Source organism: Parasteatoda tepidariorum, chromosome 11 (genome assembly GCF_982258835.1).
Source record: "Parasteatoda tepidariorum strain Cologne lab strain chromosome 11, Ptep-v5.0, whole genome shotgun sequence".
Classification (NCBI taxonomy): Eukaryota; Metazoa; Arthropoda; class Arachnida; order Araneae; family Theridiidae; genus Parasteatoda; species Parasteatoda tepidariorum.
The window spans coordinates 101,685,494-101,742,747 of NC_141765.1; the positions used below are offsets into that span (position 1 = coordinate 101,685,494).

General features: G+C 29.6%; 1 protein-coding gene and 1 long non-coding RNA gene across 24 annotated transcripts; both read right to left on the bottom strand.

Annotated features, from left to right (window-relative positions):
• Positions 1-8,441: 8,441 nt before the first annotated feature.
• On the bottom strand, positions 8,442-43,869 carry LOC147802056 (putative ATP-dependent RNA helicase spindle-E). Of its 23 annotated transcripts, none has more exons than XM_087155284.1 (9): positions 43,375-43,551; positions 40,796-40,848; positions 39,439-39,586; positions 35,663-35,730; positions 25,934-26,155; positions 20,573-20,695; positions 17,791-17,870; positions 12,469-12,671; positions 8,442-8,680 (listed from the first exon to the last, which is right to left on the bottom strand). In XM_087155284.1, exons 2-4 carry the CDS (start codon positions 40,827-40,829, stop codon positions 35,712-35,714), a joined length of 201 nt encoding a protein of 66 aa, XP_087011410.1. In that variant the 5' UTR covers positions 40,830-40,848; positions 43,375-43,551; the 3' UTR covers positions 8,442-8,680; positions 12,469-12,671; positions 17,791-17,870; positions 20,573-20,695; positions 25,934-26,155; positions 35,663-35,711. The 23 variants fall into 23 exon arrangements, 22 of the variants coding, with proteins under 22 accessions (XP_087011410.1, XP_087011413.1, XP_087011401.1 ...); XM_087155287.1 differs by lacking the exon at positions 35,663-35,730 and adding an exon at positions 39,186-39,234; XM_087155275.1 differs by lacking the exon at positions 40,796-40,848 and adding an exon at positions 21,799-21,888 and having other exon boundaries at positions 43,375-43,534.
• LOC147802057 (uncharacterized) lies at positions 13,473-17,784 on the bottom strand. The gene is made up of 2 exons (XR_015430523.1): positions 15,098-17,784; positions 13,473-15,057 (listed from the first exon to the last, which is right to left on the bottom strand). It is a non-coding gene; the product is annotated as an uncharacterized LOC147802057 (long non-coding RNA).
• Positions 43,870-57,254: the final 13,385 nt, after the last annotated feature.

Below are 57,254 nucleotides of genomic sequence, written 5' to 3' on the forward strand. Positions count from 1 at the left end.
AATAGGTAGTTGAGAAGCGTTTAAACGGTTGATGTATCGAAATCTACTTTTCTATATCTAAATCGTAATAGCTCGACACTTATTTTTAGCATAGGTAAGGATTGTCTTCAGAACATTACCAAGCATGATATCCGGACCGTGGTTACAGTTAATATAGTGTGACGTTAACAATCAAATTGTTTTTAATATCAAATCAAATTAATAAAATATATTTTTAGAATTGAAAGCAATAAAAATATATTACAATGAAAATTTAGACACTATTTCAAGGAGAGGAAAGCTAAATTTATTGCTGTAAAAATTTTCAACATTTTTACATAAATTTTAACAAAAACATAGACATCAGTCGAATTCTCACAGAAATGAAAATAATCATAGACCTAATTATTATATCTGCTTAAGTAGAAAAAAAATTCTAGGTTTTTTATGATGGAAAAGTAATTTCTTAATGTTCACTTTAATTGCAATTTTAAACTTTTTGTTCAGCATCTTTAACATTAGGACAGGAATATGCGTATTCGAACAATCGAATTGAGTCTTAGTTTCGTTACTGCTATTAGAGATTTCGAAGAACAATAGGAACACAAGCTTGATGTTTAGGTATTTACCGAGGCGGTTGTAGATTCCCACAATATTTAAAGTGCTACTCACCTTACCAAAATTGTTTTGAAGCACGGGCGTAACGTTGCAAGCCTGTTAGTGTTTGGTCTTCACAAAATATGTTTTTTCTATGAATAGTGAATTTAATAATAGTATTAATTATTCAATTCTGATCTAATACTATCAAATTATACTATTTTTGCATTATACTATTATTATAATTAAATAATATAATAAGAATAAGAATATAATTTAATAAGAATAATAATAGTAGTAAGTAAATGATGAATTAATTCATTTTTTATTTGCAGGATTTAAATTAGACACATTTTGCTTAAAAGAAAACTAACAAAAAGTCAAGCTTGGAATTTAAATGTAAGAATAAATAACTCCTACTCTACAAAAAAGAAAAAAAAAAATTTGCAATTAAAATTTGACCAATTTTTTACTAGTATAATTGCTGAAATTTTTAACTGATTTTCTACACAGGATGGAAACACAATTTTCAAACACTTACTGACCACTATTAGCACGACTTATCGCCAATCAAAATTTTGATTATTTTCTGCCTGAACAAGCCGGGAGACTCAAAACTAAAATGTAGAAAAAATGAAAATAAAAAATGCATATGTATTTAAAATATCAAGTTTGTTCAATAGACTACAAATGAGAAAAACAATTTATAAAAATTTTCACGCATAGCAAAAACCACAAGGGCAAAATTTCACAAAATATTCTATCAACATTCAAAATTCCACTTTTTTCGTTTTGGTAACGAAAATTCACATTTCTTTATCAGGACACATATCAAACATGATATTTAAAAATTTACACTTTTACACTTTTTAAAGGACTTATTGCTCGCCTTTAAAATATATACTCTGCCTGCAAATTTTATTAATTTAAATAAGTTTTTATTCTCTTGCAAATCGAAAAGAAAAACATTTTAATATTTGAGTAAAAAAACAAGTTTGCTAAACTTATTTTAATAAAACATTAATGGGAATAAAATCAGATGCATATAGATAACTCTCCTCAATTATAAACTCAAAAGTCAATTTATTTGTTATATCGTAGTAAATTGCGTTTTTTCCCCAAATGTTTTAGATCATAAAAACCAATTAGACAGGTTTCCTCCCCTCCTCTGATTTAGAACCATTTTTTATATCATTTCGATTGCATCGCATATCGAGGATGTGGAGTCATTGTGAGTTTTTTTTTTTTTTACTTTAACGAAGTTTATTTTATAAGGTAAAAGAACTTATAAATGTTTAGGGAACATATAGGATAAAATACATATTAAACGCCACAACGTTATAAATAATTAATTAAATAAGAAATAAAATAAACTGGAAATGCGAGAACAAGATTTTTGTTTAAAATAATATTTCTTTAAATTTCACAAGAATTGTCAGAAACTTCCCTCTTCAGCAGAATAGCTTACAAAGACATGAGGAAGAGGATTAGAACAAAAAATTTATCAACATTATTTCCCAATATGTTTTCCAAGTTGGATTTTAATTTTATTTTTCCCCTCATGCATTTTTTCCCAAGATTTTTATAATACTATAAAGTTCAGCCCGTTGCTCACTTCGCTCGCCAACCTTCGTAATAGCCACTCATACAACTTTGTTTTTTTCCTATATCGATCTTTCTTTTAAAGAGAAAATATATAAATATTGAAATTTCATGTTAGAAAATTTTATTAATATGTCAATAGTAACAAAATTAACGATTACTTGCATATAAAAAAAAATCAACTGAGCTTGAAAAAAATAAATATCTAAACACAGGGAATATATAAATTTTTGATGAAACAAGAAATAATCTTACTAGCTAACTATCTAAAAGGTTTGTGTTTTTCGGATTAAATTCTTTGTAAACATCACCATTGTTATCAGTGCGAAAGTTAGTTCCTTTTCCTTCTCTTTTTTTTTTTGGACAAGATTTTAAACTGTATTAATGCGTTTTACTCATTGCGGGGGAACGTTATATAAGTATAATTTTCTTTTTTATCGACAGAAAAATTTGGCAGCTGAAATGGCCTGTTAACGAAAAAACCTTGTCATTGAAATTATCTATCGACCACATGGTTTCATTATCTCACAGATTCATTTTATACCGTCTTTTTTTCCTTCCTAATTTCACCCGTCATTCACTCCCTACATCAAGAATCATTCACAATAGTTGTTGCAATTGCTTTTGCGATGATAATCTACAATAATGTACATTAAAAGTTAATCTTAGAAACAAATGTGTTAAATATGATTAGAAAAAAATTGTGTAATATACAACTTAAATGTGTAAAATACAATTAATGTTTCGTTTTTGCAACGTGATATGAATAGAGGAGTAGGCAACTTTCAAATGAAATGCTTTTTTCCGGCAACTTCAACATACTATTAAGATTTTGCATCAGGCTAGGCTTAAAAAATTTCATCAGAAATATACTAAATTACAAAAAAGTGCAAGGGGCATAACGTCTATTGTAAAAGAATCATAAGACTAGTTTCAAAATTACGCTTGACTTTGCCTACAAAATAATCTTCTCTTAATATTGTCGACGAAATGACCCCTGTCGACAAAATGACCCTGTCGACAAAACTACCCTGTCGACGAAATTACCCTGTCGACGAAATGACCCTGTCGACAAAATAACCCTGTCAACGACCCTGTCGAGGAAGCGATCATGTCGACGAAATGACTTGTCGACGAAATGACTTGTCGACGAAATGACCTGTTGACGAAACGGCCTGTCGACGAAATGATTTGTCGATGAAATGACCCTGTCGATGAAACGATCATGTTGATGAAATAACCCTGTCGACAAAATGACACAGTCGACGAAATGACCCTGCTGACAAAACTACCCTGTCGATGTAATAACCTAGGTGAATATACGACCCTGTCGATGAAATGACTTGACGACGAAATGACCCTGTCGACGAAATGACCCTGTTGACGAAATGACCCTGTCGATGAAATGACCCTGTCGACGAAATGACCCTGTCGACGAAATGACCCTGTCGATGAAACGATCATATCGATGAAATGACACTGTCGACAAAATGACCCTGTCGACGAAACGACTTGTCGATGAAATGATCCTGTCGACTAAATGACTTATCGACGAAATGACCCTGTCGACGAAATGACCTTGTCGACGAAACGACCCTGTCGACGAAACGACCCTGTCGACGAAATGACCCTGTCGACGAAATGACTTGTCGATGAAATGACTTGTCGACGAAATGACCCTGTCGACGAAACGACCCTGTCGACGAAACGACCCTGTCGACGAAATGACCCTGTCGACGAAATGACTTGTCGACGAAATGACCCTGTCGACGAAATGGCCTGTCGACGAAACAACCCTGTCGAGGAAACGGCCTGTCGACGAAATGACCCTGTCGACGAAATGACCCTGTCGACAAAATGACTTGTCGACGAAATGACCCTGTCGACGAAATGGCCTGTCGACGAAACAACCCTGTCGAGGAAACGGCCTGTCGACGAAATGACCTAGTCGATGAAACGGCCTGTCGATGAAGTAGTGTCGATGAAATGGTGTGTCGATGAAGTGATTGTCGATGAAATGAATGCGACCCCAGAATCACAATTGTTAAATTCTAACACGCAGAATGCACGGGACTTTCCCCTTTACCGCGCCTTACGTAATGAAAGTTGCATCTGCATTCTATGTAAATCATGTGGATGAATTATTTTTCATTAGATAGTCATAGCTGTTTGTAATCACTATATTCATTTTGAATGGTGTTATTAATATATACATACGTATATATTGTATATAATACATTTGTGTATATGTATTATCCATTGTAGCGATTCCCTTCTGGAAAATCTATTTTTAGATCAAGCCCCCAAATTGTGCCTCTTCAGCCTACCCTGAGAGGCCGGGATTAAGGTTTTTACATCATTCCAGTGAGTATCCCTTCAGCGAGCAGTCGCACTAACTTGTTACGCTTCAATAAATATATGTTAAGTTTTAAAAATCGTCATCCTTGCTCTCACCACACATTGGAGTCCTCATTAATTAGTGATTAGAGGAAATTAATTTACACCTTGAAACCTCTAAACCATCTATATATGTATATATCAGGGATGAGAGTAGTTGGAAAGTAAAAAAAGAGGAAATTCAAGAATAAATGAATCTATACACTGAGTGGCCAAATTATTATGACCACCCCTTCAGTCGTCTGCTTCCATACCCTATACGGCGCAATGTGCGTCGAACAGTACGTTCAGAGACATTCACAGTTGCTCCTTGATTAAGATCACTCGCAATTTGTCGCACTGTTGCTCTCCTGTTGCGCTGCACAACCCTGGCCAGCCTTCTCTCTGATCAAGCATTCAGTACCCTGTGACGACCACAAGTCTGACGTTGAGATCCGGTTTTTTGCTCGATTGTCCATTCTTTGTACACATCAACAACTGCTGCTCTAGAACACTTCACAAGTGCAGCCCTTTTGTGATGCTCGTTCCGACGCATCTCGCACCCACAATCATTCCACGTTGAAATTCAGTTAAATCACTTTTCTTTCCCATATCTGAGCAAGCAACGCAGTATAACTGATGACTCACTTGTTCAGCATTCCCGTGTTATGGTTATCATGCCCTCTAGCGGCAACGCTGTGACGCAATAACTCATTTGCATAAAACTCTGAGGTGGTCATAATAATTTGGCCACTCAGTGTATATACAGAAATTTGACAAAAAAGTGCAATTTTTAAACTTGTAAACCATGTGATTATAAATCCCCATGATTAATTTTAAAATTGCATGAATATATAAATACGAATCACATGCATGATTTTAAATTAAGAGAATATGAATCCCGAAATGAGGCTTTTAAATCACGTGAATATGAAACTCTATATCGAATTTAAAAAATGCGAAAATACAAATCATGATGTGTAATTTTTAGATCACGTAAATACGAATCACGATAAGTAATTTTTAAATAGCGCGAATACGAATCCCACTGTCTAATTTTTAAAGCATGCATAAATAGGAAAATCGATGTTCGATATTACAACCGCAAAAACGAATCACGACATTGGATTTTAAGTTCGCGTGAATACGAATCGCTACATAGGGTTTTAAAAGCGCGTAATTACAAATCGCGATATTGGATTTTTAAATATCGTAAATAAAAATCGCAATGTACAACATTTAAATCGCCTGATTAAGAATCGCAACGATCAACTTTTAAATCAGGTAAATACGATAATCAATGTTTGAGGGAGGACAACAACTACGTTTACAAAGTCATGAAATTCGATGTCATCAAGCTTCATGAGACCGGTCAATCTGTTAAAATCATTTTCGGTGTCAGCAGAATTAACGATATTGATTGTTTGACTACTTTCGTGATCTTTAATGACTTCTTGAAGTCATTCATTTATCGTAGAGGAAGACACATCATTCCATGCCTTGTAAGCCATTCTTAATTTTTTTAAATTTTTTTTTTGGAATATTTTTTTTAATTTTAGAAAAAAAATCTACACTATTTATGGAAAAAAATTCAAGTTATTGAGGGATTAGAAAAAAAAAATGGTGAAATCAAGTTTTTTTTTAACATTAAGTGTATAGGAAATTTGAAGGGAATTTTTTTCTTCGTCGAGATATCGAAAAATTCGTGAAATCGAGGTTCGACTGAACATACATATATATTGTATATACAGAGTTGCACATGCGAGTTCAATTATCTCCCCGAACCCAGCTCAGTAGACGTTCGTACGGACTCACAAGTATTTCTTCAAACATGTAAAATGATTGGCGATTTCATACACAATGGACCGACGGTTGGATTGTGGTTGATTGTCGAAATGAGTTGTGGTCGAATGAATTGTAAAAACGTTGAATAGAACAATGTGAAAAGCACGTTTTGCATAATACATACAAGGTATCTGGTACATTTTAGATTTTCAAATTCATGACTAATTAAAAGAACTTTTTATGACTTAACAAAGTTACTAGTTTCTCCCGACAAAAACAGAACAATACATTTAAAAAGCATTATAATACATTCATTGAAATGATAGGTTAACCAAAACAGTTATACTCTGCATCTTCATATTTAGAGATTTTAAATTTAAAAAACAGAGAAAAAAAAAAGAGTTGAAACAATAAAATAGTAAAAAAAAAATAGACAAGCAAATAATTTTTCTTCTTTTTTTGCAGAATTATATTCTAAAGATACTTTTCTTGTTCATCGGAAAGGAAAGAAATACTCCTGATTTTCCTGTTCTCATTTCGGAATTTAAAAAAAAAAAATTTCGCCACTGACTGGGTTGCTTCAGCTAGAATTTTAAATTGATAAAATAAAAAAATAATAAAAATTCCGAAATCACAGAAGTTGAAAAAATAATTCACTCTAGAAATGATGTTTTTCCTTTCATTTTATGAAAGAACACCATAATTTTTAAAGAACATGATAAAAACATTTTATATTTTAATCAAATATGACTGTGAGTGGGGATTTTGTTACAAATTCAGATATTCGGAAAACCATGAAATTAGGAGGGGTAAAATTCATTGTGAAAATTCGGTGACATACATGAAAATACATGACTTTCCATTATTTTTTTTAAAAAAAATAGTTAAAATCATGACATTTCATGACAAATTTTGTTCGATACCGAATTTCATGACTTTTCAGGTGCGTGGATACTCTATACATAGCACAAGACGACATGGTAAAGAAAACAATCTCATTTTCGAAACGGTAAAATTAAGCAGTTTTTAAAAACACCCAATGAAAAAAAGTCCCATTAAGTGTTTCGAAATAACGAAAATAAGCCTCTTTAAGCACCTTTTTAAAAACGTTACTCACCATGTACAGTGAATTCGCGATAACTCCAATCTGATAGGACTGACGAAAAACTTCGACATATCGGAAGTTCGACTTACCGTTAGTTTCGGTTTTAGACTTTCAAAATATTGTCGGATTATTTGATTAATGCTTATTTATTAATTACAAATCTTCTAAATGCTTACAATATTTAAGATCATTTTTCTGACAAGCCATTTACGATAAGACTGTTTGAAGCACTTTATGATACCCTGGTCCATCGGCTGCAACTTTGCTGTTGTGTTTGGCGGGAGAAACTGCAAGTTTACTGCTTTAAAATTAGGTAGATCACTATGCGCTGTGCATTTATCCATAAAGAGTATCACTTTTCTTTTTTTAGCGAAGAATTTCCGATCCAATTTTCTTACATAGTCTTCAAATAAAACTGATGTCATCCAAAACTTTTTGTTAGACTTGTAATCCAAAGGATACGTTTTTACATTCTTGAAACATCGGAGATTTCGGTATTTTCCGATAACAACTAAGGGCAATTTCTCTGTCCCAGACGCATTTCCTCCAACTAGGACAGTCAAACGTTCCTTGCTCATTTTACCCCCTGAGCAGTTTTCATCCTTAAACATCCTAGTCTTATTTGGAAGACTTAAAAAATAAACCCATTTCATCAATATTGAAAACATTATTTTTAATTGTATCCTTTAAGTAAATTTGGTAACGTTTCATTTAACCATTGTTCACATACTTCAAGAGGGACAGCTTTAGCTTCTCCATGAAGAGTGCGAAAGACATTGTGTGTGTGTTGCAAAGGAAGGGGCAAGTTATCAGCTCCTAGGTTGCTGTTTTTTTCTTGCTTTAAGAGATCCAAAAAAAATCGAGTTAAAGGGAGTAAAATTCGAGTAATCGAGAATAATTAACATGAAATTGAAGATAAAAGGTTTGGGACCTCATAAAAAAATCGAGTTATAGTAATATTCGAGTTATCGTACTTCGAGTTGTAGCGAATTGACTGTATAATATAAAAATATTGAGAATGACTCTTTATTTTTGGACAATAATTGTTTATGTACACAAATGAAAGAAAAACAATGCTGATGATATGATTATTTACAGAAAAAAACATTCCGCAGTTATTTTAGTTTCCTTTCCCTCCTTTGATGAGATGCGCTGTCTGGGTGGACCAGTAAATCTCGCTTGGAAACAACATCGACTGAGCAGAGCTCGCAGCGGATGAGTTCGAAATCTCTGCTCCTGCAAACAAATCAAAACTCCTTAAGTAACAGTTACTCAAAATGACTCTTTTATCGAGTTTGAACTCGAAAGGGAAAAAGTTTCAACAATCGTGTCAAACTGAATGACTTATTTAATGAAGAAATAACTTACCTTCAAACTTAATTTAATAACTTAAAAGCAGATTATAATAATTTAATAATTTATAATTATTATATTTATTTTAATTATTGATAATTATATTTAATAATAATTTAACAAACTTAATTTTGTCACAGAGTGAAAAACCCTGATGTTCAAAAAATCGATATTAATTTATGTATCATACATATTTCATGTTTAACATAACTTTTTGAACTAACATTTATATTGACAAATGAAGAATATGACACCTTTTCAGTAACTACTGAAGAATATAACACCTTTTCAGTAACTAATGAAGAATATGACAACTTTTCAGTAACTAATGAAGAATATGACACCTTTTCAGTAACTACTAAAAAATATGACACCTTTCCAGTAACTACCAAAAATTATGACATCTTTCACAGTAACTAATGAAGAATATGACTCCTTTTAATTCACAAAAAAAAAAAAATTTACTTTCTACAAGAATCACGATATATTAAGCGTCGATACAAATCGTGATATAGGATTTTGAAATCCCGTGAATCGTAATTGCGATGTACGATTTTCAAATCGCGTGAATACGAATCACAATGCGTAGCTTTAAATCAAGTAAATACCAAAATCAATATTTGATATTAAAATCACGTGACTAAGATTCACAATATTAGCAGATTGCAAAGCACAAATACAAACTGTGATATTAGATTTTTAAATCCCGTGAATCGTAATTGCGATGTACGATTTTCAAGTTGCGTGAATATGAATCAGAACATGTAGCTTTAAATAAGGTGAATTCCAAAATCAATGTTTGATATTAAAATTGCGTGAATAAGAATCGCAATATTAGAAGATTCCGGCGCAGTTCCAATCAAATAAAATGGCGAAAGAATCGCGTAAGACTTGATTCTTCACGTAATTGACGGAAGAATGTACGTAAATGTTGCGTTAACGGGATTTAGAGAAGGCTTCAAAACTTTTTCGGATTCGTCTGAGAACCAATGATATTGAGATAAGCGGAATTCTGCGATACTCACGCAAAAATCGCGTGCCCTGCTTCTAGTTTTTATTCCGGCTGTTTAATGATGATTTACAAGATCTGTAATATTATAAAAAAAATCAGAAGATCATAAAGACACAGTTTGTATCTATATATACGTTTAGAGTGAAAAGAAAAGGCATATTTTTGAAGTAATGTATTGAAATACCACAATTCTATAAATGCCAACCTGGAAGTCCTAAAGTGAAGGTGAGACAATTTTATTTACACTGTTACATAATACAGGGTGTGTAGCCAAATCTTTCAACAAAAAATAAGCACCTTTTATGTACTTTTTAAGCACTATATACATAAAGAAAATAATTTTCAAAGACTTTACATGATCATGATAAGATAACTAGTTTCTGAAAAAGAACTCTTTTCTTGATTATATTAGCCACCATAAAAAGATCGAGAGATTTTCCGGTTAAATTTCAGAAGGTGGAAAATTAAACCTGAAATTGAGAATATTGCGCAAAATGCAGCAGAGTTGCACACGAGAGAGCAATAATCTCACTGAACTCAGCTCAGTGGATGCCCAAGCGGACTCACAAGTACTTCATCTAACATTTAAAATGATCGACGCTTTCATACGCTATGAACCGAGAGTACAGCGAAACAGATTGCGGTTGAATGAATTGTAAAACGTTGCATAGAACATTGAGAAAATCACGCTTTTGCATAATATATGGCGAAAATCGACAGGGCAATCTCATTTTGTAAAAGGGAAAATTGAGCACTTTTTAAAAACACCCAATGAAAAAAAGCACCTTTATGGGCTTTTTAAATAACGAAAATAAGCACCTTTAAGCATTTTTTAAAAAAAAGCAATGCACCCTATTATAAAAGTCAAAATTTCAGTATAACCAACAAGATTTCCCCTACCAAATCATTTTTTAAAAGGTTTCTAAGATCTTTAAATTGGATGATAAGAAGAACAATGGCATTGTTTAAATTTGAAAGAAAAAATTTCATACATTTTCCCTCTTATTAATGCTTTTTAAAAATAATATTTCTATTAAGTAACTTTCAGAAACATTATTAAAATTTATCAAATTGTGTTCTCCATTGATCTTTCTTTTTAGTGCAAAGAGAAGTAACAGTTTTACCAGTTTGGTTCGAAATTGGCTGAATATGAGTCTATAACAGGGCGCATAGCCAGTTTTTCAAGGGAAAAAAAATCACATTTTAAGTACTTTTCAAGCACTCAAAAAATATTTTTAATCACATTCGAAAAAAAAAAAATCATAATTAGGATTTGTGCAGTAATAAAAATTATTCTTTCTATCGTTTAAAGTTCTTAATTTGCAAACATAAAATCAATAACATTTTCAAAAATTTGACATAATCATGATGATATAACTATTTTCTGATAAATATTGCAGAGAAAATTGTGAAAATAATGCATTTTTTTTGTAATTTAGAACAAAAATCGATACGGCAAAGAAAAAATCTCTCTTTAAAAAATAGAAAATGAGGCACTTTTTAAAAACACCGATGAAAAAATGCACCTTTACGGGCTTTTAAAAAACATAAATCAAAAATAAGCACCTTTAAGCACTTTTTAAAAACGCCACGCACCCGTATAAGAACGGATATTGGGATGTCTAGATTTTGTAATATTGGTTTTAGAATGGCCTATGTAGGGCCTACAAAGGCTAAATAATGGATATAAAATATCAGGTGAATCTGAAAATTCTACATCGGGCCGATATTGGAAAAATAAAGGCCTTTCGAACCGTTACTGAGCTGAGATTCATGACTATTGGCCCAATAAAAGCCCAAGATATTTTGCTGCCAGGGTTTATTCATTTTTCAACATGAGCATACACCCAAGACAAATTAATATGCAGTCAAACTTATATATAACAAACTTCCATTTTTCAAATTTTTTCAAGGAACCAAAAACATTTCGGAAATTTTTCGTAAAATAACTTCCAATAGAGAAGTGAGTTTTCTATTTAACGAACTTTTCTTTGAGATCCACTTTCCCTATTTCCCAAAATATTTCAGAACATTTTAAACTTGTTAACTCATTTTATGGGGGAAATGACCACGAATTAATTTTTGAAGCCACTGCTTTATGAAGTGTATTACTGTTTTCTCTAAAAATTATCTTAGAGAAAGCAGTAAATTCCCTTTTTGTTTGCATTTCAAACGAAAATCTCAGTTTAAATGAACAGATTTAATCCGTAGAAACTTAACTTAAGAACGCATGTGGTAATGTATGTTTAAAATTACTTTTATAATAAATGCACCGATAATTTTATACATAAATTTACCCTTTTCTTAGTTGAAAATGTATATAGCATGATTGTGTAACACTGGATAATGTTTTGCTCTATTCTTGCTTTCCATGCAGATTTATTTTATGGTTAAGATTTATAAAATAAATAGTAGATACTAGTTTACAAGATAAAAGTGCTTCATTTGCTAATTTTATTATGTCTGGTGTTTATGAATTTAAAACCTGTTTTGTGTCGTTTAAGTGCTTTAAAAGGGGATTTTCTATTTAAAGTATTTTCCATACAACAAACTTATAATTGGGATTTAGCGACTTCATTAAATAGAGGTCCGACTGTAAAACGACTTGCTAAATGAGATGATCATAACCAAAGGAATAGAAACAACACAAAGGACTCACATTAAGTTTTCGACGACCGAATACAGATGATCCAACATTCTTTGCGTCCCCTTGGAGACAACAAGACTGGGAGGTTTCAATAATGGCAGGACGTCCGGATGATCGGCACTCTCGCTGTCTCCAGTAGCAAATGAGATTCCACCTGGTCCCACCGATGAGGATTTCTACGATATTCAGGTTCTTTGATCTTCCTCTCAAGTAGCCTTGGAAAAAAAAATCAAATAATTTAATACCTTACAATGAGCAATAATTGAAGTCCTGGGAGTCACAGTAACTTTGCAACAATTTTTTTTTAAATAAAGGCATAATCATTCATTTTGTGGATGCTTTAGATACTCATTTAACTTATAATCAATACTTTATCTTAAAAAAATAATACATTTTTAAAAAAATTCTAAGTTTTTAAATCCCTAAGGCTTTTTTATTTTAACATATTTCAAAATAAAAAATTTTTTCGTTAGTGCTTACGATATTCATCTTAACAATTTTGTGCATTCATTTGCTGATATATCAATTAGAATATTTTTTATTGATTATTTTGTAAAAAAGTAGAAAAAAATGGTTAAAAATTCTTGTTAGGTATATATAACATGCTGTAAAAATTGTAGTACCTCATGAAATGCTTATTCCACGCACAGTTTAACTAAGTGCCTTATACTTAAGGTAAAAGAGTTTACTTCAAAGCGTTATCTTAAATAAAAAAAATTCCTTAGGGATTTAGTCTGCTGAGCAAGTTTTTGTTTTAGGGCAATCTAAAATCATTTGCAACTTTTTTAAAAATGTAGATAGAGAGATGATTTTTTTCCCAGGGCATTTGAAATAGTTTGAAGTTTTATAATAACCAAAAAAATTTTTCTCTTGATATTCTGGTCATTTTTTGGGTACTGTGACCCCTTAAAGTTCAAATAAATACAGTTGAACCTCATTAACGCGAAATATCGCTTTACATGATACACATGTTTTGTCCTGTGTGATCTTTAATTTTTTACTACAGAAATGACACCTCATCATCATATCTGGCTAGACAGCCCAGGGTGGGCCAGTGCCTTCCTTTGAATTCGAATCCACTTCTCTCTACTTTTGACACTTGTTTGCCAGTTTTTCTCCTTTAGAGTAAGGAAATCAGTCTCAACTAAATCCAGCCAGGGTCTACCTCTTTTCCTGTTCGTTAGGGGTTTGTGTAATAGGTTTTTCTTTAAATTTGAATTATCATTCCTTCTGAAAATGTGAGCTGCCTAGATCATTCGATTTATTTTTATGAATTTCACAATATCTGACTCTCTGTAGATTTTATACAGTTCAGTATTATATCGTTTTCCCCAGGAATTATTTATTTTTATCCCACCAAGGAAGGCACCTAGTTTACTTAATATTAAGTTTAAAATTTTGGTCATCTGATTGCCCAACTTGAAACCTGTCCCTGTACATTGCAGAACAAAAAAACAAAGTTTTGTTTTCCTTCTTTCGAATAAACAAATATAAGTAATTTTTTTCCATTCTAAGTTTATATATCATTTAGCATGTTTTCCATAAATTCCATGGTTTTTGTCAGCTTTTTAGGGAAAAAGGAGAAGCAATTTCGGAAATTTCAAAATAAAACTACTTTCCTATAAATTTATGTCTAAATAAAAGTTGATATAACGGATGGTAAAATAATTTAAATTAAGAGAAAAATTCCAGCTTTTCTTTGAAATTCCATAATTTTTCCATGTTTTTATCCAAATTTCACTGACTTTTCCAGTATAAAAAAATTTCCTGATAATTCCAGGTAGGTGGCCATCCTGATAATGCTTTTTAGACTGATAATGCTTTTTATGTGCATAATAATGCTGTGCATAATAATGCTTGGACTGATAATGCTTTTTATGTGCCATCCTGATAATGTTTTTTATGTGCATAAATATTGGCATTATTTTGATTAAGAAATTAATAAAGTGCCTAAAAAAGTCTTGACTTTTATAGACTTGTGTGTTAAACGTCTTCCATTCACTTCTTTTCACAACAATATATTCAATTTACTAATTCTGAGTGCCTAGCCTAATTTTTCAACAAAAAATAAGCATCTTTTAAGTATTTTTAAAGCACTCAAAAAATATTTTTAAGCACTATATACATTGACAAAATGCTAAATAATTTTCAAAGCCTTTACACGATCATGATAAAATAACCATTTTCTGACAAAGAACTCATTTCCTAATTATATTAGCTATTATAAAATGGTAGAGGGATTTTTCGGTTCGATTTCAGAAGTTGGAAAATGAAACCTGAAATGGAGAATATCTTGCAAAATGCATCAGAGTTGCACATGGGAATGCAACTCTAATCCTAACCCAGTTATGTAGATGGACATGAGAACTCATAAGTACTTCATCAAACACATAAAATGATTGGCACTTTCATAAGCTATGGACCGACGGTAAGTCGAAATGGATTGTGGTGAGATGAATTGTGAAAATGTTGGATAGAACAATGTGAGAAGCACGCTTTTGCATAATACTTGGCGAAAATCGATAAAGAAAAGGAAAAAAATCTCATTTTCGAAAAAGTAAAAAATAAGCATTTTTAAAAAGACCCCAATGAAAAAAGCATCTTTAAGGGCTTTTAAAAAACAAAAGTCGAAAATAAGCACCTTTAAGGGCTTTTAAAAAACAAAAGTCGAAAATAAGCACCTTTAAGCACTTTTTAAAAATGCTACGCACCATGTAATTAGAAAAATATTATACAAATAATTCTTAAAAATCACATGCTTTAACACTATTAATAAAATAATTCAAAGTATAAGTTAAAAAAATCTGATCCTGGATGCGTAGAAAAATCAACAATCATTTCACAATATTTGCATTTAATCCCGCCTCGCTCAGACCAGAGTTCAATAAAATCTAATATAAAAGCATATTGTGCCTTATAAAGTAATCGCTCTAACATTTATATACATAATATTTATATACATAACATTTATATATAAAAGACTCGCCACAAGAGGAATGAAGAAACTAGAAAAACCCTAGTGGCTGAGTGAGGCAAATCAAGGCAGAATGTAGTTCTAAGTGCTATGGAGAAATGGCCAGGAACTTGTGTCATAAATCAGTATTCGTATGAAGAAAACAAGAATCCTGGTCATCGAGATGAGCTGATGCGACAGGAGAGGTAAGAATTCTGGCATTATAGAAATAATCAGAGTAAAATGCTTTTCCAGGCGTTATGTAGGGGTTGGAATTAATATCCTTAGGGCAGTGTTTCCCAAAGTGTGGTACGCGTACCCCCAGGGGTACGGGAACAGTTTAGCAGGGGTACGCGTTCTTATGCGAAATATCTTGCTACAAACGAAAATTACAAAAAATTTTATTTAAAAACATAGCTAGCCATGAAAATTTACGATTACGTATTTTTCTATTGGATATTTTTTGCAGAGTTAACAGTTAATAATTAGTGGTGTCAACAGCCAGGTGTGATTTTTACTTTTTGTGCGATTTTTTATAGTAAAAAATTCATTAATTTTTTTATTAGGGGTACTCAGTGTTGCGAAAAATTTAGAAAGGGTACACAAAAGTCATAAGTTTGGGAAACACTGCCTTAGGGGATGGAATTAATGCCCTTAACAAGGGAATCAAAAAAATGAATTAAATAAGATTCCAGGCATGAAAATGAGCTGAAGTAACTGGGGTGGAAATAATTTTAGCATTGACCAATTAATGCCAAATACAGCAACAGATGGTATATCGCATTCTGGTTAATGGACTTATCTACCGCATTATTTCAGTCTAAATTTTAAAGCACGTCTCGTTTATCCAATTTTCACCAACCGAATCAAAACAAAACGGTTTATAAAAGTAGCTCTAGCAAAACCGTATTTAAAATGTTCCAACTTTTTCAGGGGTCTGTCCAGACATTTTGTGAAAGGTCCGTTTTTGTAAAATTGTGCAAAAATTACTCGTAATTTGTGAATATAAAATAAACATTAAGTCACATTCTTTCAATCAGGGTCCTGCTTTTGCGAATTTGTGCAAATAGGGTCCTGTTATTGCAAAAAACTTTTTCAAGGAGTTTTTAAATTGTAAATAGATACAAGATTATGCTCAACACAGCAAAATTACAATTAAAGAAATCAAATTTTAAAAAATAAACAGCAATTGCTGTTACTAAATTAGAGATGCAACACACAAATATTTGGTATTTAGCCTATACTACTGAAAGCAGATTATTCATTTTGGACGAACAATGGAAGAAGCGTCTGTGGAAGACAAAACTTAATTCGTTTACATCCATCTTTCTTGTTTTCCTACCTGGGAAAGGTTTATTTGATTAACAAAACAATAATGAAGATAAACAAATTTGTGGAGGGACCGATGATTAAAAGATAAATTATTTTGTGAAGGGTCTGTTTTTTGTTTTTATGAAAATATATTTTGTGAAGGGTCTGTTAACGGACCCAAATTTCTTCTAAACAGACCCCTGTTTTTGTATACCTAATCATTCAATTTTTTTCAATCACTTATGAAATAAACTAATAAAGAATAATTGTTTAGATGGATACTTAGCTTTGGACAAATAAATTTTATAGTGAGTTAAAGTTTTACTAGAAAATGTAAAATTAGCATTCTTGGTTGAACAAACAGGTGGAATTCAAAAACGACACAGAAATAAAAAGTACGGAAAATTACGAAAATACCGACACGAACAATCACTTCAAAACAATTTTAATAATGAGCACTAAATCTATATATCTTTTTTCTGATTTCTTATTCATTCTAAGACTTTTTTTTAGCATTTCTGATTTTCCAGGGGGCGTAGCCAAACACGGTAAATAAAAAAATCCCATTACGGAAAAGGGAAAATTAAGCACTTTTTAAAAACACCCATGGAAAAAAGCACTTTTAAGGTCTTTTAAAAAACGAAAATTCAAAATAAGCACTTTTTTAAAAGCTAAGCACCCTGTTTTCCCACACAATTCTTGTTTTTTTCCCCCTTAACCTGTGAAAAACCTGGTTTACACAGTAGATTCTATAAACACATACCCTCCAACTGCTACGGAATTTCCGTAGTTTCAGAAATCTTCTTTTCAGACGGTAGCAAAATTAATGTCTTAATATTTTAAAAAAATTAATTTCAGCGTAACTTGTCCACTATTACTTATAAAAGTGCAGGCCATATGGCTAGATTCTTAAGTTCTGATAAAAGTTTTATGAGAGATCCATTTGCTTTAAAAATTTCTACTTTGGTTCGCTACCACTAGAAAAAATTATTTTCAAAATCCTCATAAGTTGGAGGGTATGTAAACATAATATTAAGAATGGTCTTCAAGCAACTGAGGAAGAAACTTACTTTTACTCGGGGAGAATTCAACTTTAGAAATTTCTTCACTATCAGAAGAGCAAAATCAACTCTTGGTCTCTTTCATGAACCTAGTTTTGCATAAAATGTTCTTAGTTTAAATCAGAGCATTATAATATGGAATCATACAAGCAAATAAATAGAGCTTATGAAAACCAGCCACTAGAAACATAAAAATTAATAAATTCATTTTTAAATAAATTCAGGGTATCTGCTACATTTTAGATTTTCAAATTGATGATTTTTCATGATTTTCCATACTAATTCCAAGAATTTTTCATGACTTACCGAAGTTACTATTTTCTCCGACAAAAACACAACAATAAATTTAATAAAGCATTATAATAACATTCATTGAAATGATAGATTATAACCAAAACTGTTATTCTCTGCATCTTCATATTTATTGATTTTAAATTTAAAAAACAAAGTAATGAAAGAGTTGAAGCAGTAAAATAGCCGAGCAAATAATTTTTTTTCTTTTTTTCTGCAGAATTACATTTTAAAGATACTTTTCTTGTTCATCGGAAAGGGAAGAAATACTCCTGATTTTTCTGTTCTAATTTCGGAATAAAAAAATTCGCCAATGACTGGCTTGCTTCAGCTAAAATTTTAAATTGATAAAGTAAAAAAAATAAATAATAACAATATTTCTGAAATCACAGAAGTTTAAAAGATAATTCGCTCTAGAAATGATGTGTTCTTTCATTTTTTGAAAGAACACCATAATTTTTAAAGAACACGATAAAAACATTTTATATCTTAATCAAATATGACTGTGTGTGGGGATTTTGTTACAAATTCAGATATTCGGAACACTATGAAATTGGGGGGAGGGGGTAAATTCCATTTCAAAAGTTAGATTTTTCAACGACCTAAATCCATGACTTTTCAAGATTTTTTTTTTAAAAAAATAGTTAAAATCAGGACATTTCATGACAAATTTTGTTCAATACTAAAATTCATGACTTTCCATGATTTTTCATTACTTTCCAGATGTGCGGATACCCTGTAAATTTACCCAAAGTCAAAATTCTTAATGGTTTATGTTGGTTTCAGAGCGACTCATAAGTGTCACCATGGTTACTTGTGTTGGTTATCATGAAAAAAATATAATGGTTCATGATGGCATGATTGGTCCATCAATGGAAAACCACAAAAAATTTTGGAAATAAATGTATTTGACTGAAATTAGTTATAATTTACATTGGTTTTTTTTATAAATTTTTTTTTAAATATTTAACTAGGCACTTGTCAGTCTATATATATACGAGCTCACAGCTTTGTGGTTACAAACTGTCCTGCACAAAATTCACAACTTCCAAAATCAGGGGTGATTGTGAGCCCAACTCAAAAATTCCGAAAATTTCTTGAGTCAAATCATGAATGACGCATTTCAAAAAATGAATGTCTTTATAAATTTAAATCATTGATATTTTCACAATATGAAACACTAAATAAACTATATGCGGCATAATTTAAATTAATAATTACTTATAAGTTTACTTTTATCTCTAATTGTGAGCTATTAGCAAACCCTGCAAAGCAAAGGACTTCGTTTATTTATATTTATGTTTTTGATGTAATTTTTTGCTTATATTTATGTTTTTGATATTTTTAAAATTTTTTGCGAAATTTTAACGTTTGTAATCAGGGTGCATAGCCAAATATTTCAACAAAAAATAAGCACCTCTTAAGTACTTTTTAAACACTCCGAAAATATTTTTAAGCACTATATACATTAATAAAATGCAAAAAAAAAATTACAATACATGATCTTGATAAAATAGCCAGTTTCTGACAAAGAACTCTTTTCTTGATTATATTAGCCATTATAAAAAGATCAAGAACTTTTTCGGTTCGCTATCAGAGGGTGGAAAGAAAAAGATAAATGCAGCAGAGGTGCCCAAAATGCAGCAGAGATGCACATGAGAGTGCAAGAATCTCACAGAACCCAGCTCAGTATACGCACATGTGAACTCACAAGTATTTCATCAAACACGTAAAATGATTGGCGCTTTCATACGCTATGGACCGACGGGATGCCAAAATAGATTGTAGTTGAATAAATTATGAAAACGTTGAATAGCACAATATGAAAAGTACATTTTTGCATAAAACATGATGAAAATTGACATTGTAAAGAAAAAATTCTCATTTTCGAAAAAGGAAAATTAAGCACGTTTTAAAAACACCCAATGAAAAAAAGCACCTTTAAGGGCTTTTAAAAAACGAAAATAAACACCTTTAAGCACTTTTTAAAAATGCTACGCACCATGTTAATGTTCTAACATTTATAATCTTCTAATGTTTTTATGCTACACATTTTATTGAATATTAACTCATGTTCCATGTTTGATCTCCGAGTATGCTTGCGTGAAGTGTCTGCACACTCCAGGGAATGAATATATGTATCATCGAGTGCTGCTGCTAAAATTAAAATAAATAAAAGTTTATTATACCTCCCAGCAAATGAGATAGAGTCACAATTATAATTCAAGAAGCTGGCTCTTAAGATTTTACTACTTTTCTGATAAGAAAATTACTGTACCAATACATAAAAAGAATTTTTTTAAAGTTTTTGATGAGTCAGTTATAATCCATGGTTAAAACCATTGAAAATTTGACACATGTAAAAAATAATTTAATTTTTTTTCTTCAAAACAATTGGTAAAGGAAGTGGTTAAGAACTGATGAAATAAAATAGAATGAAACATATTAAGATTGATATTTTGAAATCCTTTATGAAAAGGCATGTATGAAAGAGGATTACTTCATCAATTATGACGTGAGTATACATGTCCATCCTTTTAGAATTCACTAACTTTTCCAACAAGACACCCGTTGTGACATAGGAAATGCAAGTAGAAGAAGAAATCTTCTGATCCATGGCTACCTGAAAAAGAAATAAAGTTTCATTTCAAAATTATTTTACGCATTGCATGTTTCAATGATCAGTCTTTTTAGAATACAATTCAATGAATTTTAACACAAGTCAGTACCACTCCCGGGCAGTGCCCGGGGTCCCCAAGCACTCAGGGGTCCTTGAGAATCTTACTTTTTATGTATTCAGGGGTCTGTTTAGAAAAAATTTGTGTCCGTTAACAAACCTTTCACAAAATGTCTGGACAGACCCCTGGTATTGTATTAAAAAAAATTAAGAGCAAAAACACTTCAAAATATATTTTTATTCTAGTATAAAAAGTGTGAATTTTTTTTTCTCGATAAATAGTGATGGATAATCCATGCAAACCCCAATAATTCGTATAGTTTATCGCCAGGAAAACTTAAAAAGTCAATCAAAATCTATTTTTCCACATTAAAATGAAGCTTTTAGGTACTCAACTAACTTTTATAGATATGTTTAACTACCACCAACTCCATTTAGTATTTATAATTAGTTAAATAAAGTAATAATTGAAACAGTTAAGAATGAGAGAGCACAACAGGACAGTAACTTTTAAACTGGTTGTGTCTGATGTGCATTGAAAGATGTTTTAATAACTGACTTTAATAGTATGACAAAATAATTCAAACCTTTGAAGCCCTTATGTTTTTTTTAAAAAATTTATTTTAATTAGCTTGGTTCTGAAAATTATTTCATTATTTGAGGATTGCAATTGGTTATCTATTTTTTTTTTTTTTTAAATTATGCTTAGTTTGAAAATGCTTTATTTTATGTGCATTGAGAATTTGGAGTGATAAATATGTGTTTGTTAAAATTATTGCGTACCTTATAAATGCTTTATTTTTTATGTATGTGAGGTTTTCTAAGTTCAACAGTATTTTAAAACAGTATGACATGTTATAGGGGCAAAAAACATTTCTGCGCCCAGGGGCTCTGCTTGCTATCAAGACGGTTCTGTCACAAGTCTAAATCATTCAGACACTATTTTCTTATCTTGGTAATTGAATAAAATTCTCATATGGAGTCATTATTAGCATTGATAATCACATTATTAAGGACTTCCTTATCACAAATTAACTGTTAAAAAATACCTGTTACTGGTGGGTAGAAACATTAAACACAGTTCATGAAAATCCAATCAATAAGAGCAGAGCCCCCAGGCACAAAAACAGTTTAGACTCCTACAACATGCCATTATGTTTAAAAACAAACTAAAAAACTTCACAAACATAAAATAAATCATTATGAAGGCATTAGGCAATAATTTTAATAAATTTAAACACATTTTGATTACCCCAAAAACTCAAACTAAGCAATTTTAAACTATGCATAATTGATTTTTTTTTTAAAAAAAAATATATGCTAACTAGTTGTAATCCTCAAATAATAAAATAATTTACAAAAACATGGAAGTTAATTAAAATAATCAAATTAAATAATCATTAAGGTATAACTAATAAAATAAAAAAATCGAAAGGTACGAAATATTTTGTCAAACTAAAACGATTATTAAAACGTCTTCCAATGCCCAAAAACCTAAAATTTTCAAGAATACCTAAAGTTTTCATTGGAATGTAGAAATTTATAATTCGTCTGCCTTTTTAAGTTTTACAAATATGCAATCAATCATTAGACGTAGAAAAAAATGTACACTTTATGCAATAGAGTATATTCAATTTTAAAAATATATAATGCAATGTTGTTTATTCTTAGTTTTTTTTTTTAAATACAATTTATAAAATGTAAGATACTTCTTGAATACCAAAAAAATTCAATATATATAAAATAAGCATTTTTGAACTATGCATAATTTAAAAACAAATTAGGATGGTAATCAGTTGCAATTTTCGAATAATAAAATAACTTTGAAAACCATGAAAGCGAATGACAGTAAAATAAAAGCATAAAGGTATAACAAATGAGTTGCCATCAAAATGTATGAATTAATTTCGTCACGCTAGTCATTTATTAAAACATCTCTCAATGCACATCAGATATAACCAGTTTAAAAGTTGTCCCAAAGTGCCATGTAATTCTTAACTATTTCAATTAGTACTTTATTTAACTAATTTTAAATACTAAACAGAGTTGGTTGTGGTCACGCATTTTTAGAACTATTATGACTTAAACATAAAACTTGTCGAGTACCTAAAAACCTTATCGCAATGTAGAAAAATATGTGGGGCAATCATATTTTTCTATGTTGCAATAAGGTTTAACTCAAATGAAACCTGGTCACTAGTGTAAAGTAACGGTAACGATTTTATTAACTCACAAATTTTGTCATACACAGAACACATACTCAAAAACAGTCGTCAAAACTGTTGGCACATTTATCCCATTGCGACACTAGCCGGACGATTCCATCTTTGAAGGAGCTAGTAAGCTGCGGTTTGATCCATCCCTGGAGCCAGTCACACACACGCCGTCATCCGTTGTGAATCAATGTCCGCGAATAGCTTATTTCAGAGGTCCAAAAACATGAAAGTCGTATGGTGAAAGGTCTGGACAGTACGGTGGATGTTCCAGCGTTTCCCACCAAAACTGCTGCAATTTCTACTTCCCCACATTGGCTGTGTGTGAACGATAACTTGTTTGACCACCTTATCTTCGGCGTGCAACCATACTGTCGCTATGCAACGGCAGATGTTGAGCATGCGTCAGTCCCTTTACCAATAGGTGGTGCCGTCAAACTTGCAGTTATGTGGCCCCCCATTACGTCAAATGCAAGGCTAGACAGACTCATAGATTTCGGGGTGCTTTTTAAGTTTTCTTGGTGGTAAACTATTCCAATTATTGGTAAGTGTTATGATAATCAATAACTGTTTATGATAATCAATGATGTTATGATAATCAGTAATGTTATGATAAGCAATGACTATTTATAGAAAGAAAAACAAAATGCAAACTTCATACACTAGAAAAAAAAAATTTTTTAAATGCATAAGGCAATGTTGTTTATCACAGTTTTTTCTTTAATACAGTTAATGAACAGTAAGATTATCAAGGGCACTCTGAGTGCCTGGGGCCCCAGGGCATAGCCCAGTAGGCTCATGCAGGATACGTAGCCAAATCTTTCAACAAAAAAAGCACCTTTTAAGTACTTTTTAAGCACTCAAAAAATATTGTTAAGCACTACATACATAAAGAAAATTCAAAATAATTTTCAAAAACTTTACATGATCATGATATAATAATTAGTTTCTGACAAAGAACGCTTTTCTTGATTATATTAGCCATTATAAAATAATTGAGAGATTTTTCCGTTCAATATCAAAGGGTGGAAAACGAAGTCTGAAGTTGAGAATATCTTGCAAAATGCAGCAGAGTTGAAATGATGGTGCAAAATCCTCACCGAACCCAGCTCAGTATATGCACATGCAGATTCGCAATCCCTGTGGCAGAATTTTTTCGGGCTTTCAGCGACATACCTCTCTAATACTGATATCTTTTTGCAAGATACAGTAGAGAACCATTTATCCGGTATCCAGATAACCGGGAAACCAGAAAACCGGGAAAAATTTTGATCGGTTTTCCCGCCATTTTAAACTAGAATGATTACGTAAAAAAGCGGAAATGAAATCATCCTTGAAGTTGAGTAGAGGAAAATGTAAGGAAGGGGAGAATTTTTTTCCCCGTTTACCCAGAGAAAAGTCATTTCCTCCATGACCTTGAAGGCAGGGAAGGGAGGAATGTTTTATTTTCTCTTTTAGGCCGTCAATCAAGCTCAAGGGTGTGGCATGCTGATTTCGTTTTCTGTTTAATTTACGAGGGGGGTGGGGAAAATGCATATCAGTGAACAGAAGATGAAAGAGAAAAATATATTTATCCATTTGACATCGATTAATAAAAATAAAATCTTTTTCTTCTGAATAAATGCAAGTGCAGTATCATTTGCAAGTTTTTATTGGTGTGGAATCACATCTGCTGTAATTAAATATCGTGTTTTTATCAACAAAAAAAAAAAAATAAATAAATAAAAGGAGAATTGTTTATTGATTTAAACATAGGATTATTTTATGAAGTAGATTGCAGTTTTGTTTTTCTGATTCCACTACGCTTGATTTTTTTTTCTTTTCTCAATAAATTTCGCACTCAATAAATTAATTCTTTTTATTCATAAATTTTATCATTAGGTTTTTTTTTAAAATTCCGTTGATTTTGCCTTGTTCCGGGTTTCAATGTTTATGCTAGTGCCTTTTTTAACTATCGTTTCGGTTCGATAATTTTCAAGTGTTTTTATTTAGATTAATAAGTTTTCCTTTTATTTTATCGTTTCCCCCGTATAATTAGGTATGAAATATATTGCATTATTTAACCATTGGTTTTGTTTATATTAGTTAATTTAGGAATTGTAATTATTTTTAAAAAATAAATACGAGAATTATGTATTTCTTAATCTTGTTTTTCTTGTCTAAACTAGCAAATTTTTTTATTCTTTTAAATGTTATTTTTCTACCATTTTTTTTTCTTTTTAAAGTTAGGAGTACCTTTCTTTTTTCTCTTATTTTATGCATTACACTTTTTCCTTGTAATTCGGGTTCGATAAAACATCGATTAACGACACTTTTTGGTCGACCCAGAAAACCGGGAAATTCAGACATCCGGGATAGCGATGGTCCCGAGCATCCCGGATAATTGGTTCTCTACTGTACTTATAAAAACAACAAATATATATAGGTTACTAATTTAAAGTAACAGAAACGTCAACGTCAAAAAAAAAAAAATCGCATCAAATAAAAAAATTTTCAATTGAACATGTAATATTTTTTTTACTCTAATATTAGGGGCGATATTCTTGCATTTTGCCGGGGTAAAACACACTTATTTCCTTTTTCACATTTTGTAATTCATCCTCTCAATAAAAAATTTAAAAAATCGCGAATTTAGTAGCAGTAGTAATAAAATTCAATATAATCTTCAAAGACTTTACACGATCATGGTAAAAATAACTAGTTTCAGACAAAGAAACTTTTTCTTGATTATATTAGCTACTATAAAAAGATCGAGAGATTTTTCAGTTCAATTTCAGAGGGTGGAAAAATGCAGCCTGAAATTGAGAATATCTTGCAAAATGCAGCAGAATTTCACACGAGTGAGCTAAAATCTTACCGAACCCAATTCAGTATACGCACAATTGAACTCGCAAATATTTCATGAGTGTCGGATTTGGGTTCCTACACTGTATATTATTTGATGATCTCCCAAGTAAAACAGAATCTTTACCTAATAACCAACTATTGTGCCAGTTTCCCAGTTCCTCTCTTTACACACTGTATTGGAAATGCTGATGGCTGCAATTTTCCTGGGCTGAGTGACAATAATGTTGCAGTACCTTCCACGAGACTGATGGTGGTCGAGTATATACTGGGGAACTTGTGTAGTCTTGCCGCAACCAGTCGGTCCTTGAATAATTAACACAGGATTGATATCCAACTGTTGTAATATCTAGAAATTAAAAAATGACATTAGTTTGAAAAAACAAACATACTAGTGTCATGAAAAAAATAACTTTTATAAAAACTCAGCACAGGGTCCGGACTTTTAGCCTAATTGGGGCAAAAACTTCATTCACTTTTTCAGTAATGAAGAACCAAACTTTATTGAGGTATTTAAATTTTTCACCTCATTATAGATAACATAACAAGAAAATTGACTAAAACCTAATATAGACACAGAAAAATTTACCTCTACCAGCCCTTATTTGGGGCATACGGGTAAGTGTTTATTAAAAAAAAAAAAAAAAAAAAATAATCCAAAGAAAAGTACAAACATAAAATACATATCAGACATGGCAAACAGCCCACGAACATGGCGGGCATAGAACAGCAAAAATTATGTAAGGTGATAAAACATTAAAACAGCAAAATATTAAAAGTGTCAGTTAAAAGAACAATTTAAAAGATAAACATGTAAAATTTACAAAAGAGCAACATAGTATAACATATTAAATAGTACAAAAGTAATTACAATAAAATTGGAGAAAGTAGAAGAGTTTATAAAAGACATAATAAAAGTTACAAAACTATAAGGTCAATAAAATTGAGACACCCAAGCTGGAACGAGCAAGTTCCGAGACCATTAAAGACCGTCCCGCAATACATACTCTCAAGATTGTTTAATAATCTTTATGATATTTCGGCAAGTTAGGTTAGCATAGCATTGATGTTAACTAATATTATTAAAGTGATTGACTGGAATTGAGAACAATTCATTAACAAGTGATCAATAGATTGATATTCACCACAGTAATTACATTCTGGAGTTTTGTGAAATAAATTATATTGGTGTTCTCCAAACACTGTTAAAATTGAGTAATATAGATATAAAGTCCCCCCCCCCCCTTCAATGGACAGACGAAATATTGTTTCGTTCATTTTATTGATTGACAATTTCATGTCCATCATGCCGAATGCTAACTTTGTCATCCACCATGTACCTGCAGATGATTAATATCCTTGCTGACATTAGGATGGAATTTAGCTAACTTTTCGCACTTAAGCCAATCAGAGGCTTGTATTTTTGTAAACATATCGCATTTTGCGATGTGCAAAAATACAGACTTTTGATCGGCCAAATTTGTCTATCCTAATTGCGAAAATTTAGCTGAGTTCCGCCCAAGAAACCTATGAATTTACGAAATATAGATTTTTGTGTTCATACAATAGATTAATGAAGAAGTTAACAAAAAAATGACTGATGTTACATTGCACAGAAATTTTGCTTTAAAAAAGATCACTTAGGAAGGAAACGTAAAACAGATTCTCCATCGATTTTGAAGCGCCCTCTTATACGGGGAGCCTGGGGCATTTGCCCCTTATGCCCCTGACTTAGTCACACTCTGCCTCAGGTCCTAAATACAAATATCTGCTACAATTTAGATTGTCAAATGCATGACTTTTCAGGAATAATTCCAAGAATTCTTCAAGACTTACCAAAGTTACTATTTTATCCGGCAAAAACACAACAATAAATTAAAAAAAAGCATTTTAATCACATTAATTGAAATGATAGATTATAACCAAAACTGTTATTCTCTGCATTTTCATATTTATTGATTTTAAACTTATAAGAACATAGTAAAAAAAAAAAGAAAAGAGTTAAAGCAATAAACTAGCTGGAAAAAAAAAGGTTAAGCAATAAACTAGCTGGAAAAAAAAAATACAAAAGTAAATAATTACATACAGTCAGATATATGTAGTAATTTAAAGTTGATTTATTTCCTCTTAAATGTAAGTGTAATATAAAAAGCCGAAACTAGAATATTAAATTGATAATTCTTATTTCTTCTTAAAAGTGCAATATAAAATGCAAAACCTAGAATTTTTAATTGAAATAATAGATTATAACCAAAACTGTTTTCTCTGCATCTTCATATTTATTGATTTTAAATTTAAAAAAACAGAGTAAAAAAGTAAAAAATGAGTTTAAGGAATAAACTAGCTGGAAAAAAAAGAGTTGAAGCAATAAATTAGCTGGGAAAAAATACAAAAGAAAATAATTACATACAGTCAGATTTATGTAGTAATTTAAACTTGTTTTACTTCTTCTCCAAAGTGTAATATAAAATGCCTAAACTAGAATTTTAAACTGATAAAATAAATAAAGTAAGTCTGAAGTCAAAAACACAACAATAAATTTAAAAAAACATTATAATAACATTAAATGAAATTAAAAACAAAACTGTAATTCTCTGCAACTTCATATTTACAGATTTCAAACTTAAAAAAACATAGTAAAAAAGAAACAAAAGAGTTGAAGAAATAAACAAGCTGGAAAAAAAAATACAAAAGCAAATAATTACATACAGTCAGATATATGTAATAATTTTAAGTTGATTTATTTCCTTTTAAAAGTGTAATATAAAAAGTCGAAACTAGAATGTTAAATTGATAAAATAAGTGTGAAGTCAAAAACACAACAATAAATTTAAAAAAGCATTATAATAACAGTTATTGAAATTATAACTAAAATTGTTATTCTCTGCATCTTCATAATTATTGATTTTAAACTTAAAAAAAAACAGAGTAAAAAAGAAAGAAAAGAGTTGAAGGAATAAACAAGCTGGAAAAAAATACAAAAGTATATAATTACATACAGTCAGATATATGTTGTAATTTAAAGTTGATTTATTTCTTCTTAAAAGTAAGTGCAATATGAAAAGATAAAACTAGAATTTTAAATTGAAAAATAAATAAAATAAGTCTGAAGTCAAAAACACAACAATAAATTTAAAAAAGCAGTATTATAACATTAATTGAAATGATAGGTATAATCAAAACTGTTATTCTCTGCATCTTCATATTTATTGATTTTAAACTTTAAAAAAACAGAGTAAAAAGGAAAGAAAAGAATTGAAGGAATAAACTAGCTGGAAAAAAAATACAAAAGCAAATAATTACATACAGTCAGATATATGTAGTAATTTAAAGTTGATTTATTTCCTTTTAAAAGTAAGTGTGACATAAAATGCCTATACTAGAATTTTAAATTGATAAAATAAGTCTGAAGTCAAAAACACAACAATAAATTTAAAAAAGCATTATAATAACATTAATTGAAACTATAACCAAAACTGTTATTTTCCGCATCTTCAAATTTATCGATATAAAACATAAAAAAACAGAGTAAAAAAGAAAGAAAAGAGTTGCTGGAAAAAAAAACACAAAAGCAAATAATTACATACAGTCATATATATATATATATATATATATATATAGTAATTTAAAGTTGTTTTATATCTTCTTAAAAGTGAATGTAATATAAAATGCCCATACTAGAATTTTAAACTGATAAAATAAATAAAATTAGTTTGAAAACAAAAACACAACAAAAAATTTAAAAAAGCATTATAATAACATTAATTGAAATTATAAACAAATCTGAAATTCTCTGCATCTTTATATTTATAGATTTTAAACTTAAAAAAACAGAGTAAAAAAGAAAGAAAAGAATTGAAGGAATAAACTAGCTGGAAAAAAAATACAAAATCAAATAATTACATACAGTCAGATATATGTAGTAATTTTAAGTTGATATATTTCCTCTTAAATGTAAGTGTAATATAAAAAGCTGAAACTAGAATATTAAATTGATAAAATAAGTCTGAAGTAAAAAACACAACAATAAAACTAAAAAAGCATTATAATAGCATTAATTGAAATTATATCCAAAACTGTTATTTTCCGCATCTTCAAATTTATTGATCTAAAACATAAAAAAACAGAGTAAAAAAGAAAGAAAAGAGTTGCTGGAAAAAAAACAACACAAAAGCAAATAATTACAGGGTGCGTAGCCAAATCTTTGAATCAAAAATAAGCACTTTTTAAAAACTTTTCAAGCACTTTACAAAAATTTTCAAGCACTCAAAAAATTCATATTCAATCAATAATATTATTGAAAAACAAAAACTTTTTATAAACAGTTTCAGCGTTAAAAAAAAAAAAAAAGAAAGAAACGGGCGTAAATCGAAACAATCAGTACTTTCCCACATCACCGAGTGAATTCAACTTGACCCTGAACTCAGAACAAAAGTACCCTTACCCCCTACGTCAAAAAAAGTGTTAGAAGTAAAATAAAATAAACAAGAACAAAATTAAAATAAATTAAAAAGAAAAACATTTCATTAGAATCTGACATTCTCTACCCGAATTGGAGCACTCGAGTTTAGGTTTCAAGTATGCGCGCGCATGCGCAAGTCATAACGTGGGTACGACAATAAGTCCGCGTGAATGATTACGTAGCAAACTCCCCATTTTTAGTGAAATGCATGGGATCCACCAGATATCACTGAAGGGGGAAAAAAATTATTCGGAAAAAAAGCACCTTTAAAAGCTTTTAAAAACGAAATCCCCAAAAAAGCACCTTTAAGTACTTTTTACAAACGCTACGCACCCTGAATTACATACAGTCATATATATGTAGTAATTTAGAGTTGTTTTATATCTTCTTAAAAGTGAATGTAATATAAAATGCCTAAACTAGAATTTTAAACTGATAAAATAAATAAAATAAGTTCCAAGACAAAAACACAACAATAAATTAAAAAAAGCATTATCATAACATTAAATGAAATTATATCCAAAACTGTTATTCTCTGCATCGTCATATTTATTAATTGTAAACTTAAAAAGAAACAGAGTAAAAAAAGAAAGAAAAGAGTTGCAGCAAGAAACTAGCTGAAAAAAAATACAAAAGCAAATAATTACATAGAGTCAGATATATGCAGCAATTTAAAGTTGTTTTATTTCTTCTTAAAAGTAAGTGTGTCATAAAATGCCTATACTAGAATATTAAATTGATAAAATAAGTCTGAAGTCAAAAACACAACAATAAATTTAAAAACGCATTATAATAATATTAATTGAAATGATAGGTAAAACCAAAACTGTTATACTCTGTATCTTCATATTTTTTGATTTTAAACTTAAAAAAAAAAAAACACACAGTAAAGGAAAAAAAAAGAGTTGAAGCAATAAACTAGCTGAAAAAAAAAACATTAAAGCAAATAATTATACAGTCAGACATATGTATTAATTTAAACTTGATTTATTTCCTTTTGAAAGTAAGTGTAATATAAAAAGCCTAAACTAGAAATTTAAATTGATAAAATAAGTCTGAAGTCAAAAATACAACAATAAAATTAAAGAAGCATTATAATAACATTAATTGAAATTATAATTAAAACAGTTATTCTCTGTATCTTCATATTTATTGATTCTAAACTTAAAAAAACAGAGAAAAAAAGAAAGAAAAGAGTTGCTGAAAAAAAAAACACAAAAGAAAATAATTACATACAGTAATATATATGTAGTAATTTAAACTTGTTCTACTTCTTCTCAAACGTTTAATAAGAAATGCCTAAACAAGAATTTTAAATTGATAAAATAAATAAGTCTAAAGTGAAAAACACAACAATAAATTTAAAAAAGCATTATAATAACATTAATTGAAATGATAACTAAAACTGTTACTCTCTGCATCTTCATATTTACCTATTTTAAACTTAAAAAAACAGCGTTAAAAAGGAAGAATAGAGTTGGACTAGCTGGAAAAAAAATACAAAAGCAAATAATTACATACAATCAGATATATGTAGTAATTTAAAGCTGTTTTATATCTTCTTAAAAGTAAGTGTAACATAAAATGCCCATACTAGAATTTTAAACTGATAAAATAAATAAAATTAGTTTGAAGACAAAAACACAACAATAAATTTAAAAAAGCATTATAATAATATTCATTGATATGATAGGTAAAACCAAAGTGTTATACTCTGTATCTTCATATTTTTTGATTTTAAACTAAAAAAAAAAACACAGTAAAGAAAAAAAAAAAAAGAGTTAAAGCAATAAACTAGCTGGGAAAAAAACATTAAAGCAAATAATTACATACAGTCAGATATATGTATTAATTTAAAGTTGATTTATTTCCTTTTAAAAGTGTAATATAAAAAGCCTAAACTAGGAATTTAAATTGATAAAATAAGTCTGAAGTCAAAAACACAACAATAAAATTAAAAAAGCATTATAATAACATTAATTGAAATTATAATTAAAACAGTTATTCTCTGCATCTTCATATTTATTGATTTTAAACTTAAAAAATCAGAGTAAAAAAGAAAGAAAAGAGTTGAAGCAATAAACTAGCTGGAAAAAAGATACAAAAGCATATAATTACATACACTACGATATATGTAATAATTTAAAGTTGATTTATTTCCTCTTAAAAGTGTAATATAAAAAGTCAAAAGTAGAATGTTAAATTGATAAAATAAGTGTGAAGTCAAAAACACAACAATAAATTTAAAAAAGCATTATTATAACATTAATTGAAATGATAGGTATAATCAAAACTGTTATTCTCTGCATCTTCATATTTATTGATTTTAAACTTAAAAAAACAGAGTAAAAAAGAAAGAAAAGAGTTGAGGCAATAAACTAGCTGGGAAAAAAAACAAAAGCAAATAATTACATAGAGTCAGATATATGCAGTAATTAAAAGTTGTTTTATTTCTTCTTAAAAGTAAGTGTAACATAAAATGCCCATGCTAGAATTTTAAACTGATAAAATAAATAAAACTAGTTTGAAGTCAAAAACAGAACAATAAATTTAAAAAAGTATTATAATAACATTAATTGAAATTATAAACAAAACTGAAATTCTCTGCATCTTTATATTTATTGATTTTAAACTTAAAAAAACCGAGTAAAAAAGAATGAAAAGAGTTGCTGAAAAAAAAAACACAAAAGCAAATAATTACATACAGTAATATATATGTAGTAATTTTAACTTGTTTCACTTCTTCTCAAAAGTTTAATATGAAATGCCTAAACTAGAATTTTAAATTGATAAAATAAATAAAATAAGTCTAAAGTGAAAAACACAACAATAAATTTAAAAACGCATTATAATAATATTAATTGAAATGATAGGTAAAACCAAAACTGTTACACTCTGTATCTTCATATTTTTTGATTTTAAACTTAAAAAAAAAACACAGTAAAGAAAAAAAAAAGTTGAAGCAATAAACTAGCTAGAAAAAAAAAACATCAAAGCAAATAATTACATACAGTCAGATATATGCAGTAATTTAAAATTGTTTTATTTCTTCTTAAAAGTAAGTGTGACATAAAATGCCTATACAAGAATTTTAAATTGATAAAATAAATAAATTAAGTCTAAAGTCAAAAACACAACAATAAATTTAAAAAAGCATTATAATAAATTTAATTGAAATTATAACCAAAACTGTTATTCTCTGCATCTTCATATTTATTGATTTTAAACATAAAAAAACAGTAAAAAAGAAAGAAAGGAGTTGCTGGGAAAAAAAACACAAAAGCAAATAATTACATACAGTCATATATATATATGTAGTAATTTAAAGTTGTTTTATATCTTCTTAAAAGTGAATGTAATATAAAATGCCCATACTAGAATTTAAACTGATAAAATAAATAAAATTAGTTTGAAAACAAAAACACAACAATAAATTTAAAAAAGTATTATAATAACATTAATTGAAATTATAAACAAATCTGAAATTCTCTGCATCTTTATATTTGTAGATTTCAAACTTAAAAAAACAGAGTAAAAAAGAAAAGAATTGAAGGAATAAACTAGCTGGAAAAAAAATACAAAAGCAAATAATTACATACAGTCAGATATATGTAGTAATTTTAAGTTGATTTATTTCCTCTTAAGTGTAATATAATGTAATATATAAATGTATTATAAATGTAATATAAGTGTAATATAAAAAGCCGAAACTAGAATATTAAATAGATAAAATAAGTCTGAAGTAAAAAACACAACAATAAATTTAAAAAAGCATTATAATAACAGTAATTGAAATTATATCCAAAACTGTTCTTCTCCGCATCTTCATATTTATTGATCTTAAACATAAAAAAACAGAGTAAAAAAGAAAGAAAAGAGTTGAAGCAATAAACTAGCTGGAAAAAAAATACAAAAGCAAATAATTACATAGAGTCAGATATATGCAGTAATTTAAAGTTGTTTTATTTCTTCTTAAAAGTAAGTGTGTCATAAAATGCCTATACTAGAATATTAAATTGATAAAATAAGTCTGAAGTCAAAAACACAACAATAAATTTAAAAAAGCATTATAATAACATTAATTGAAATTATAGCAAAACTGTAATTTTAAGCATCTTCATATTTATTGATTTTAAACTTAAAAAAACAGAGAAAAAAAGAAAGAAAAGAGTTGCGGAAAAAAAAAACACAAAAGGAAATAATTGCATACAGTAATATATAAGTAGTAATTTAAACTTGTTTTACTTCTTCTCAAAAGTTTAATATGAAATGCCTAAACTAGAATTTTAAATTGATAAAATAAATAAAATAAGTCTAAAGTGAAAAACACAACAAAAAATTTAAAAAAGCATTACAATAAAATTAATGGAAATTATAACTAAAACTGTTATTCTCTGCATCTTCATATTTACTGATTTTAAACTTAAAAAAACAGAGTTAAAGAGGATGAAAAGAGTTGAAGCAATATACTAGCTGGAAAAAAAAATACAAAAGCAAATAATTACATACAATCAGATATATGTAGTAATTTAAAGCTGTTTTAATTCTTCTTAAAACCGTAATATAAAATGCCTAAACTAGAATTTTAAATTGATAAAATAAATAACACAAGTTAGAAGTCAAAAACACAACAATAAATTTAAAAACGCATTATAATAATAGTAATTGAAATGATAGGTAAAACCAAAACTGTTATACTCTGTATCTTCATATTTTTTGATTTCAAACTTAAAAAAAAAAAAACACACAGTAAAGAAAAAAAAAAAGAGTTGAAGCAATAAACTAGCTGGAAAAAAAAAACATTAAAGCAAATAATTACATACAGTCAGATATATGTATTAATTTAAAATTGATTTATTTCCTTTTAAAAGTAAGTGTAATATAAAAAGCCTAAACTAGAAATTTAAATTGATAAAATAAATCTGAAGTCAAAAACACAACAATGAAATTAAAAAAGCATTATAATAACATTAATTGAAATTATAATTAAAGCTGTTATTCTCTGCATCTTCATATTTATTGATTTTAAACTTCAAAAATCAGAGTAAAAAAGGAAGAATAGAGTTGAAGCAATAAACTAGCTGGAAAAAAGATACAAAAGCATATAATTACATACACTACGATATAAGTTATAATTTAAAGTTGATTTATTTCCTCTTAAAAGTGTAATATAAAAAGTCAAAACTAGAATGTTAAATTGATAATATAAGTGTGAAGTCAAAAACACAACAATAAATTTAAAAAAGCATTATAATAACACTTATTGAAATTATAACTAAAACTGTTATTCTCTGCATCTTCATATTTATCGATTTTACACTTAAAAAAACAGAGTAAAAAAGAAAGAAAAGAGTTGCTGAAAAAAAAAAAACACAAAAGCAAATAATTACATACCATCATATATATGTAGCAATTTTAACTTGTTTTACTTCTTCTCAAAAGTTTAATATGAAATGCCTAAACTAGAATTTTAAATTGATAAAATAAATAAAATAAGTCTGAAGTCAAAAACACAACAATAAATTTAAAAAAGCATTATTATAACATTAATTGAAATGATAGGTATAATCAAAACTGTTATTCTCTGCATCTTCATATTTATTGATTTTAAACTTAAAAAAACAGAGAAAAAAAGAAAGAAAAGAGTTGAGGCAATAAACTAGCTGGGAAAAAAAAAAACAAAAGCAAATAATTACATAGAGTCAGATATATGCAGTAATTTAAAGTTGTTTTATTTCTTCTTAAAAGTAAGTGTAACATAAAATGCCCATGCTAGAATTTTAAACTGATAAAATAAATAAAACTAGTTTGAAGTCAAAAACACAACAATAAATTTAAAAAAGTATTATAATAACATTAATTGAAATTATAAACAAAACTGAAATTCTCTGCATCTTTATATTTATTGATTTTAAACTTAAAAAAACCGAGTAAAAAAGAAAGAAAAGAGTTGCAGAAAAAAAACACACAAAAGCAAATAATTACATACAGTAATATATATGCAGTAATTTAAACTTGTTTTACTTCTTCTCAAAAGTTTAATATGAAATGCATAAACTAGAATTTTAAATTGATAAAATATATAAAATAAGTCTAAAGTGAAAAACACAGCAATAAATTTAAAAACGCATTATAATAATATTAATTGAAATGATAGGTAAAACCAAAACTGTTATTCTCTGCATCTTCATATATATTGATTTTAAACATAAAAAAACAGTAAAAAAGAAAGAAAAGAGTTGCTGGAAAAAAAAACACAAAAGCAAATAATTACATACAGTCATATATATATATATGTAGTAATTTAAAGTTGTTTTATATCTTCTTAAAAATGAATGTAATATAAAATGCCCATACTAGAAGTTTAAACTGATAAAATAAATAAAATAAGTCTAAAGTCAAAAACACAACAATAAATTTAAAAAAGCATTATAATAAATTTAATTGAAATTATAACCAAAACTGTTATTCTCTGCATCTTCATATTTATTGATTTTAAACATAAAAAAACAGAGTAAAAAAGAAAGAAAGGAGTTGCTGGAAAAAAAAACACAAAAGCAAATAATTACATACAGTCATATATATATATGTAGTAATTTAAAGTTGTTTTATATCTTCTTAAAAGTGAATGTAATATAAAATGCCCATACTAGAATTTAAACTGATAAAATAAATAAAATTAGTTTGAAAACAAAAACACAACAATAAATTTAAAAAAGCATTATAATAACATTAATTGAAATTATAAACAAATCTGAAATTCTCTGCATCTTTATATTTATAGATTTTAAACTTAAAAAAACAGAGTAAAAAAGAAAGAAAAGAATTGAAGGAATAAACTAGCTGGAAAAAAAATACAAAAGCAAATAATTACATACAGTCAGATATATGTAGTAATTTTAAGTTGATTTATTTCCTCTTAAATGTAAGTGTAATATAAAAAGCCGAAACTAGAATAATAATTTGATAAAATAAGTCTGAAGTAAAAAACACAACAATAAATTTAAAAAAGCATTATAATAACATTAATTGAAATTATAACCAAAACTGTTATTCTCTGCATCTTCATATTTATTGATTTTAAACTTAAAAAAACAGAGTAAAAAAGAAAGAAAAGAGTTGCTGGGAAAAAAAAACACCAAAGCAAATAATTACATACTGTCATATATATGTAGCAATTTTAACTTGTTTTACTTCTTCTCAAAAGTTTAATATGAAATGCCTAAACTAGAATTTTAAATTGATAAAATAAGTCTAAAGTCAAAAACAGAACAATAAATTTAAAAAAACATTATAATATCATAAATTTAAATGATAGGCATAACCAAAACTGTTATTCTCTGCATCTTCAGGTTTATTGATTTTAAACTTAAAACAGAGTAAAAAGGAAGAATAGAGTTGAAGCAATAAACTAGCTGGAAAAAAAAAACACAAAAGCAAATAATTACATATAGTCAGATACATGTAGTAATTTAAAGTTGCTTTATACCTTCTTAAAAGTAACTGTAATATAAAATGTCTAAAATAGAATTTTAAATTGATAAAATAAATAAAATAAGTCTGAAGTTAAAAACACAACAACAAATTTAAAAAAGCATTATAATAACATTAATTGAAATTATAACTAAAACTGTTATTCTCTGCATCTTCATATTTATTGATTTTAAAGTTAAAAAAGAAAAACAGAGTAAAAAAGGAAGAATAGAGTTGAAGCAATAAACTAGCTGGAAAAAAAAATACAAAAGCATATAATTACATACAATCAGATATATGTAGTAATTTAAAGCTGTTTTATTTCTTCTTAAAAGTAAGTGTAATATAAAATGCCTAAACTAGAATTTTAAATTGATAAAATAAATAACATAAGTTTGAACTCAAAAACACAACAATAAATTTAAAAAAGCATTATAATAACATTAATTGAAATTATAAACAAAACTGTAATTCTCTGCATCTTCATATTTATTGATTTTAAACTTAAAAAAACAGAGTAAAAAAAAAAAAAAGAGTTGAAGTATATATTAATACTAAATCAATAGTATATATTAAGAGTATATATTAATATTTACAATACATTTATAGTAAAATAATATTTGAAAAATTATTCATGTAACTATGAAAACAACAACCATTCCGTAAATAATACAGTAGAGAGAATAAACAACTACTTCTCTTTAATGTGAGATTTGTGCAAAATCAAACAATAAAGTAAATTTACTTACTAGAGAAGTTCAAATATTTAAAAAAAATTATAAAGGCTTGGCAAAGTTAAAATTGAAAAATAACACCAATTTGCACCACAATATAATATCATAAACATTATAAATCAAACAATATGACCCAGAGAATACAAATATCAAATAAACATTCTAAAAATTAAGAATCACAAATGTCATTTCATTATTCTGCATGTAAGATTAGTAATATGCTAAAAAGAGATCAGCTGAAAATAACATCAATATACACCACAATATAATATCATAAACATTATAAATCAAACAATATGACCCAGAGAATACAAATATCAAATAAACATTCTAAAAATTAAGAATCACAAATATGTCATTTCATTATCATGTGAATAAGATTGGAGATACGTTAAAAAGAGATCAGATAAAAAATATAATTAGAATAGATTTATGATACAGTTGAACCACATTAACACGAAACTGCATAACGTGAAATATTGATTTACATGAAACACATGTTTGGTCCAGTGAGTCAACTATCAATTATTGTTGTATTTTACATGTTTAATATGAAATTTTCAAAAATTCAACATACTTGTTCATTCTTTTCTTTATCCAGATACTTTTTAACATAAACATAACATTAATGAATTAAATACCTTTTACTATTCAAAATTATGCGTAAACATAATAAATAACATTTCAAGTTCATTTAATGTCAATCATACCTGGAAAATATTGCAGTTTTTCTGTTTTGATGACTGTAAAATTCTCTATGTGAAAAATATTTAGCACATTATGCAGCAATTATCATGAAATTTATAAAATTTCGTAAAATCCACTGGATTTTTTCCAAGCCATGTTTGTTTAATAATTAAACAAATCTTTCATTTTTATATATTTATCATAAAGAATTTTAACAAAACAAAACACAACATTCTATGCCTTAATAATCAAATAATGGTTATTAAAATAACTTACTGTGGAATGGTAGGACGTGGCGGAGGAAACTGCTGCATATTATTGATGCCAGTACCACCTGTTGCAGCGGGTGCCACATTTAAATCTTCCAACAGGGCATTTAGGTCAAAAAAAGAGCTAATATGGTCCAATGTGATGGACATCTTTACTAGAAATAAAAAAAGAATTTTAATACTAGTTTTCAATTAATCTACAAACTACAAAATAATACAATTAGTTTATAGAGTATAAAAGACAATACAATTAATCTTCAATATAATACAATTAGTCCATAGACTAAACAGGATATAACCTATAACCAAATAATCCCATATAATATATAACCCATATAACACAAACCCATATAATATATAACCAAAATAACACAATTAGTTTATAGAGTATAAAAGATAATACAATTAATCTTCAATATAATACAATTAGTCCATAGACTAAACAGGATATAACCTACAGTGTTCATTCTAAACAAAATTGGTCCTTTTGATGAAAGATTTACTCTTTTGAGCCTATAAACCAGGGGTCCCCAACCCGAATTGTTTATTGCTAGTATTAAACATGTGTACTTATTGTTTTAAAATAAACAAATTTGTATCTTGAAAATAGCCTTTAAATGTTTATTTGTAAAATATTATTAAATTGTGTCCTATTGAATTTTGGAGAAAAAAAAATTTTTTTTTTGTCCATAATAATTTCACATGTGACGTGGCTTTTTAAATTTCCATATTTCAAATTATTACAATACAATGATTATCAATTTGAGAACTCACTTTTCAAGACACGTTCAATTCACTACAAATCATTGCATTTTTCACTTAATTTTTAAACTCCGATGTTTTGTATTAAAACGACATTATTATAACACATAAATTTCAATTTCACCTTCTTCAGGTAAAATTGAATTTTATGTGTTGTGACAATGTGAACAACACATAAGATTTCCAGATTTGAGTGACAACCATGCCCAGGTAATAAACACTGGACACGGTTGTCACTTAAATCTGGAAAAGATGTTCCCCGTGATTTCCATACACAATACATAAAGAGGAAACACAAAATAACTGTGCAAATGTGTGATCTTATATTAAGATAACTAATACTAGTTTCAATTGCTGGAAAAACTTAGAGAAATACAGAACAGTTCAACATACATAAAAAAAAAAATGATACAGCAAATGAAATAGTATAGTACCTACGGCTGAACTATCTTTAAATCTTAATTTGCACATTGAAAGGTCAACATTTTGTAAAAAAAAGAAAAATTGCCTGTATTTGCACAGTTTAAAATGAAACATCCAAAATTCCCTGCATTTTCCCTGTGGAGTGGCAACCCTGCATTATCTTCTCCCTTTACTCATACCTTCCCACTTGTCATCAGGGGTCTGTCCAAACATTTTGCGAAAGGTCCTGTTTCTACAAAATTGTGAAAAAATGACTTGTAATTTGTGAATATAATATAAACGTTAAGTCACATTCTTTCAACTAGTGTCCTGCTTTTGTGAATTTGTGCAAATAGGGCCCTGCAATTGCAAAAAACTTTTTCAAGAAGTTTTTAAATTGTAAATAGATATAAGATTATGCTCAACATTGTAAAATTATAATTAAAAAAATCAAATTTTCAAAAATAAACAGCAATTGCTGCTACTAAATTAGGGATGCAACATACAAATATTTGGCATTTAGCCTACACTGCTGAAAGCAGAATATTAATTTCGGACGAATAAAGAAAGAAGCGTCAGCCGAAGACAAAACTTAGTTCGTTTACATCTGCTTCACCCCCCCCCCACCCGGGAAGGGTTTATTCGATTAACAAAACAATAATGAAGATAAACAAATATGTGAAGGGTCCGATTAAAAGATAAATTATTTTGTGAAGGGTCCGTTTTTAAGTTAAAATATTTTGAGAAGGGTCCGTTTTTAAGAAAAGATATTTTGTAAGGGCCTGTTAATGGACCCAAATTTCTTCTAAACAGACCACTGAGATCTCAGCAAAAAATTTATGACAACCATTTTTGCTCTAGGGAATTTAAATATTGAATGACCAAAAAAAATATACATATTCTTCGAAACAGAACTAACTAGAATCGTGTCATGTGTTTTATTATTAATAATTACAGACTATCAAAGACTAATTTTTTTACAATAAATTCTAAAATGAACTATATCAACTAAAGAGCGCTTTAAAATTAAATATAAAATATTTGGCTTAATAAAGAATGTTTTAAATTTCACATAATTTACAAAAATCAAGTTACTATGTGAAATCAATGTCGCTTTAATAACATTTCCAAAAAATTGAGGACATTTTTACTTTTTCAAAAGGCACCTCAGGGAAGCAGGGGTGATTGTGAGCCCAAGTCGAAATTCCGGAAAATTTCTTGAGTTTAAAAAAAAAAGTTTAAATGGAAAAAAAATTTAAAACAAGTTTTTTTTCCTTTTTCTGAATATTTCTTAGTTTAATTAAAATATATTTGAAATTTTACACACACCTGGAGAAGTAATTAAAATTTACAAACGTGTCTTACTTTCTTGAGTTTATGATTACAGTAACTATTTACTGATAAAAAAATTAATATTAATCATGAATATAAGCTTATAAAGTATCTCTCTGGTTTTCCCTTATAAACAAATAAAATAAACTGAGTTTTTAAGTTCCACCTTTGAAAATTTGATTTCCGGAAACTTCAGTGATCAACTATTTTTTTAAACGTCTGAACCTTCGATCTCCGGTAAATCCAGGATCACTGTTACCGAAAAATCCGGATTTTTTCCAGAGCACAATCAGCCCTGGGGAAGTCCCCCTCTGATATTTCTTTATTGTGATCTGCCACGCTAACTACAATAGCCGAGGTGCCACATTTTTTAATAGGAAATATTTAATGCAGAAGTTTACAGGGATCGGAAGTTGCCAAGACTTAGGGGGAAAATTCACCCTGGGTCCCAAACTTCCAGCCCGACCCAGAGCTAAGTTAACAGATAAAAGAGTCAAAGCGTAATGCCTCAAAAGTCCTCTTTATTGCTTTGATTAAAAAGAATCAATCAAGCATCAGAGTGCATTGCCAAATTATTCAACAAAAAATAAGCACTCAAATAATATTTTTTAAAAGCACTTTAAAAAAATCCCAATTAGGCAGAATTGGAAAGCGTTTGACAATTGACGGTTTTATCTGGTTTTAACCGTCATTTCAAAAACAAAAACTTTTGGCATTGTTTTAGACAATTGTCACAATTTTTTAATCATATAAATCGAATGGCATTTTAATACGTTACGGACTGACGATCTGCAGAAATAGATTGGAGTTGAATTAATTGCGAAAACGTTGAATAGAACAATGTGAACAGTGTCTCTCTGCATACTTCGTAGAGAAATTTAACACGGTAAAGAAAAAATCTCATTTTGTAAACGGGAAATATTAAGCACTTTTTAAAAACATCCAATGAAAAATGCACCTTTAAGTACTTTTTACAAACGCTATGCACCCTGAGCGTGTAAAGAGGTTTATCCTTTCTCAAATAAACACAAAACAGAGATTGTTGCGTAATTAAAAACAGTTGAAAGTTATTCCTTGCTTCGGAGGCCACCTTACTTATGAGGAAACAAACTCTGAAACTATTAAGAGGCCCCACCCTGAGTAACAGAATTGAAATGACAGCATGCTTAACTTCTCGCAACGTTGCTAAAATGCGATGTTTATAATGCAGGCGTCGTTTTATAGCTGACAGGACCTGAATACAGCGTGGAAAATATTCACAAAAATCTGCTTCGTAACCAATTTAGCCGTAAACATCACGCCACTGAAAATTCCGCTGAAACAATTGGCAAATCTCATAACTAATAATATAGTTTAGAATCATCCGAAGTTTACTACTTAACAACAGTTAACAAGCATAGAATATTACAAAATGCGGAATAAAAATTACCATAATAATTGTTTATACCTTTAAATTTTTCCAACCGAAATTCAATACCTCAAAAGTCCTACTTTCGTATAAAAATGATGGTAGAATTGATGATGACCGTCGTGCAGTTTTGGAACTCTTTGCAGTATTTTGCTTATAGCTCGCTTATCGCAGAACGAGTGATAGGTTGTAGTTGTAGTACATTTACGTCTAAAAAGAGCTGTACAATGGGCTATTAGCGACGATATGGGAAACATCTGTTGTTGTTGTTACTTTACGTCGCACTAGAGCTGCACAATGGGCTATTGGCGACGGTCTGGGAAACATCCCTGAGGATAATCCGGAGACATGTCATCGCAATTTTGATTCTCGGCCCGACGACTAGCCCGACGACTTGCACGCGAAGTCGAGCACTTTACGGTAAAACAGGTTAACGAGGACCAATACCTCACACCCTCGGTCCCTACACACTACACAAACTAATCCAAGTGATCACCCACTTGCACACTGACCGCAGTCAGTTATGGCTGGACACCGGTTATCGGTTGGAACCGTGTCTTAGCAATCAGTCCACTGGGGGACGAATAGTGATAGTGACAAGTGATACCCAGAAGGCATCTAACCTTACGACAACCTTGAGTTTTAACTTTAATTTCATTGTTACGAAACGGTTTGCGGTAAAAACCTTTTTTCAATGACGTAAAAATATTGCAATTTCCAACCTTTCCTCCTTAAGATGACAAGGGACTTTCAAAGAAGCAAAAATTTGTCAAAAAATCGAAATTTTACATTTTATATTTTTGAAATTTAGGCATTTAACTGAACATTTAAAAAAAATTTCTGGAATAAGAGCAAAATTGATGAAGTTATGGCCATTTCAGTTTTGACCACGCCCCTTTTTTTACCTTTCTTTGTCTGCAGGTAACTGTTAAAATTAGTTTAGTTTAAAATTAATTTAAAACTAGTTGAATGTTTTGTTAATTTTTTTAAAAAAATTTAAAGTATGTAATTATTAAACTAGTTCATTAGACAATATTTATAGGTATTTATATTAAAAACAAGAAATATTTGTTCAGATGAAAAATTTGCAATGAAAAAAGTACTAAAAGTCATTTTTCTCAAAATGTCTTTTTTGAGAAATTTACAATTTTCAAACTGTTCCAGCGTAATGAATTTTCATTCTATTGACCTGAGAATTTAATGCTATATATTTATGAATATTATTAACATTTTGTCGGAAAAGTTTTTTGAATTAAGTGAATAGTATTTTTTTTATACATGATATTTTATAGAGGTATCATGATTTTTTCCTAAAAATGTAGGTTTTTTACTGACTTTTTAATGTTATTTCTTTCTATATTAAAAAATAAAAAAAGTACTTCCAACAATTTTTTCAATATTACCTAATATGTAATATTTTAAAAGAATTTGGTCATTTTGACAAAATTTCAGACGCGAGGAGTAATATAAAAAAACATAAAAAATTGAAAAATTTAACTTTTTTAATTTCTTAAATTTTGAAATATTTTTTTGAAATTTTGTATAAAAGTTGTTTTTAGCAATATAAATGTATCCTGAAAATTTCAAGCAAATCCCTTTATAATTTCAAAAAAAAAATTTGAAAGCCCTTTGTCGCCTTAAAGGAAAACAAAATGATTATTAAATCTTTTTTTTAAAAATATTGTTACCTAGGTTAAAAAACAAGCAAATTGTAAACCTTATTTTTTGAATTTTTGTTTGCTGTCATGATTAGATTAGCAGAAATATTAAGCGAAAACCTTTTTCAAAGGAAACGAAATAAAGCAAATATTAACCTTTTCAGCGAAAATATTAATAAATAATAAGAAAATATTTTGCAAAGGGCCTCATTTAAAGGAAAGCAAATAAACGAGCATAAGACCATGATTTTGGATTGTTTTTTTAAAGTCTGCGAAAGTACAATACGAAAACTTTCTTTGAAAGGTTTCTCGACACAAGTATAAGTAATAGTTCTTTTTTAGAAACTTTTCATTCGAACAATCTCATTAAAATAATAAATAAAATTTGAATCTGGAGTTTAAAATTGACTCTTCAATACTTTGTTACATATTTTTTTCCATCTCGAATTTGGCTTTAGGGGTCCTATGCGTTGCGGTTCCTTTAAAATGTGGGGCCTTCTCTCGTTCATTTTACCTTATTCCAAACCTAATTATGGTATAGCAATAAAATATTCGCGCGAAGAGAATTTTATTTAAAATATTTATGTGCAGAAAAAATTCGCCCAACAGTCTATTGTGAGCTAGAGTGTCATCGATATTAAGACTCCACGATTTATGACTAACGAGGAGTGGTGGTGAAAATAAAATCAGCATTGTGCACCTACCGCCTTTCTTTCCCTGACAAGCTGGTACCCGCTCTACAGCAGGGTGGATTCAAAACCTAGAGCCACAGTTTTTTTCATCATATCTTTGGAGTGAATTTAAGAACATTTTGTTCACAGAACTCGATATATAGTGTACAAAATAAAAGCCAGACCACCCTGAATAGATTTTGATCTAATGATTGAATTTTCTCGTTTTATAAATCAATCTTAATATACTAAACAATCGTACCAAAGGGAATTTTTATACACTATTTAGGGGGCACATAAAGAGCCAAAATAGATTTTGTTAATTAACCGGAAGGAAGTTTAGTGTGTAAGGAAGTGTTATATATATAAAAATAATTATTTTTCTTTGGAAAAGAGGGAATAATAGCAGAAAAACGGATAAATTTCGACTCTGGAGTTACGCACACGACTCACTACGTAACTCCCTTTAATATTAACTTATAATTTTCAAACTCTGCCAGAAATTAGAGTTTTATATACCAAACAATCGTAATAAAGGAAATTTTTATACACTAATTTGGGGGCACATAGTGGGCCAAAATAGATTTTGTCAATTAACGGGAAGGAAGTTCTTTAAGCTATATATTCGTGGAAGCAACGTGTGAGTCGTGGTGTGGTTGTTAGCGTAATGGGTAAAGAAGTTTGTTGAATCGGTGATCAGGGGTTCGGTCCTGGTCGCGGATTAATTTTTAATTTTGTTTTCTATTTACTTTATTTTACTTTTTAAAATTCATTTTTCGATATTTCAACGAGAATAAAGTGTTATATATATAAAAGTAATTATTTTTCTTTGGGAAAGAGGGAATAATAGCTGAAAAACGGATAACTTTCGACACCGGAGTTACGCACACGACTCACTACGTAACTCCCTTTAATATTAACTTATAATTTTCAAACTCTGCCAGAAATTAGAGTTTTATATACCAGACAATCGTATTAAAGGAAATTTTTATACACTAATTAGGGGGCACATAGTAGGCCAAAATAGATTTTGTTAATTAACGGGAAGAAAGTTCTTTAAGCTATATATTCGTGGAAGCAACGTGTCAGTCGTGGTGTGATTATTAGCGCCATGGGTTAAGAAGTTTGTTGAATTGATGATCAGGGGTTCGGTCCTGGTCACGGATTAATTTTAAATTTTTTTTTCTATTTACTTTATTTTACTTTTTAAAATTTATTTTTCGATATTTCAACGAGAATAAAGTGTTATATATATAAAAGTAATTATTTTTCTTTTTGAAAGAGGGAATAATAGCTGAAAAACGGATAAATTTCGACTCCGGAGTTACGCACACGACTCACTACGTAACTCCCTTTAATATTAACTTATAATTTTCAAACTCTGCCAGAAATTAGAGTTTTATATACCAAACAATCGCAATAAAGGAAATTTTTATACACTAATTTGGGGGCACATAGTGGGCCAAAATAGATTTTGTCAATTAACGGGAAGGAAGTTCTTTAAGCTATATATTCGTGGAAGCAACGTGTGAGTCGTGATGTAGTTGTTGTTAGCGCCATGGGTAAAGAAGTTTGTTGAATCGGTGATCAGGGGTTCGGTCCTGGTCGCGGATTAATTTTTAATTTTGTTTTCTATTTACTTTATTTTACTTTTTAAAATTCATTTTTCGATATTTCAACGAGAATAAAGTGTTATATATATAAAAGTAATTATTTTTCTTTGGGAAAGAGGGAATAATAGCTGAAAAACGGATAACTTTCGACACCGGAGTTACGCACACGACTCACTACGTAACTCCCTTTAATATTAACTTATAATTTTCAAACTCTGCCAGAAATTAGAGTTTTATATACCAGACAATCGTATTAAAGGAAATTTTTATACACTAATTAGGGGGCACATAGTAGGCCAAAATAGATTTTGTTAATGAACGGGAAGAAAGTTCTTTAAGCTATATATTCGTGGAAGCAACGTGTCAGTCGTGGTGTGATTATTAGCGCCATGGGTTAAGAAGTTTGTTGAATTGATGATCAGGGGTTCGGTCCTGGTCACGGATTAATTTTAAATTTTTTTTTCTATTTACTTTATTTTACTTTTTAAAATTTATTTTTCGATATTTCAACGAGAATAAAGTGTTATATATATAAAAGTAATTATTTTTCTTTTTGAAAGAGGGAATAATAGCTGAAAAACGGATAAATTTCGACTCCGGAGTTACGCACACGACTCACTACGTAACTCCCTTTAATATTAACTTATAATTTTCAAACTCTGCCAGAAATTAGAGTTTTATATACCAAACAATCGCAATAAAGGAAATTTTTATACACTAATTTGGGGGCACATAGTGGGCCAAAATAGATTTTGTCAATTAACGGGAAGGAAGTTCTTTAAGCTATATATTCGTGGAAGCAACGTGTGAGTCGTGATGTAGTTGTTGTTAGCGCCATGGGTAAAGAAGTTTGTTGAATCGGTGATCAGGGGTTCGGCCCTGGGCACGGATTAATTTTAAATTTTTTTTTCTATTTACTTTATTTTACTATTTAAAATTTATTTTTCGATATTTCAACGAGAATAAAGTGTTATATATATAAAAGTAATTATTTTTCTTTTTGAAAGAGGGAATAATAGCTGAAAAACGGATAAATTTCGACTCCGGAGTTACGCACACGACTCACTACGTAACTCCCTTTAATATTAACTTATAATTTTCAAACTCTGCCAGAAATTAGAGTTTTATATACCAAACAATCGTAATAAAGGAAATTTTTATACACTAATTTGGGGGCACAGAGTGGGCCAAAATAGATTTTGTCAATTAACGGGAAGGAAGTTCTTTAAGCTATATATTCGTGGAAGCAACGTGTGAGTCGTGGTGTGGTTGTTAGCGTAATGGGTAAAGAAGTTTGTTGAATCGGTGATCAGGGGTTCGGACCTGGTCACGGATTAATATTTAATATTTTTTACTATTTACTTTATATTACTTTTTAAAATTTATTTTTCGATATTTCAACGAGAATAAAGTGTTATGCATATAAAAGTAATTATTTTTCTTTGGGAAAGAGGGAATAATAGCTGAAAAACGGATAAATTTCGACTCCGGAGTTACGCACACGACTCACTACGTATCTCCCTTTAATATTAACTTATAATTTTCAAACTCTGCCAGAAATTAGAGTTTTATATACCAAACAATCGTAATAAAGGAAATTTTTATACACTTATTAGGGGACACAGAGTGGGCCAAAATAGATTTTGTTAATTAAAGGGAATGAAGTTCTTTAAGCTATATATTCGAGGAAGCAGCGTGTGAGTCGTGGTGTGGTTGTCAGCGCCATGGGTAAAGAAGTTTGTTGAATCGGTGATCAGGGGTTCGGTCCTGGTCGCGGATTAATTTTTAATTTTTTCTTTCCATTTACTTTATTTTACTTTTTAAAATTCATTTTTCGATATTTCAACGAGAATAAAGTGTTATATATATAAAAGTAATTATTTTTCTTTGGGAAAGAGGGAATAATAGCTGAAAAACGGATAAATTTCGACTCCGGAGTTACGCTCACGACTCACTACGTAACTCCCTTTAATATTAACTTATAATTTTCAAACTCTGCCAGAAATTAGAGTTTTATATACCAGACAATCGTAATAAAGGAAATTTTTTACACTAATTAGGGGGCACATAGTAGGCCAAAATAGATTTTGTTAATTAACGGGAAGAAAGTTCTTTAAGCTATATATTCGTGGAAGCAACGTGTGAGTCGTGGTGTTGTTATTAGCGCCATGGGTTAAGAAGTTTGTTGAATTGATGATCAGGGGATCGGTCCTGGTCACGGATTAATTTTTTATTTTTTTTTCTATTTACTTTATTTTACTTTTTAAAATTTATTTTTCGATATTTCAACGAGAATAAAGTGTTATATATATAAAAGTAATTATTTTTCTTTTTGAAAGAGGGAATAATAGCTGAAAAACGGATAAATTTCGACTCCGGAGTTACGCACACGACTCACTACGTAACTCCCTTTAATATTAACTTATAATTTTCAAACTCTGCGAGAAATTAGAGTTTTATATACCAAACAATCGTAATAAAGGAAATTTTTATACACTAATTTGGGGGCACAGAGTGGGCCAAAATAGATTTTGTCAATTAACGGGAAGGAAGTTCTTTAAGCTATATATTCGTGGAAACAACGTGTGAGTCGTGGTGTGGTTGTTAGCGCCATGGGTAAAGAAGTTTGTTGAATCGGTGATCAGGGGTTCGGTCCTGGTCGCGGATAAATTTTTAATTTTTTTTTTTCTATTTACTTTATTTTACTTTTTAAAATTCATTTTTCGATATTTCAACGAGAATAAAGTGTTATATATATAAAAGTAATTATTTTTCTTTGGGAAAGAGGGAATAATAGCTGAAAAACGGATAAACTTCGACTCCGGAGTTACGCACACGACTCACTACGTAACTCCCCTTATTATTAACTTATAATTTTCAAACTCTGCCAGAAATTAGAGTTTTATATACCAAACAATCGTAATAAAGGAAATTTTTATACACTAATTTGGGGGCACATAGTGGGCCAAAATAGATTTTGTCAATTTAACGGGAAGGAAGTTCTTTAAGCTATATATTCGTGGAAGCAACGTGTGAGTCGTGGTGTAGTTGTTAGCGCCATGGGTAAAGAAGTTTGTTGAATCGGTGAGCAGGGGTTCGGGTCTGGTCAAGGATTAATTTTAAATTTTTTTTTCTATTTACTTTATTTTACTATTTAAAATTTATTTTTCGATATTTCAACGAGAATAAAGTGTTATATATATAAAAGTAATTATTTTTCTTTGGGAAAGAGGGAATAATAGCTGAAAAACGGATAAATTTCGACTCCGGAGTTACGCACACGACTCACTACGTTTCTCCCTTTAATATTAACTTATAATTTTCAAACTCTGCCAGAAATTAGAGTTTTATATACCAAACAATCGTAATAAAGGAAATTTTTATACACTAATTAGGGGGCACATAGTGGGCCAAAATAGATTTTGTTAATTAACGGGAAGGAAGTTCTTTAAGCTATATATTCGTGGAAGCAACGTGTGAGTCGTGGTGTGGTTGTTAGCGCCATGGGTAAGGAAGTGTGTTGAATCGGTGATCAGGGGTTCAGACCTGGTCACGGATTAATATTTAATATTTTTTTCTATTTACTTTATTTTAATTTTTAAAATTTATTTTTCGATATTTCAACGTGAATAAAGTGTTATATATATAAAAGTAATTATTTTTCTTTGGGAAAGAGGGAATAATAGCTGAAAAACGGATAAATTTCGACTCCGGAGTTACGCACACGACTCACTACGTTTCTCCCTTTAATATTAACTTATAATTTTCAAACTCTGCCAGAAATTAGAGTTTTATATACCAAACAATCATAATAAAGGAAATTTTTATACACTAATTTGGGGGCACATAGTGGGCCAAAATAGATTTTGTCAATTAACGGGAAGGAAGTTCTTTAAGCTATATATTCGTGGAAGCAACGTGTGAGTCGTGGTGTGGTTGTTAGCGTAATGGGTAAAGAAGTTTGTTGAATCGGTGATCAGGGGTTCGGTCCTGGTCGCGGATAAATTTTTAATTTTTTTTTTCTATTTACTTTATTTTACTTTTTGAAATTCATTTTTCGATATTTCAACGAGAATAAAGTGTTATATATATAAAAGTAATTATTTTTCTTAGGGAAAGAGGGAATAATAGCTGAAAAACGGATAAATTTCGACTCCGGAGTTACGCACACGACTCACTACGTAACTCCCTTTAATATTAACTTATAATTTTCAAACTCTGCCAGAAATTAGAGTTTTATATACCAAACAATCGTAATAAAGGAAATTTTTATACACTAATTTGGGGGCACAGAGTGGGCCAAAATAGATTTTGTCAATTAACGGGAAGGAAGTTCTTTAAGCTATATATTCGTGGAAGCAACGTGTGAGACGTGGTGTAGTTGTTAGCGCCATGGGTAAAGAAGTTTGTTGAATCGGTGAGCAGGGGTTCGGGTCTGGTCAAGGATTAATTTTAAATTTTTTTTTCTATTTACTTTATTTTACTATTTAAAATTTATTTTTCGATATTTCAACGAGAATAAAGTGTTATATATATAAAAATAATTATTTTTCTTTGGGAAAGAAGGAATAATAGCTGAAAAACGGATAAATTTCGACTCCGGAGTTACGCACACGACTCACTACGTTTCTCCCTTTAATATTAACTTATAATTTTCAAACTCTGCCAGAAATTAGAGTTTTATATACCAAACAATCGTAATAAAGGAAATTTTTATACACTAATTAGGGGGCACATAGTGGGCCAAAATAGATTTTGTTAATTAACGGGAAGGAAGTTCTTTAAGCTATATATTCGTGGAAGCAACGTGTGAGTCGTGGTGTGGTTGTTAGCGCCATGGGTAAAGAAGTGTGTTGAATCGGTGATCAGGGGTTCAGACCTGGTCACGGATTAATATTTAATATTTTTTTCTATTTACTTTATTTTAATTTTTAAAATTTATTTTTCGATATTTCAACGTGAATAAAGTGTTATATATATAAAAGTAATTATTTTTCTTTGGGAAAGAGGGAATAATTGCTGATAAACGGATAAATTTCGACTCCGGAGTTACGCACACGACTCACTACGTTTCTCCCTTTAATATTAACTTATAATTTTCAAACTCTGCCAGAAATTAGAGTTTTATATACCAAACAATCGTAATAAAGGAAATTTTTATACACTAATTTGGGGGCACATAGTGGGCCAAAATAGATTTTGTTAATTAACGGGAAGGAAGTTCTTTAAGCTATATATTCGTGGAAGCAACGTGTGAGTCGTGGTGTGGTTGTTAGCGCCATGGGTAAGGAAGTGTGTTGAATCGGTGATCAGGGGTTCAGACCTGGTCACGGATTAATATTTAATATTTTTTTCTATTTACTTTATTTTAATTTTTAAAATTTATTTTTCGATATTTCAACGTGAATAAAGTGTTATATATATAAAAGTAATTATTTTTCTTTGGGAAAGAGGGAATAATAGCTGAAAAACGGATAAATTTCGACTCCGGAGTTACGCACACGACTCACTACGTTTCTCCCTTTAATATTAACTTATAATTTTCAAACTCTGCCAGAAATTAGAGTTTTATATACCAAACAATCATAATAAAGGAAATTTTTATACACTAATTTGGGGGCACCTAGTGGGCCAAAATAGATTTTGTCAATTAACGGGAAGGAAGTTCTTTAAGCTATATATTCGTGGAAGCAACGTGTGAGTCGTGGTGTGGTTGTTAGCGTAATGGGTAAAGAAGTTTGTTGAATCGGTGATCAGGGGTTCGGTCCTGGTCGCGGATAAATATTTAATTTTTTTTTTCTATTTACTTTATTTTACTTTTTAAAATTCATTTTTCGATATTTCAACGAGAATAAAGTGTTATATATATAAAAGTAATTATTTTTCTTAGGGAAAGAGGGAATAATAGCTGAAAAACGGATAAATTTCGACTCCGGAGTTACGCACACGACTCACTACGTAACTCCCCTTAATATTAACTTATAATTTTCAAACTCTGCCAGAAATTAGAGTTTTATATACCAAACAATCGTAATAAAGGAAATTTTTATACACTAATTTGGGGGCACAGAGTGGGCCAAAATAGATTTTGTCAATTAACGGGAAGGAAGTTTTTTAAGCTATATATTCGTGGAAGCAACGTGTGAGACGTGGTGTAGTTGTTAGCGCCATGGGTAAAGAAGTTTGTTGAATCGGTGAGCAGGGGTTCGGGTCTGGTCAAGGATTAATTTTAAATTTTTTTTTCTATTTACTTTATTTTACTATTTAAAATTTATTTTTCGATATTTCAACGAGAATAAAGTGTTATATATATAAAAATAATTATTTTTCTTTGGGAAAGAAGGAATAATAGCTGAAAAACGGATAAATTTCGACTCCGGAGTTACGCACACGACTCACTACGTTTCTCCCTTTAATATTAACTTATAATTTTCAAACTCTGCCAGAAATTAGAGTTTTATATACCAAACAATCGTAATAAAGGAAATTTTTATACACTAATTAGGGGGCACATAGTGGGCCAAAATAGATTTTGTTAATTAACGGGAAGGAAGTTCTTTAAGCTATATATTCGTGGAAGCAACGTGTGAGTCGTGGTGTGGTTGTTAGCGCCATGGGTAAAGAAGTGTGTTGAATCGGTGATCAGGGGTTCAGACCTGGTCACGGATTATTATTTAATATTTTTTTCTATTTACTTTATTTTAATTTTTAAAATTTATTTTTCGATATTTCAACGTGAATAAAGTGTTATATATATAAAAGTAATTATTTTTCTTTGGGAAAGAGGGAATAATAGCTGATAAACGGATAAATTTCGACTCCGGAGTTACGCACACGACTCACTACGTTTCTCCCTTTAATATTAACTTATAATTTTCAAACTCTGCCAGAAATTAGAGTTTTATATACCAAACAATCGTAATAAAGGAAATTTTTATACACTAATTTGGGGGCACATAGTGGGCCAAAATAGATTTTGTCAATTAACGGGAAGGAAGTTCTTTAAGCTATATATTCGAGGTAGCAGCGTGTGAGTCGTGGTGTGGTTGTCAGCGCCATATGTAAAGAAGTTTGTTGAATCGGTGATCAGGGGTTCGGTCCTGGTCGCGGTTAATTTTTTTTTTTTTTTTCTATTTACTTTATTTTACTTTTTAAAATTCATTTTTCGATATTTCAACGAGAATAAAGTGTTATATATATAAAAGTAATTATTTTTCTTTGGGAAAGAAGGAATAATAGCTGAAAAACGGATAAATTTCGACTCCGGAGTTACGCACACGACTCACTACGTAACTCCCTTTAATATTAACTTATAATTTTCAAACTCTGCCAGAAATTAGAGTTTTATATACCAGACAATCGTAATAAAGGAAATTTTTATACACCAATTAGGGGGCACATAGTAGGCCAAAATAGATTTTGTTAATTAACGGGAAGAAAGTTCTTTGAGCTATATATTCGTGGAAGCAACGTGTGAGTCGTGGTGTGGTTATTAGCGCCATGGGTTAAGAAGTTTGTTGAATTGATGATCAGGGGTTCGGTCCTGGTCACGGATTAATTTTTAATTTTTTTTTCTATTTACTTTATTTTACTTTTAAAAATTTATTTTTCGATATTTCAACGAGAATAAAGTGTTATATATATAAAAGTAATTATTTTTCTTTCTGAAAGAGGGAATAATAGCTGAAAAACGGATAAATTTCGACTCCGGAGTTACGCACACGACTCACTACGTAACTCCCTTTAATATTAACTTATAATTTTCAAACTCTGCCAGAAATTAGAGTTTTATATACCAAACAATCGTAATAAAGGAAATTTTTATACACTAATTTGGGGGTACATAGTGGGCCAAAATAGATTTTGTCAATTAACGGGAAGGAAGTTCTTTAAGCTATATATTCGTGGAAGCAACGTGTGAGTCGTGGTGTGGTTGTTAGCGTAATGGGTAAAGAAGTTTGTTGAATCGGTGATCAGGGGTTCGGACCTGGTCACGGATTAATATTTAACATTTTTTACTATTTACTTTATTTTACTTTTTAAAATTTATTTTTCGATATTTCAACGAGAATAAAGTGTTATGCATATAAAAGTAATTATTTTTCTTTGGGAAAGAGGGAATAATAGCAGAAAAACGGATAAATTTCGACTCCGGAGTTACGCACACGACTCACTACGTATCTCCCTTTAATATTAACTTATAATTTTCAAACTCCGCCAGAAATTAGAGTTTTATATACCAAACAATCGTAATAAAGGAAATTTTTATACACTACTTAGGGGGCACATAGTGGGCCAAAATAGATTTTGTTAAATAACGGTAAGGAAGTTCTTTAAGCTATATATTCGAGGAAGCAGCGTGTGAGTCGTGGTGTGGTTGTCAGCGCCATGGGTAAAGAAGTTTGTAGAATCGGTGATCAGGGGTTCGGGTCTGGTCAAGGATTGATATTTAATATTTTTTTCCATTTACTTTATTTTAATTTTTAAAATTTATTTTTCGATATTTCAACGTGAATAAAGTGTTATATATATAAAAGTAATTATTTTTCTTTGGGAAAGAGGGAATAATAGCTGAAAAACGGATAAATTTCGACTCCGGAGTTACGCACACGACTCACTACGTTTCTCCCTTTAATATTAACTTATAATTTTCAAACTCTGCCAGAAATTAGAGTTTTATATACCAAACAATCGTAATAAAGGAAATTTTTATACACTAATTTGGGGGCACATAGTGGGCCAAAATAGATTTTGTCAATTAACGGGAAGGAAGTTCTTTAAGCTATATATTCGTGGAAGCAACGTGTGAGTCGTGGTGTGGTTGTTAGCGTAATGGGTAAAAAAGTTTGTTGAATCGGTGATCAAGGGTGCGGACCTGGTCACGGATTAATATTTAATATTTTTTACTATTTACTTTATTTTACTTTTTAAAATTTATTTTTCGATATTTCAACGAGAATAAAGTGTTATGCATATAAAATTAATTATTTTTCTTTGGGAAAGAGGGAATAATAGCTGAAAAACGGATAAATTTCGACTCCGGAGTTACGCACACGACTCACTACGTTTCTCCCTTTAATATTAACTTATAATTTTCAAACTCTGCCAGAAATTAGAGTTTTATATACCAAACAATCGTAATAAAGGAAATTTTTATACACTAATTAGGGGGCACATAGTGGGCCAAAATAGATTTTGTTAATTAACGGGAAGGAAGTTCTTTAAGCTATATATTCGTGGAAGCAACGTGTGAGTCGTGGTGTGGTTGTTAGCGCCATGGGTAAAGAAGTGTGTTGAATCGGTGATCAGGGGTTCAGACCTGGTCACGGATTAATATTTAATATTTTTTACTATTTACTTTATTTTACTTTTTAAAATTTATTTTTCGATATTTCAACGAGAATAAAGTGTTATGCATATAAAAGTAATTATTTTTCTTTTTGAAAGAGGGAATAATAGCTGAAAAACGGATAAATTTCGACTCCGGAGTTACGCACACGACTCACTACGTAACTCCCTTTAATATTAACTTATAATTTTCAAACTCTGCCAGAAATTAGAGTTTTATATACCAAACAATCGTAATAAAGGAAATTTTTATACACTAATTTGGGGGCACATAGTGGGTCAAAATAGATTTTGTCAATTAACGGGAAGGAAGTTCTTTAAGCTATATATTCGTGGAAGCAACGTGTAGTCGTGGTGTAGTTGTTAGCGCCATGGGTAAAGAAGTTTGTTGAATCGGTGATCAGGGGTTCGGCCCTGGTCACGGATTAATTTAAAATTTTTTTTTCTATTTACTTTATTTTACTATTTAAAATTTATTTTTCGATATTTCAACGAGAATAAAGTGTTATATATATAAAAGTAATTATTTTTCTTTTTGAAAGAGGGAATAATAGCTGAAAAACGGATAAATTTCGACTCCGGAGTTACGCACACGACTCACTACGTAACTCCCTTTAATATTAACTTAT

Bases quoted from the DNA above. Each gene is read 5' to 3' on its own strand.
- LOC147802056 (XM_087155272.1), bottom strand. From the start codon at position 20,689: ATGGATCAGAAGATTTCTTCTTCTACTTGCATTTCCTATGTCACAACG. The intron at 8,681-20,572 runs GTAATCCTCTTT...ATTTGTTTGCAG, and splicing joins CTCACGTCATAATTGATGAA to GAGCAGAGATTTCGAACTCA.